General features: G+C 44.1%; 1 protein-coding gene across 1 annotated transcript; it reads right to left on the bottom strand.

Annotated features, from left to right (window-relative positions):
- Positions 1-15,443: 15,443 nt before the first annotated feature.
- On the bottom strand, positions 15,444-55,725 carry btbd3b (BTB (POZ) domain containing 3b). Its single transcript, XM_038990275.1, has 6 exons — positions 55,379-55,725; positions 47,889-47,979; positions 21,950-22,068; positions 17,396-17,597; positions 16,552-16,746; positions 15,444-16,079 (listed from the first exon to the last, which is right to left on the bottom strand). The coding sequence occupies exons 1-6, from the start codon at positions 55,723-55,725 to the stop codon at positions 15,444-15,446; spliced, it is 1,590 nt and encodes a 529-aa protein (XP_038846203.1).
- Between the last annotated feature and the right edge of the window lie 16,364 nt (positions 55,726-72,089).

The following is a 72,089-nucleotide window of genomic DNA, read 5'->3' on the forward strand; positions in this document are numbered from 1 at the left end:
AGTAAGGTGAATCTATACCAATTAGTGGACAGTAACCAGTCCCAGAAAGGTGACTCTATACCAGTTAGTGGACGGTAACCAGTCCCAGTAAAGGTGACTCTATACCAGTTAGTGGACAGTAACCAGTCCCAGTAAGGTGAATCTATACCAGTTAGTGGACAGTAACCAGTCCCAGTTTGGTGACTCTTTACCAGTTAGTGGACAGTAACCAGTCCCAGTAAGGTGAATCTATACCAGTTAGTGGACAGTAACCAGTCCCAGAAAGGTGAATCTTTACCAGTTAGTGGACAGTAACCAGTCCCAGTAAGGTGAATCTATACCAGTTAGTGGACAGTTACCTGTCCCAGGAAGGTGAATCTGTGGTGGTTTTTGGACAGTAACCAGTCCCAGTAAGGTGAATCTATACCAGTTAGTGGACAGTAACCAGTCCCAGTAAGGTGAATCTATACCAGTTAGTGGACAGTAACCAGTCCCAGTAAGGTGAATCTATATCAGTTAGTGGCCAGTAACCAGTCCCAGTAAGGTGAATCTATACCAGTTAGTGGACAGCTACCTGTCCCAGGAAGGTGAATCTGTGGTGGTTTTTGGACAGTAACCTGTCCCAGAAAGGTGAATCTATACCAGTTAGTGGACAGTAACCCGTCCCAGAAAGGTGAATCTATACCAGTTAGTGGACAGTAACCAGTCCCAGGAAGGTGAATCTATACCAGTTAGTGGACAGTAACCAGTCCCAGTAAGGTGAATCTATACCAGTTAGTAGCCAGTAACCAGTCCCAGAATGGTGAATCTACACCAGTTAGTGGCCAGTAACTAGTCCCAGAAAGGTGAATCTATACCAGTTAGTGGACAGTAACCAGTCCCAGGAAGGTGAATCTATACCAGTTAGTGGACAGTAACCAGTCCCAGAAAGGTGACTCTATACCAGTTAGTGGACAGTAACCAGTCCCAGTAAGGTGAATCTGTACCAGTTAGTGGGCAGTAACCAGTCCCAGTAAGGTGAATCTATACCAGTTAGTGGACAGTAACCTGTCCCAGAAAGGTGAATCTATACCAGTTCGTGGACAGTAACCAGTCCCAGTAAGGTGAATCTATACCAGTTAGTGGCCAGTAACCCGTCCCAGAAAGGTGAATCTATACCAGTTAGTGGACAGTAACCAGTCCCAGGAAGGTGAATCTATACCAGTTAGTGGCCAGTAACCAGTCCCAGTAAGGTGAATCTATACCAGTTAGTGGACAGTAACCAGTCCCAGAAAGGTGAATCTATACCAGTTAGTGGACAGTAACCAGTCCCAGGAAGGTGAATCTATACCAGTTAGTGGACAGTAACCAGTCCCAGTAAGGTGAATCTATACCAGTTAGTGGCCAGTAACCAGTCCCAGTAAGGTGAATCTATACCAGTTAGTGGACAGCTACCTGTCCCAGGAAGGTGAATCTGTGCCAGTTAGTGGACAGTAACCAGTCCCAGTAAGGTGAAGCTATACCAGTTAGTGGCCAGTAACCCGTCCCAGAAAGGTGAATCTATACCAGTTAGTGGCCAGTAACCCGTCCCAGAAAGGTGAATCTATACCAGTTAGTGGACAGTAACCAGTCCCAGGAAGGTGAATCTATACCAGTTAGTGGACAGTAACCAGTCCCAGTAAGGTGAATCTATACCAGATAATAGCCAGTAACCAGTCCCAGAAAGGTGAATCTACACCAGTTAGTGGCCAGTAACTAGTCCCAGAAAGGTGAATCTATACCAGTTAGTGGACAGTAACCAGTCCCAGGAAGGTGAATCTATACCAGTTAGTGGACAGTAACCAGTCCCAGAAAGGTGACTCTATACCAGTTAGTGGACAGTAACCAGTCCCAGTAAGGTGAATCTGTACCAGTTAGTGGACAGTAACCAGTCCCAGTAAGGTGAATCTATACCAGTTAGTGGACAGTAACGAGTCCCAGAAAGGTGAATGTATACCAGTTAGTGGACAGTAACCCGTCCCATTAAGGTGAATCTATACCAGTTAGTGGACAGTAACCAGTCCCAGTAAGGTGAATCTATATCAGTTAGTGGCCAGTAACCAGTCCCAGTAAGGTGAATCTATACCAGTAAGTGGACAGCTACCTGTCCCAGGAAGGTGAATCTGTGGTGGTTTTTGGACAGTAACCTGTCCCAGAAAGGTGAATCTATACTAGTTCGTGGACAGTAACCAGTCCCACAAAGGTGAATCTATAGCAGTTAGTGGGCAGTAACCAGTCCCAGAAAGGTGAATCTAAACCAGTTAGTGGACAGTAACCAGTCCCAGTAAGTGAATCTGTACCAGTTAGTGGCCAGTAACCATTCCCAGTAAGGTGAATCTATACCAGTTAGTGGACAGTAACCCGTCCTAGTAAGGTGAATCTATACCAGTTAGTGGACAGTAACCAGTCCCAGTAAGGTGAATCTATATCAGTTAGTGGACAGTAACCAGTCCCAGTAAGGTGAATCTATACCAGTTAGTGGACAGTAACCAGTCCCAGTAAGGTGAATCTATACCAGTTAGTGGACAGTAACCAGTCCCAGAAAGGTGAATCTATACCAGTTAGTGGACAGTAACCAGTCCCAGTAAGGTGAATCTATACCAGTTAGTGGCCAGTAACCAGTCCCAGTAAGGTGAATCTATACCAGTTAGTGGACAGTAACCAGTCCCAGTAAGGTGAATCTATACCAGTTAGTGGACAGTAACCAGTCCCAGTTTGGTGACTCTTTACCAGTTAGTGGACAGTAACCAGTCCCAGTAAGGTGAATCTGTAGTGGTTAGCGGACAGTAACCAGTCCCAGTAAGGTGACTCTATACCAGTTAGTGGACAGTAACCAGTCCCAGTAAGGTGAATCTATACCAGTTAGTGGCCAGTAACCAGTCCCAGTAAGGTGAATCTATACCAGTTAGTGGACAGTAACCAGTCCCAGTAAGGTGAATCTATACCAGTTAGTGGACAGTAACAAGTCCCAGAAAGGTGACTCTATACCAGTTAGTGGACAGTAACCAGTCCCAGTAAAGGTGACTCTATACCAGTTAGTGGACAGTAACCAGTCCCAGTAAGGTGAATCTATACCAGTTAGTGGACAGTAACCAGTCCCAGTTTGGTGACTCTTTACCAGTTAGTGGACAGTAACCAGTCCCAGTAAGGTGAATCTGTAGTGGTTAGCGGACAGTAACCAGTCCCAGTAAGGTGACTCTATACCAGTTAGTGGACAGTAACCAGTACCAGAAAGGTGAATCTTTACCAGTTAGTGGACAGTAACCAGTCCCAGTAAGGTGAATCTATACCAGTTAGTGGACAGTTACCTGTCCCAGGAAGGTGAATCTGTGGTGGTTTTTGGACAGTAACCAGTCCCAGTAAGGTGAATCTATACCAGTTAGTGGCCAGTAACCCGTCCCAGAAAGGTGAATCTATACCAGTTAGTGGACAGTAACCAGTCCCAGTAAGGTGAATCTATATCAGTTAGTGGCCAGTAACCAGTCCCAGTAAGGTGAATCTATACCAGTTAGTGGACAGCTACCTGTCCCAGGAAGGTGAATCTGTGGTGGTTTTTGGACAGTAACCTGTCCCAGAAAGGTGAATCTATACCAGTTAGTGGACAGTAACCCGTCCCAGAAAGGTGAATCTATACCAGTTAGTGGACAGTAACCAGTCCCAGGAAGGTGAATCTATACCAGTTAGTGGACAGTAACCAGTCCCAGAAAGGTGACTCTATACCAGTTAGTGGACAGTAACCAGTCCCAGTAAGGTGAATCTGTACCAGTTAGTGGGCAGTAACCAGTCCCAGTAAGGTGAATCTATACCAGTTAGTGGACAGTAACCAGTCCCAGAAAGGTGAATCTATACCAGTTAGTGGACAGTAACCAGTCCCAGGAAGGTGAATCTATACCAGTTAGTGGACAGTAACCATCCCAGTAAGGTGAATCTATACCAGTTAGTGAACAGTAACCAGTCCCAGAAAGGTGAATCTATACCAGTTAGTGGACAGTAACCAGTCCCAGGAAGGTGAATCTATACCAGTTAGTGGACAGTAACCAGTCCCAGTAAGGTGAATCTATACAGTTAGTGGCCAGTAACCAGTCCCAGTAAGGTGAATCTATACCAGTTTAGTGGACCAGCTACCTGTCCCAGAAGGTGAATCTGTGCCAGTTAGTGACAGTAAGCCAGTCCCAGTAAGGTGAAGCTATACTCAGTTAGTGGCCAGTAACCCGTCCCAGAAAGGTGAATCTATACCAGTTAGTGGCCAGTAACCCTCCCAGAAAGGTGAATCCTATACCAGTTAGTGGACAGTAACCAGTCCCAGGAAGGTGAATCTATACCAGTTAGTGGACAGTAACCAGTCCCAGTAAGGTGAATCTATACCAGATAATAGCCAGTAACCAGTCCCAGAAAGGTGAATCTATACCAGTTAGTGGACAGTAACCTAGTCCCAGAAAGGTGACTCATACGCATGTTATTGGAGACCAGAATGAAAAGCCAGTCCCAGAAATGGTGACATCTAATAACCATTTAGTGGACCTGTAGTGGCCGTCCCAGAAAGGGGTGAAGTCTATAACAAAGTTAGTGGACATTACCGTCCCAGGAAGTTGAATCTATCCAAGTTAGTGGACCAGAATAACCAGTCCTAGGAAGGTGAATCTATACCAGTTAGTGGACAGTTACCAGTCCCAGTAACGTGAAATCTATACCAATATAGGGACAGTTACCTGTCCAGGAAGGTGAATCTGTGTGGTTTTTTGTGGGTACCGTAGACCAGTCCCATAATGTAAAGTGAATGCTATCAAGTTGATGTAACATTAACAGTCCGAGTAAGGTGAATTTATAGGTTAGTGGACAGTAACCAGTCCCAGAAGGTGAATCTATACCAGTTAGTGGCCAGTACCAGTCCCAGAAAGGTGAATCTATACCAGTTAGTGACAGTACCCAGGTCCAGAAAGTGTTAATCTAAACCAGTAGTGGGACAGTAACCCGTCCAAAAGGTGAATCTATACCAGTTAGTGGACAGTAACCATCCCGTGAAGGTGAATCTATACCAGTTAGACAGTAAACCAGTCCCAGAAGGTGAATCTATACCAGTTAGTGGACAGTAACCAGTCCCAGAAGGTGAATCTATACCAGTTAGTGGACTATAAAAACCAGTCCCAGTAAGGTGAATCTATAACCAGTTCAGTTTGGACAGTAACCAGTCCCAGATAAGGTGAAATCTATACCAGTTAGTGACAGTAACCAGTTCCCGAAAGGTGAATCTATCCAGTTATGGTAAGTAACCAGTCCCAGAAAGGTGAATCTATACCAGTTAGTGGACAGTAACCAGTCCCAGAAAGGTGAATCTATACCAGTTAGTGGACAGTAACCATCCCAGTAAGGTGAATCTATACCAGTAATTGAACAGTAACCAGTCCCAGAAAGGTGAATCTATACCAGTTAGTGGACAGTAACCAGTCCCAGTAGAAGTGAATCTATACCAGTTAGTGGACTAGCCAGTCCAAAAGGTGAATCTATACCAGTTAGTGGACAGTAACCAGTCCAGAAGGTGAATCTATACCAGTTAGTGACAGTAACCGTCCAGAAAGGTGAATCTATACACGTTAGTGGCAGTAACCAGTCCCCGAGAAGGTGATCTATACCAGTTATTGGACAGTAACCGTCCCAGAAAGGTGAATCTATAACGTTATTGGACAGTAACCAGTCCCAGAAGGTGAATCTATACCAGTTATGGACAGTAACCATCGCCAGAAGGTGATCATCCAGTTAGTGGACAGTAACCTTCCCGAAAGGTGAATCTATACAGTTAGTGGGCAGTAAACCGTCCCAGAAGGTGAATCTATACCAGTTAGTGGAACAGTAACCAGTCCCAAGGTGATCTATACCAGTTAGTGACAGTAACCGTCCCAGAAGGTGAATCTATGTGGTGGACAGTAAACCAGTCCAAGTAAGTGATCTATCAAGTTATGGACGTAACCAGTCCCAGAGGTGAATATCATACAGTTTAGTGGACAGTAACCAGTCCCGAAAGGTGAATCTATACCATTGTAAGTGGACAGAGGAGTAACCGTCCCAGAAAGGTGAATCTATACAGTTAGTGACATAACCAGTCCGAAGGTAATCTATACAGTTAGTGGACAGTAACCAGTCCCAGTAAGGTGAATCTATACCAGTTAGTGGACAGTAACCACTCCCAGTAAGGTGAATCTATACCAGTTTGTGGACAGTAACCAGTCCCAGAAAGGTGAATCTATACCAGTTAGTGGACAGTAACCAGTCCCAGAAAGGTGAATCTATACCAGTTAGTGGACAGTAACAGTCCAGTAGGTGAATCTATACCAGTTAGTGGACAGTAACTAGGATAACATCGATAAGGTGAATCTATACCATTTAGTGACAGCAAACCGGGTCCCCAGAAAGGTAATCTATACCAGTTAGTGGACAGTAACCTCCCAGAAAGGTGAATCTATACCAGTTAGTGGACAGTACCAGTCCCAGAAGGTGATCTATACCAGTTAGTGGACAGTAACCAGTCCCAGAAGGTGAATCTATACCATGTTGAACATTAACCAGTCCCAGAAAGGTGAATCTATACCAGTTAGTGGACAGTAACCTCCCAGAAGGTGAAATCTATACCAGTTTAGTGGCAGTAACCGTCCCAGAAAGGTGAATCTATAACAGTTAGTGGACAGTAACCAGTCCCAGAAAGGTGAATCTATACCAGTAGTGGACAGTAACCAGTCCCAAAGGTGAATCTTTACCAGTTAGTGGACAGTAACCGTCCCAGTAAGTGAAAAGTCTCTACCCAGTTAGTACAGTAACCATTCCAGTGAAGTGAATCTAAACCAGTTAGTGGACAGAACCATGCCAGTGAAGGTGAATCTGTAGTGGTTTTGAATACAGATAAACCTCAACAGTCCAGAAAGTGAAGGTAAATTACATGATACACAGTTAGTGACAGTAAACCGATTCCACGAAAGGTGAATCTATACCAGTTAGTGAGCAGTAACCAGTCAGTACGACATTAAATACTATACCAGTTAGTGGACAGTAACCAGTCCCAGTAAAGTAATCTATACCAGTTAGTGGCAAGTAACCGTCCAGAAGGTGAATCTATGTTGTTAGGACAGTAACCTCCACAGAAAGGTGAATCTATACCAGTTAGTGGACAGTAACCAGTCCAGTAGGTGAATCTAGTGTAGTGGACAGTAACCAGTCCCAGTAATTGAATCTATACCAGTTAGTGGACAGTAACCTCCCAGAAGGTGAATCTTTTTATGGACAGTAACCAGTCCCAGAAGGTGAATCTATACCAGTTAGTGGACAGTAAACCCATCCTAGTAAGGAGAATCTATACAAGTTAGTGGACAGTAACCTGTCCCAGTAAGGTGAATATATACCAGTTAGTGGACAGTAACCAGTCCCAGGTAGGTGAATCTGTAGTGGTTAGTGGACAGTTACCAGTCCCAGTAAGGTGAATATATACCAGTTAGTGGACAGTAACCAGTCCCAGAAAGGTGACTCTATACCAGTTAGTGGACAGTAACCAGTCCCAGAAAGGTGAATCTATACCAGTTAGTGGACAGTAACCAGTCCCAGTAAGGTGAATCTATACCAGTTAGTGGACAGTAACCAGTCCCAGTAAGGTGAATCTATACCAGTTAGTGGACAGTAACCAGTCCCAGTAAGGTGAATCTATACCAGTTAGTGACAGTAACCATCCCAGTAAGGAAATCTATACCAGTTGTGGACAGTAACCAGTCCCAGAAGTGAATCTATACCAGTTAGTGGACAGTAACCAGTCCCAGGAAGTGAATCTATACCAGTTAGTGGACAGATAACCAGTCCCAGTAAGTGAATCTATACATTTAGTGGACAGTAACCATCCAGTAAGGTGATCTATACAGTTAGTGACAGTAACCAGTCCCAGAAGGTGAATCTATACCAGTTAGTGGCAGTAACCAGTCCCAGTAAGGTAATCTATACCAGTTAGTGGACAGTAACCAGTCCAGATAAGTGAATCTAAAACCAGTAGTGGACATAACCAGTCCAGCAGTAAGGTGAATCTATACCATGTTAGTGAGACAGTAACCATCCCAAATAGGTGAATCTATATCAGTTTAGTGGACAGTAACCATCCCAGTAAGGTGAATCTATACAATTTGTTGACAGTAGACCAGTCCGCAAGAAGGTGAATCTTACCAGTTAGTGGACAGTAACCAGTCCCAGAAGGTGAATCTATACCAGTTAGTGGACATAACCATTCCAGTAGGTGAATCTATACCAGTTAGTGGACAGTACCCACCCCAGTAGGTGAATCTATACCTGTTAATGAACAGTAACCATTGCCAGAAAAGTGAAGTCTATACAAAGTTAGTGGACATTAACCAGTCCCAGAAAGGTGAATCTATACCAGTTTAGGGACAGTAACCAGTCCCAGAAAGGTTGACTCTATACCAGTTAGTGGAAGATAACCAGTCCCAGTAATGTGAATCTATACCAGTATTGACAGTAACCAGTCCCAGAAAGGTGAATCTATCCAGTTAGTACAGTAACCAGTCCAAAAGTGAATCTATAACCAGTTAGTGGACAGTACCGATCCCGAGAAGGTGAATCTATACCAGTTAGGGACAGTAACCAGTCCCAGAGTAATTATACATTAGACATAAACCGTCCCGAAGGTAATCTATACAGTTAGTGGACAGTAACCAGTCCCAGAAGGTGAATCTATACCAGTTAGTGAGCAGTAACCGTCCAGAAAGGTGAATCTATAACAGATTAGTGGACAGTAACCAGTCCGAAGGTGAATCTATACCAGTTAGTGGCAGTAACCAGTCCAGACGGTGAATCTTAACCAGTTTAGTGGACAGTAACCAGTCCCAGAAGGTGAATCTATACCAGTTGTGACAGTACCAAGTCCGCAGAATTGTAATCTAACCAGTTAGTGGCCAGTAACCTGTCCCAGAAGGTGAATCATACCAGTTAGTGGACAGAACCAGTCCCAGAAAGGATGAAAACAGTGTGGACAGAACCCGTCCCGAGTAGATGGGTAACCGAGAATCTATACCAGTTAGTGGACAGTACCAGTCCCAGTAAGGTGAATCTTATACAGTTAGTGGACAGTAACCAGTCCCAGTAAATTGAATCTATACCAGTTAGTGGCAGTAACCAGTCCCAGAAATGAATCTATACCAGTTAGTGGACGATACCGTCCCAGAAGGTGAATCTAGTGGTGGTTGGACAGTACCAGGGCCCAGAAAGTAAAGTGTATATCTCAGTTAGTGGACGTAACCAGTCCAGAATGAGGGTGATCTTAGGTTAGTGGACAGTACCAGTCCCAGTAATGTCTATACCAGTTAGTGGGGGACACCAGTCACTGGATCTATACATGTGCCCGCGCAAGGTGAATCTGTGGTGGTTTGTTGGACAGTAACCTGTCCAGAAAGTGAAGTAATCTTACCAGTGTTAAAAAGTGGACAGTAAGTGGACCCAGAAGTAACCAGTAAGAAAAATAGTGAAGGGAATCTATCCAGTTGTGGACAGTTACCTGTCCCAGTAAGGTGAAAATCTGTGGTTAGTTTTTGGACAGTAACCAGTCCCAGTAAGGTGGAATCTATACCAGTTATTGGACAGTAACCAGTCCCAGTAAGGTGATATAATACCAGTTAGTGGACAGTAACCAGTCCCAGTAAGAGGAATATATACGGGAAAGAGAGAAGGCTAGTTAGTGGACAGTAACCAGTCCCAGTAAGTTAAGGCTCAATACCTGTTAGTGGACAGTACCAGTCCCAGAAAGGTGAATCTATACCAGTTAGTGGACAGTAACAGTCCCGAAAGGTGAATCTATCACAGAGTTATTGGACAGTAACCAGTCCCAGGAAGGTGAATCTATACCAGTTAGTGACAGTAACCAGTCCCAGTAAGTGAAATCTATACCAGTTAGGGTGGACAGTAACCTAACGCCAGTAAGGTGAATCTATACCGAGTTGTGACAGTAAACCAGTCCCAGGAGATTGAATCTATAACCAGTTAGTGACAGTAACCAGTCCCCGGAAGGTTGAATCTATACAGTTAGTGGACAATAACCAGTCCCAAGAAGGTGAATCTATACCAGTTAGTGGACAGTAACCAGTCCCAAGTAAGTGAACTCAATACCAGTTAGTGGACAGTAACCAGTCCCAGTAGGTGAAATCTATAACCAGTAGTGGATCAGTACTGCCCAGTATGAATCTATACAGTTTAGTGGACAGTAACCCGATGTCCGCAGTAGGTGAATCTATACAGTTAGTGGCACAGTAAACAGTCCCGTAAAGGTGCATCTATACCAGTTAGTTGGACAGTAAACCTCCCACGAGGTGAATCTATGCAAGTTAGGGGACAGTAACCAGTCCCAGAAAGGTGAATCTATACCAGTTAGTGGACAGTAACCATCAGAAGTATGTAATCTATAACCAGTTAATTGGAAAACATTAACCAGTCCCAGTAAGGTGAATCTATACCAGTTAGGACACGTAACCCAGTCCAGTAAGGTGAATCTATACCAGTTAGTGGACAGTAACCAGTCCAGAAGGTGAATCTATACAGTTAGTGACGTAACCAGTCCCAGTAAGGTGAATCTATCCAGTTAGTGGACAGTAACCAGTCCCAGTAAGGTGAATCTACCAGTTAGTGGACAGTAACCTTCCCAGAAAGATGAATCTAATACCATTAGTTGGACGTAACCAAAGAAAATTAACCAGCGTATAACAGGTGTGAATCTATATCCAGTTTAGTGGCAGTAGACCAGTCCCCGTAAGGTGACATCTGTCATGTTTAAATTGTACCGTAACCCGTACCCATTTAGGTAAGGAATCTAGTCCCCCGGGTTAAGTAGGGGGACATTACAACCAGTCGGCAACGGGCCCGGTGACCTCTCTCCATAATAAAGTAGTGCCCCAATCCCCCTTCCCCCGACATGGTAGACTCTGTCGATTATTGTAAGTTGTTGGACGAGTCCCCCGATCCTCACTCCACATGTTGAACCATGGGGCTACCTCGGAACTAGTTCGGTGGACCGTCGCCCTAGTGCCGCCGTCATAGTTCCGTGCTCTACAAAACACAGTTACGGGTCACGCTTCCCCCTTCCCCGGCCTTTCTCTCTACCCCCTTTCCGTGGAACCGGGATCCCACATTCCCCCGTCAGGAATATCCTCTACTCCCCGTTACAGTTTCCCGAAGAGGTACACCATTCGCCGCGTACCCGTGTTCAGGGCTCGGAATCGATCCCGGCAGTGATCTTTTCCGGCTGTAACCCATTCCGCCGGTCCGTGTGCCTCTCTACCCTTTAAAATTTGTTGTCCCGTTCTAACAAAAAACCCCCATCCTCCGCCCGGTTCCTCTCTACAGCAAGTGTTCTTGGCCGGGAAAGTCCCCCCCGTCCCAGTCCCTTTTAATTGCCTCTCTCCCCAAACGTGTCAACTATAGTGGCCACTTCCCGGTCCGATCCTGGTGGACCTCTCTACCGCGTTCGTGTGGCCACATTCCCCCTTCGCCCTTCCGTTGACCCTCATCCCCGTTGCTTGTCCGACCCGTCCCAAACCTTAAAACCACCTTGTAAGGGATGCCACTCTCCCGGCTTTACCTAGTCACCTTCCCCCGTCCGAGGCCGTTGGTCCCCTCTCCCACGTTCTTTTCTTACGGGCTCGCCACACGAAGTCCAGAAGCGTTGAACGGTGCCATCTCCCGCAAGATTGTTTTTCCTCCCCCGTCCGAACACTTCCATAGAGTGCCTCTCTCCCATAGGTTCTTGTCCCATCCCCCTTCCCGAGGCTTCCGGTCCCTCTAATGACTAAGCCCTTGTTCAGTGGGTGTGTTGTGGGACGACATTCCACGCAGTCTCCAAAGAAGGGAAAGGTGCCTATAGATAGGGACCGAAAGTTAGTAGGGAAGAAAACGAAGGTAACCATTCCATGAAGGGGTGAATCTATAACCGTATATAGTGGACATGTACCCCATCCCAAGAAGGTGAATCTATACCAGGTTATATTGGCGCACGGAGTGGTAAGGACAGCAGTCCAGGAAGGTGAAAGTCTATAAAGCGGCAGTTGTTGGCCCAGTAACCGAGTATCCCAGTAAGGTGACATTCTACTACCAGGGTTCGTGGACAGTAGACATTGTCCCAGAAAGTAAGTCGATGGAAGTCTCTCGCAGTTAGGGGGACAGTATAACCGTTCCCAGTACGTGAATCTAAGGCCCGGTAGGGGACAGTAAATCCCAAGGAAGTTGAAAGTCTAAACCAGGTTAGTGTGGGAAACAGTAAACAGTCAACCGGAGGTCTACCGAGTAGGTGGAACAGTAACCGGCCAGGAAGGTGTCTACCGTTAGGTGGACGAGTAACCAGGTACCCAGGGAGAGGGTGGAATGCTTGTACCAGTTATTGGCTAATAACCAATCACAGTTAGGTGAATCTATACCAGTTGTTGACAGTAACCAGTCCCAGAAAGGTGAATCTATACCAGTTAGTGGCCAGTAACCAGTCCCAGTAAGGTGAATCTATACCAGTTAGTGGACAGTAACCAGTCCCAGAAAGGTGAATATATACCAGTTAGTGGACAGTAACCAGTCCCAGTAAGGTGAATCTATACCAGTTAGTGGACAGTAACCCATCCCAGAAAGGTGAATCTATACCAGTTATTGGCCAGTAACCAGTCCCAGGAAGGTGAATCTATACCAGTTATTGGCCAGTAACCAGTCCCAGTAAGGTGAATCTGTACCAGTTAGTGGACAGTAACCAGTCCCAGTAAGGTGAATTTATACAGTTAGTGGACAGTAACCAGTCCCAGTAAGGTGACTCTATACCAGTTAATGGACAGTAACCAGTCCCAGTAAGGTGAATCTGTACCAGTTAGTGGCCAGTAACCAGTCCCAGAACGGTGACTCTATACCAGTTAGTGGACAGTAACCAGTCCCAGTAAGGTGAATCTATACCAGTTAGTGGACAGTAACCAGTCCCAGTAAGGTGAATATATACCAGTTAGTGGACAGTAACCAGTCCCAGAACGTTGACTCTATACCAGTTAATGGACAGTAACCCGTCACAGTCGCAAAAAATATTGGCTGCATCATATGAAAGTAAATAAAATAACATAGTCATGAAAAAACAACTGTTCTTACAGTAGCAACTCTTTTGCTGTTTTTACTGATATTTTTAATAAAGCACATTGAGAATATGTCAAAATAGTGATGTTGAACCATTGTCCTTATGCTGTATGTCTCGTTTTGCGACATCTTTTTTTTTTTTTTTACAAATACAGTGTTTTCCACATACCTGTAACCGCGGGGCTACACTAGTAAGTGTTTGGTGTTAAATATCAACATTGTCTCTTAATTGTCACCTGTTCTAAAATATAAATATTGATGGTGTGTGGGTGGGGGGGGGGGGGGGGGGGTAGGTGCTTTGTGATGTGCAAGCCATTTTCTAAAACAGAGAGTGATGAATCAATCAATCAATTCGTAGAATATATTAGGCAGTGAAGTATTGCTGTTCTGTATATATTATGTGCATCCTGTGCAAGCGTCAAAATAAGAAACATATAGCATATTAGTCATAAGATACCCTCTGAGTTATATATTACACTATATACAGTGCATACACACATTAGGGCTGGGAGTTGATTAAAAAAATGATCGATTCCCGATTCCTAACAGTGGTGAGAAATTGGAGAAAAAAAACTCCTTCGCACGGAATCAATTCCTTTTTTAATCGGAATTCATGTTATATAATCCAATGATGATCCGTTCTCAGTGAGATGTCTGTTGTTGAGTTATTTGAGGTTAAGGAGTCTGTTTGAGGTGAAGAACTCACGGCACAAAGTGCTGACCGTCCACAGTACCAAATGTAAATCCCGGAAAACAAAATTAAGTTCTTAGGACGTCCTCAGGACGTCTTGAAATGGTCCTCAGGACGTCTTGAAATGGTCCCCAGAAAGTGGTCAGGACTTTGCGTCATGGTCCCCTGAAGGTTTTGTCTAGTTCCCGGCTTGTTCATGATGGTCAGAAAGACACAGTCCCCCCATTACACGTCAACCCTTGTTACTTTCGCCTATTCCTGATTGGTGATCAACTGATCCCTTTACAACGAATACTTTTTTTGGGCAACGTTTAGGGACACAAAAAGGTATTTTTAACGTACATTTGTTTCAACTTCCATATGTGACACACTTTGACGTAGATTTATTACGTTGTGTACGTTTATTCATACAGAAATTATTATTCAGCACGTCCTCACCTGGGCTTTGAACACACAACCTCTGGGTTCACCACATTGCAATCGTCCTGCTACCCCACCATGTCTGTGTCAATGACTGATATTACCTGTATTCCTACACTTTGCTCTTCAAAGTACATTTCAGAAAAAAGTATTACATTTATCATCGTGATTAAGGAGTGTCAGAATAATACGGCATGCCTCACCAACATTAGACAACTATATTGAAAACCCTCAAATTTCTGCAATAAGTAAATGAAATCAAGGATAAGAGAATATTCGGATTAACTGATAGCTAAAATAGCAGTGCAGTTGGCACTCTTTTTTCTAAGCGCAGAGAAGATATATTATAGGTAACGAATGTGTAAGGGACTTGACAATCTACAGACTTTTTGGCACAGCATACTGTAAATCCAGCGGTTGAGAGTTCAACTTCTAGGTGGGGTTATGTTGAAAAGTCAGTACGATCATGTCAATCCATCGCGTGACAAAAACCCTCCAACGTCCCAGGAATGTCCTTAAAATATCCTCGGGGACGTCCCCGTGAAGTAGACAAAACCTCCAGAGGACCATGACACAACGTCCTAAAAACATTCCCGGGACAAACTGGCAACTAGAAAAAAGGTCCCCCAGTGAACGTTCCATTGGGACCATCATGCAATGTTCTTAGAATGTTCCCAGAGCGTCTGTGAGATAACGTTGTGCCTAAACCCTTAAGGGACCTAATGGAAATGTCCTCAGGATGTCCCCTGTTTGCTGGGAATTCTCAATCATGAATTGTCAAATTCCAAAATTCCACATATAAAGAAAGAGAGAAAACAAATAATATTTATATAACGTACAGGGAAATTATCTGTCAAAGTCAGCATTGGGATAATATCACATCACTATGATGACAGCCATCACTTGCAAAGTAAGTGCCATCTAGATCAATCCATTCTCAATCAGTCCTCGCAATGGATATGTTTCACCCATCAAACCAAAGTCAGTAATAAGTGCTGTAAAAACAAACACATCTCCATGGGCATCAAAGTCACTCCGGGATGACGTTTCCTCTAGGTACAAATCTTGGATCAGTTTCCCCTACCCTAATCTTAACCTTAACTACTAGTGGGGCAAATGTAAAACTGATCCAACATCAGCGACTTGGGGCAACTTTTTACTCTACTTCACTAAAGTCAGTAATGGTAAAAATCCATTTCATTGTGTTCCTTTAGGCGTAGAAAATGAGTTCAGGTATCTGACCCCCCTGTACTCCTGTCCCATTGGTGCTGTCTGACGAACACTGGAATTGGAACGTCACCTTCCCACACTGCACCTCTGTCATTCCTTCCTGACCAAAGTAACTCAACTCGTTCCCATCCAAAACTATAGAAGCTGTGTAGAACGTATCGGGTTCTATCTGCACGGGGTACTCAAACCACACAGGGAACGTGTTACTAGAACCGTCAGAGAAGTATTTACTCAGGTTATGTCCAAGGAGAATGCCTTGGCGTTTGAGCTCGATCTTAGCTGAGTACTCTGCAGAGCCGCAGCTGGATCCGTAGAGTCCGAACCCGGCGATGAAGACGCGTTTGTCAACGGCAAACTGGATGCTGTCGCATCGGCCTCGGTATCGCCATTGGTTGCTGCGGTAGGCGCAGGATTGGAACCGGTGGCAGCGTTGCGGAGATAACCCCTTCCGTGGCTGGCTGGCGAACTGGAGGTCCGGTTTCTTGGCAGCGGTGTACCACAGGAAGATGTCGTTGGTCTCATTCAGAGTCAGGACGCCCGACTGGGCGGCACCATTGGCGAAGTCGTCCAATGCCATGGTGGGGATGCGGATCAGGAAAACGGCCTTGCCCAGAACCTTGAATAGGAAACAGTATACAAAGGAACCATATAAATGTTGCTCTGCTACAAGAGTATTTACAAAGTAACAAGTATGTTTGTGTGTCAGGGGAAATGCAAGGGAATATTAGACTTGTTGTTTTCTTTTTTGTTCTACTGTATTATTGACTGTATGTTTTGTTTATTCCATGTGTAACTCTGTCTTGTTCTATGTGTCGAATTGCTATGCTTTATCTTGGCCAGGTCGCAGTTGCAAATGAGAACTTGTTCACAACTAGCCTACCTGGTTAAATAAAGGTGAAATTTAAGTAAATAAATAAAAAAAATAAAGTATGTCTTCAAGGAATGTAGCGAACTATAGGTAAACATTTACAGAAAAATGTAAATACTTGAGTAAAGTACAGATACACTCAAAAGTACTTAAGGACAGTACAAGAATTTGTACTTTACTCAACAGATACATTTTGATCAAAAGCTACCATCGGAAATACCTTTCTCTTGTTGTCGATGGAGGTGGTGAGGTCCTGTCTCTGACACTCTGCCTCGGCCCAGCTCAGAGCTGCCTCAAACACCACCTCCTCCTTGGCGTTGAGGGTCTCTCTCTGGAGAATACTCTCTAGTGTCTGGGAGTCGATGTCAGTGAAACCCTCCGACCGCAGGGCCAGCTCTGCCTGGGCGTCAATCACCTGGTGGGATGGAGGAGGACAGCAGAATGTAGCGAGTCTGGAATGATTCATTGAATGTTCTACACAGAGATCGTTTTGGCCATAACTAAAGGGCCAAGTTTAATATTTTTTTACCAACTGACTCGTCACTGGACTTGGACTCAAGTATAAAGGACTTAGACTTGGGCTTGGAATCGAATGCTATGGAGTTAACCCTAACCCTTATTCTAATCCTAAACGTAACCCTTATTCTAATCCTAAACATAACCCTTATTCTAATCCTAAACGTAACCCTTATTCTAATCCTAAACGTAACCCTTATTCTAATCCTAAACGTAACCCTTATTCTAATCCTAAACTTAACACTAACACTTATTCTAAACCTAACCCTAACCCTTATTCTAACCCTAACCCTTAACCCTTATCCTAACCCTAAACATAACCCTTATCCTAACACTAACCTAAAGCCTTATCCTAAACCTAAACATAACTTTTTCTAACCCTAACCCTTATTCTAATCCTAAACTTAACAATTATTCTAAACCTAACCCTAACCCTTATTCTAATCCTAAACTTAACCATTAACCCTTATCCAAACCCTAAACATAACCCTTTTTCTAACCCTAACCTAACAGATCCGGAGTAACCAAATAAAATAAACATCCCTCACCTCCCAGCAGCGTTGTGTGAGTTCGGGCTCTTCGAACAGACAGCTCTGTGACAGCAAGACGCAGGCATTCTTAGCTGACAGGCTAGTCTCTAGGAAGTTAACACAGGCTCTGGCCAGGTGAGGCACGATGTACTTCTTAGCAGCGTAGAGCGTGGCCAGCACTGTGTCAGCACTCAGGTCTATCTCATCACAGTAGATGTACCTGGGGACAGGTAGAGGAGTTGGTTTAGTCGACAGGTATGTGGTTATCAACAAAACATATTACCAATAAGGACAGTGTATACATATAAAGTGCATTCAGACCCCTTGACTTTTTCCCCATTTTGTTAACTTACAACCTTGTTCTAATACCCCGTAATGACAAATTGAAAGCAGGTTTTAAGAGATTTTGATTAAAAACTAAAACAGAAATACCGTATTTACATATTTACGTATTTACATACCGTAATTGCTGGACTATTTAGCGCACCTGAATATAAGCCGTACCCACTGAATTTTTTACAAATATGTATTTTGTACATAAATAAACCGCACATGTCTATAAGCCGCAAGTGCCTACCGGTACATTGAAACAAATGAACTTTACACAGCCTTTAAACGAAACACGGCTTGTAACAAAAATAAATAGGCTTTTAAACGAAACACGGCTTGTAACAAAAATAAATAGGCTTTAACGAAACACGGCTTGTAACAAAAATAAAAAATAAATAGCAGTAAACAGTAGCCTACCAAGAAAGTCAAACTTCATTGCGGTGGCGATCTGCACAGTTCCAACGTCTTATCATCGACTCATTAAGGCCAAGCTCCCGTGCAGCAGCTCTATTTCCTTTTCGAACAGCCAGATCGATCGCCTTCAAATTGAAAGCTGCATCATATGCATTTCTCCGTGTCTTTGCCATGATGAGGGTGACAAAATGACTACCGTAATCAGAATGATGGCAAGTTTGAGCGCGCTCGATTTACGTCACATTATGTAACGGTGCTCAGTTTTTTGGCGGCATGAATCTTGTGGAAAAAAAAAAAAACATAAATTAGCCGCGTCATTGTATAAACCGCGAGGTTCATAGCGTGGGAAAAAAGTAGCGGCTTATAGTCCGGAAATTACGGTACATATTCAGACCCTTTGCTATGAGACTCAAAATTGAGCTCAGGTGCGTCCTGTTTCCATTGATCATCCTTGAGATGTTTCTACAACTTGATAGGTGTTCACGTGTGGTAAATTCAATTGATTGGACAGGAATTGGAATGGCACACACCTGCCTATATAATGTGCCACAGTTGAGAGTGCATGTCAGAGCAAAACCAAGCCATGAGGTCGAAGGAATTGTCCGTAGATCTCCGAGACAGGATTGTGTCGAGGCAGAGATCTGGGGAAGGGGACCAAAAAATATATGCTGCATTGAAGGTCCCCGAGAATACAGTGGCCTCAATCATTCGTAAATGGATGGAGTTTGGAACCACCAAGACTCTTCCTAGAGCTGGCCGCCCGGCCAAACTGAGCAATCGGGGGAGAAGGGCCTTGGTCAGGGAGGTGACCAAGAACCCAATGGTCACTCTGACAGAACTCCAGAGTTCATCAGCGGAGATGGGAGAACCTTCCAGAAGGACAACCATCTGTGCAGCACTCCACCAATCAAGCCTTTATAGTAGAGTGGCCAGACGGAAGCCACTCCTCAGTAAAAGGCACATGACAGCCCGCTTGGAGTTTGCCAAAAGGCACCTAAAGACTCTCAGACTATGAGAAACAAGATTCTTTGGTCTGATGAAACCAAGATTGAAATCTTTGGCCTGAATGCCAAGCATCAAGTCTGGAGGAAACCTGGCACCATCTCTACGGTGAAGCATGGTGTTGGCAGCATCATACTGTGGGGATGTTTTTCAGCGGCAGAGACTGGGAGAATAATCAGGATCAAGGGAAAGATCAACTGATTAAAGGATAGAGAGATCCTTGACGAAAAACAGCTCCAGAGTGCTCAAGACTTCAGACTGGGGTGAAGGTTCACCTTCAAACAGGACAACGACTCTAAGCACTCAGCCAAGACAAGGTAGGAGTGGCTTTGGGACAAGCCTCTGAACGCCCGGACTTCTACCCGATCGAACATCTCTTTTTCTGAAAATAGCTGTGCAGCAACACTCCCCTTCTAACCTGACAGAGCTTGAGAGGATCTGCAGAGAGGAATTGGAGAAACTCCCCAAATACAGGTGTACCAAGCTTGTAGCGTCATACCCAAGAAGACTCGATACTGTAATCGCTGCCAAAGGTGCTTCAACAAAGTACTGACTAAAGGGTCTGAATACTTATATAAATGTCATATTTTATTATTATTAACAGAATATTTTCTGTTTTAACAATTAATAAACTGTTTTTGCTTTGTTATTGTGTGTAGATTGATGAGAATATATATTTTTTAATCCATTTTAGAATAAGTTTATAACGTAGCAACATTTTGAATAAGTAAAAGGCTTTGAATAATTTCCAGATGTATAAAGATACGTGAGCAACTGTTGACAGTATGTATTAGGTAGAGGTTGCTACAGTACAGATTAATTTACCTTCACCACATTTATATTCATGAGAGGACAACACAGGCTGCGCTGAGGGTCAAACACATGACAACGTCCGCAAACACAAATGGCACCCTATTCGCCGCATAGGACCCTGGTCAAAAGTAGTGCACTACACAGGGAATAGGGTGCCATTTGTGTTGTGGACGTTATTATTCAGTAGAGGACACCATTTGTTTTCATATTTCAGATGTATCTTGTAAGCACAACAATAATGTATTTTCTGACACTGGTGTGAGGACTGGGAATATGTGAAAGGTAAAAATAGATATTAACTACAGTGAAGAGATATAGTGCTGGAGGCAGGAACACAGAGTTTAATCCATTTTGCAGTAACGCAGCAGCTGGTATACTCCTACACACTTATGCCTCCCAAATGGCCCCCACTGTCTCCTACATGGTGAAATACCCTACATAGTGCACTACTTTCGACCGGTGCCCCTATGGAGCCCTATTGGACCCTGGTCTAAAGCAGTGCACTACAACGGGAATAGGGAACCATTTGGGAGTTAGACACTGAGCTTATATACCACTCCGTACCCACACAGGGGCAGGAACAACACGACTCACACAGGAGACAGAGAGACAGCAGAGAGGGTGAGAGAGAGAGAAACAGCAGAGAGGGTGAGAGAGAGAGAAACAGCAGAGAGGGTGAGAGAGAGAGAGAGACAGCAGAGAGGGTGATAGAGAGAGAAACAGCAGAGAGGGTGAGAGAGAGAGAAACAGCAGAGAGGGTGAGAGAGAGAGAGAGAGAGAGAGAGACAGCAGAGAGGGTGAGAGAGAGAGAGAAACAGCAGAGAGGGTGAGAGAGAGAGAGAAACAGCAGAGAGGGTGAGAGAGAGAGAAACAGCAGAGAGGGTGAGAGAGAGAGAAACAGCAGAGAGGGTGAGAGAGAGAGAAACAGCAGAGGGTGAGAGAGAGAGAGAGACAGCAGAGAGGGTGAGAGAGAGAGAAACAGCAGAGAGGGTGAGAGAGAGAGAGAGACAGCAGAGAGGGTGAGAGAGAGAGAGAAACAGCAGAGAGGGTGAGAGAGAGAGAAACAGCAGAGAGGGTGAGAGAGAGAGAGAAACAGCAGAGAGGGTGAGAGAGAGAGAAACAGCAGAGAGGGTGAGAGAGAGAGAGAGACAGCAGAGAGGGTGAGAGAGAGAGAAACAGCAGAGAGGGTGAGACAGAGAAACAGCAGAGAGGGTGAGAGAGAGAGAAACAGCAGAGAGGGTGAGAGAGAGACAGCAGAGAGGGTGAGACAGAGAAAGAAACAGCAGAGAGGGTGAGAGAGAGAGAAACAGCAGAGAGGGTGAGAGAGAGAGAGAAACAGCAGAGAGGGTGAGAGAGAGAGAGAAACAGCAGAGAGGGTGAGAGAGAGAGAGAAACAGCAGAGAGGGTGAGAGAGAGAGAAACAGCAGAGAGGGTGAGAGAGAGAGAGAAACAGCAGAGAGGGTGAGAGAGAGAGAAACAGCAGAGAGGGTGAGAGAGAGAGAAACAGCAGAGAGGGTGAGAGAGAGAGAGAGACAGCAGAGAGGGTGAGAGAGAGAGAGAAACAGCAGAGAGGGTGAGAGAGAGAGACAGCAGAGAGGGTGAGAGAGAGACAGCAGAGAGGGTGAGAGAGAGAAACAGCAGAGAGGGTGAGAGAGAGACAGCAGAGAGGGTGAGAGAGAGAAACAGCAGAGAGGGTGAGAGAGAGACAGCAGAGAGGGTGAGAGAGAGAAACAGCAGAGAGGGTGAGAGAGAGACAGCAGAGAGGGTGACAGAGAAAGAAACAGCAGAGAGGGTGAGAGAGAGAGAAACAGCAGAGAGGGTGAGAGAGAGAGAGAAACAGCAGAGAGGGTGAGAGAGAGAGAGAAACAGCAGAGAGGGTGAGAGAGAGACAGCAGAGAGGGTGAGAGAGAGAGAGAAACAGCAGAGAGGGTGAGAGAGAGAGACAGCAGAGAGGGTGAGAGAGAGAGAAACAGCAGAGAGGGTGAGAGAAAGCGGAGTAGAATCCTTCCTTACTTCAACATGGCCAGGAATGCTGCAGGCTCCACGTCCGGAATTCGGATTTCATCCTTGTTTTCCGCCAGCTCTCCATAAAACATGGCATGGAACACAGAACTGCCAACAGCCAGAACATACTGTTGGACAGAGAGAAAATAAATTAAGGAGAGAGAGAGAGAGAGAGAGATTTGGAAAACACTAAACAAACAACAACATGAAGAACAGAACTGAGATGTAAAAATAAACCACTTCTCCAATCTTTCAAAACAAAGAACAAATAGTAAAAACATGATCAAATACAAATCTTGGAATCAACTATTACAGTCTACCAGAACCCACTGGATTTTCCAATTACATTGAATGAACTACAGGACAAAATACAAAACACCTAAATTAAATGAAAAATATACAGATCACGAAATCTAATTGGCTATACTAAAACTCTTTAACATCGTCCTCAGCTCTGGCGTCATCCCCAATATTTGGAACCAAGGACTGATAACCCCAATCCGCAAAAGGTGGAGACAAATTTGACCCCAATAACTACGGTGGGACATAGTCGTCAACAGCAACCTTGGGAAAATCCTCTGCATTATCATTAAAAGCAGACTCGTACGTTTCTTCAGCGAAAACAATGTAAACAATGAAAAAAAATGTCAAGTTGACTTTTTTTAACCAAATTACCATACCCATACCAAATCACCCTGCGCACCCTAATCACCATACGACAGACCACGTATTCACCCTGCACACCCTAATCACCATACGACAGACCACGTATTCACCCTGCACACCCTAATCACCATACGACAGACCACGTATTCACCCTGCACACCCTAATCACCATACGACAGACCACGTATTCACCCTGCACACCCTAATCACCATACGACAGACCACGTATTCACCCTGCACACCCTAATCACCATACGACAGACCACGTATTCACCCTGCACACCCTAATCACCATACGACAGACCACGTATTCACCCTGCACACCCTAATCACCATACGACAGACCACGTATTCACCCTGCACACCCTAATCACCATACGACAGACCACGTATTCACCCTGCACACCCTAATCACCATACGACAGACCACGTATTCACCCTGCACACCCTAATCACCATACGACAGACCACGTATTCACCCTGCACACCCTAATCACCATACGACAGACCACGTATTCACCCTGCACACCCTAATCACCATACGACAGACCACGTATTCACCCTGCACACCCTAATCACCATACGACAGACCACGTATTCACCCTGCACACCCTAATCACCATACGACAGACCACGTATTCACCCTGCACACCCTAATCACCATACGACAGACCACGTATTCACCCTGCACACCCTAATCACCATACGACAGACCACGTATTCACCCTGCACACCCTAATCACCATACGACAGACCACGTATTCACCCTGCACACCCTAATCACCATACGACAGACCACGTATTCACCCTGCACACCCTAATCACCATACGACAGACCACGTATTCACCCTGCACACCCTAATCACCATACGACAGACCACGTATTCACCCTGCACACCCTAATCACCATACGACAGACCACGTATTCACCCTGCACACCCTAATCACCATACGACAGACCACGTATTCACCCTGCACACCCTAATCACCATACAACACACCATGTTTTCACCTTGCACACACTAATTGAAAAAAACAAACAAACCAAAACAAAGGCAAAGTCTTCTCATGCTTTGTTTACTTCAAAAAAGCTTTCGACTCAGTTTGACTCAGTTTGGCACGAGGGTCTGTTATACAAATGGATTGAAAGTGGTGTTGGGGGAAAAACATTCAACATTATTAAATCTATGTACACAAACAACAAGTGTGCGGTTAAATTTTTATTTTTTTAATGACACCTTCATATTATGGTATTCCAGTAAAAGAAGAACTTACATATTTAGGCATAAGCATTACAAAGGATCAGAAGTCTAGAGGCTTACTAAATTTTAACCCTCTTATTAAAAAACGCCAGAAGAAGCTACATCAATGGCTACAGCGGGACTTATCTTTTAAAGGTAGAGTCCTAATAACCAAGGCTGAAGGTATCTCTAGACTAACATACGGTGCATACTATCTTTATATCTTGACGGTAAAATAAGCAAGGGGATAGACCAGATGCTTTTCAACTTTCTTTGGAGAAACCGTACCCATTACATTAGGAAGACTGTTGTAATGAACACCTATGAGAATGGTGGACTGAATTTTTTTGGACTTTACTACTTCAAATAATACTTTTAAGATCAATTTTAATATATAAAACAATTCCTAAGAAGAATTCTAAGGAATCTCTACTTTTGGTGGCCTTAACTTCATGTTGTTGTGCAATTATAATATTGACAAAATTCCAGTGAAACTTTCTGCTTTTCATCGGCAGGTTTTCTTGTCATGGTCCATAAACACAATTTTTCTCCACACAGATATTATATAAGGAATAATCGGGATATATTGTATAAAAATCCTTCGTTGTTTTTAGAAAATTGGTTCCGAAATAATATCCTATTGGTGAGCCAACTGGTAAATACAGAGGGCCTTTTACTCAGTTATAAGGAATTCTTATCTCTTTACAAGGTCCCTGTAAAGCCTAAAGATTTTGCAATTGTTTTAGACGCCATTCCCTCAGGTGTTGCTCTGTTATTCAGGAACGTGTCAAGACCTGACCCTACCTTCTATTGACCCTGTTGACTCATCAGTAGGAAAGATTTGTTTCTCTTTTGGTCCATTCAACAACAGAGCGATACGAACCTTGTTTCAGCAGGATGTTGTATCTATACCTTATGTCATGCCTTATTGGAATGGATTTATTGATAATATCTGTTGGAAAAAAGTTTGGATGTTGCCACACACATACTGGTTAACAAAATTAAGGAAGTTTCCTTTAATATGGCTGCAAGCCCGAGGTCGGTACACCTATGACAACATCCAGCTCAAAGTGCAGGGCGCGAAATTCCAAAAAATATTTTTTTTAAATATTTAACTTTCACACATTAACAAGTCCAATACAGCATATGAAAGGTACACATCTTGTGAATCAAGCCAACATGTCCGATTTTTAAAATGTTTTACAGGGAAGACAAAATATGTAAATCTATTAGCTAACCACGTTAGCAAAAGACACCACTTTTCTAACTCCATCAGTTTCTTACTCCATCAGGTGCTATCACAAATTCGACCAAATAAAGATATAAATAGCCACTAACCAAGAAAAAACTTCATCAGATGCCAGTCTGATAACATATTTATTGTATAGCATAGGTTTTGTTAGAAAAATGTGCATATTTCAGGTATAAATCATAGTTTGCCATTGCAGCCACCATCACAAATCTCACCAAAGCGACTAGAATTACTACAGAGAGCAACGTGTATTACCAATTTACTCATCATAAAACATTTCTTAAAAATACACAGCGCATAGCAATGGAAAGACACAGATCTTGTGAATTCAGACAACATTTCAGATTTTCTAAGTGTTTTACAGCGAAAACACAATACATCGTTATATTAGCATACCACATGTGCAAACGTTACCCGAGCATTGATTCAAGCCAAAGAGAGCGATAACGTTATCATCGCCAAAATATATTAATTTTTTCACTAACCTTCTCAGAATTCTTCCGATGACACTCCTGTAACATCATATTACAACATACATATAGAGTTTGTTCAAAAATGTGCATATTTAGCCACAAAAAAACGTGGTTATACAATGAGAATAGTAGCAAAACTGGCCTGAAAATGTCGGGCGCCATCTTTGACAGTGATCTTGTCTAATGAATAACTATTCATAAACTTGACTAAAAAAATATAAGTTGGACAGCTATCGAAAGTCAAATTAGTTCTTAATGCAATCGCTGAATTACATTTCTAAAATTATCCTTACTGTGCAATACAGGGTTCGCCAAGCGAAGCTATACCAAAAAAAATGGCGGAATATGCGTTTAACATTTTTCTACAGAACAACGATTTATCATCTTAAATATTTCTTACTATGAGCTGATCTTCCATCAGAATCTTGGGCAATGTATCCTTTCTCCGGTCTAATCGTCTTTTGGTCGAAAGATGTCCTCTTGCCCTGTCGAAATGGCCACTAACGTTCGGCATGTACTGGAAACGTGCCCAGCCGTTCAAAGTGCATCACAAAGAAATGCCTCAAAATCGCACTAAACGGATATAAATTGCTATAAAACGGTTTAAATTAACTACCTTATGATGTTTTTAACACCTATAACGAGTAAAAACATGACCGGCGATTTAGAAGTGGCTAAACCAAAGCTTGGAAAGAGAGCCAGTCCGACGTCCATCGTGCGTCAGGCGCAGGAAGAAAAGAAAGCTACTTCCGCCTTGTGCTCTTTTATACAGGCCCTGATTGCGCAATCGACTCCATTCAAATTGTCACCTCTTACTGACATCTAGAGGAAGGCGTAGGCAGTGTTTGTATCCTCATAGCATTTACAGGGACCTTAAAACTGACCTGGGACCAGGGGCCAAGATTTCTGAAATCTCACTCCCTGTCAGGAAAAGTGCTGTAGAATGAGTTCTGTTCCACTCAGAGACATAATTCCAACGGTTTTAGAAACTAGAGAGTGTTTTCTATCCAATAGTAATAATAATATGCATATTGTACGAGCAAGAATTGAGTACGAGGCCGTTTGAAATGGGCACCTTTAACCAGAGCTACTCAATACTGCCCCTGCAGCCATAAAAAGTTAAAATTATTCATAAATATTATCCTGCCAACCACTATATGAAGAAGTTTAAGGAAAACATCAAGTCAAATTGCTCCTTTTGTAATGACCACCCAGAAACAGTGTTGCATCTTTTTTGGCATTGTATTCATGTAATAAAACTGTGGCAAGACATCAGTAGATTTATAATTGAACACATTTATGAAGATTTTACACTATTGTGGAGAGATGTACTGCTTGGATTCTTTACATACGATAAAAATAAGCCCCAACATCTTCTACATAAATATCAGCAAATTGGCGAGGGCACTAGAACATTCTGCAGCACCCAGCCTCACCCTACTAGAATCTGAAGTCAAATGTCTACTGTTTGCTGATGATCTGGTGCTTCTGTCAGCCAACCAAGGAGGGCCTACAGCAGCACCTAGATCTTCTGCACAGATTCTGTCAGACCTGGGCCCTGACAGTAAATCTCAGTAAGACCAAAATAATGGTGTTCCAAAAAAAGGTTGAGTTTCCAGGACCACAAATACAAATTCTATCTAGACACCGTTGTCCTAGAGCACACAACAAAAAACTATAAATACCTCAGCCTAAACATCAGTGCCACATGTATCTTCCACAAAGCTCTGAACGATCTGAGAGACAAGGAGGGCATTCTATGTGTCACACCCTGGCCTTAGTTATCTTTGTTTTCATTATTATTTTAGTTAGGTCAGGGTGTGACATGGTGAAGTATGTGTTTTTGTATTGTCTAGGGTGTTGTATGGTTTAGGGGGTTAAGTAGAGTAGATGGTTTAGTGTTCAGTGTAGGTGTCTAGGAAAGTCTATGGTTGCCTGAATTGGTTCTCAATTAGAGACAGCTGGTTATTGTTGTCTCTGATTGGGAGCCATATTTAAGGCAGCCATAGGCTTTAGCTGGTTGTGGGTAATTGTCTATGTCATTGTGTAGTGGTCAGTGTCAGCACCATTTTGTTTATATAGCTTCACGGTCGTCAGTTTGTTATTTTGTTAGTTTGTGTATAGTTGTTAGTTTCTTGTTGTTTCTCTCTTCTGAAATAAAAGAAGATGTATTTTGCACACGCTGCGCCTTGGTCCAATCTCTCACAGGAAGACGATCGTGACAGAATTACCCACCAATCTAGGACCAAGCGGCGTGTCAAGCGGCAACAGGACCCACCTACACAGGATTCATGGACATGGGAGGAGATACTGGATGGTAAGGGACCTTGGGCACAACCGGGAGAATATCGCCTCCCTCGTGAAGAGCTGGAGGCAGCTAAAGCCGAGAGGAGGCGATATGAGGAGGCAGCACGGAATCAAGGCTGGAAGCCCGTGAGTACAACCCAAAAATTTATTGGGGAGGGCCTTAAAGGGAGTGTGGCGAAGTCAGGTAGGAGACCTGCGCCTACTCCCTGTACTTACCGTGGAGAGCGAGAGTACGGGCAGACACCGTGTTACGCAGTAGAGCGCATGGTGTCTCCTGTACGCGTGCATAGCCCGGTTCGGTACATTCCAGCTCCACGTATCGGCCGGGCTAGATTGAGCGTTGAGCCGGATGTCATGAAGCCGGCCCAACGCATCTGGTCACCAGTGCGTCTCCTCGGGCCGGCTTACATGGCACCAGCCTTACGCATGGTGTCCCCGGTTCGCCTACATAGCCCGGTGCGGGTTATTCCACCTCCCCGCACTGGTCGGGCGACGGGGAGCATACAACCAGGTAAGGTTGGGCAGGCTCAGTGCTCAAGGGAGCCAGTACGCCTGCACGGTCCGGTATTTCCGGCGCCACCTCCCCGCCCCAACCCAGTACCACCAATGCCTCCTCCACGCACTAGCCCTATGGTGCGTGTCTCCAGCCCTTTACCACCGGTGCCTACACCACGCACCAAGCCTCCTGTGTGTCCCCAGAGTCCTGTGCGTCCTGTTGTTGCTCCCCGCACTAGCCCTGAGATGCGTGTCCTCAGCCCGGTACCACCAGTTCCGGCACCACGCACTAGGCCTAATGTGCGTCCCCAGGGTCCAGCATGCCCTGTTCCTTCTCCCCGCACTAGCCCTGAGATGTGTGTCCTCAGCCTGGTACCTCCAGTTCCGGCACCACGCACCAGGCCTACAGTGCGTCTCAGCCGGCCAGAGTCTGCCGTCTGCCCAACGGCGCCTGAACTGCCCGTCTGCCCAACGGCGCCTGAACTGCCCGTCTGCCCAACGGCGCCTGAACTGCCCGTCTGCCCAACGGCGCCTGAACTGCCCGTCTGCCCGCTAGAGCCTTCCGCCAGACAGGAGCCGCTAGAGCCTTCCGCCAGACAGGAGCAGCCAAAGCCTTCCTCCAGACAGGAGCAGCCAGAGCCTTCCGCCAGACAGGAGCAGCCAGAGCCTTCCGCCAGACAGGATCAGCCAGAGCCTTCCGCCAGACCGGATCAGCCAGAGCCTTCCGCCAGACCGGATCAGCCAGAGCCTTCCGCCAGCCATGAGCAGCCAGAGCCTTCCGCCAGCCATGAGCAGCCAGAGCCTTCCGCCAGCCATGAGCAGCCAGAGCCTTCCGCCAGCCAAGAGCAGCCAGAGCCTTCCGCCAGCCATGACCAGCCAGATCCGTCAGCCAGCCATGAGCAGCCAGATCCGTCAGCCAGCCATGAGCAGCCAGATCCGTCAGCCAGCCATGAGCAGCCAGATCCGTCAGCCAGCCATGAGCAGCCAGATCCGTCAGCCAGCCATAAGCCATCCAGCCAGGATCCGTCCCTCAGTCCGGAGCTGCCGTCCCTCAGTCCGGAGCTGCCCCTTATCCTGGTGCTGCCCCTTATCCTGGTGCTGCCCCTTAGTCCGGTGCTGCCCCTTAGTCCGGTGCTGCCCCTTAGTCCGGTGCTGCCCCTTAGTCCGGTGCTGCCCCTTAGTCCGGTGCTGCCCCTTTATCCAGTGGGGTTAAGTTGGAGGGTGGTCATTTGGAGGAGGCTACGAAAGCGGGTAGTGACTATGGTGGGGTGGGGACCACGACCAGTGCCAGAGCCGCCACCGTGGACAGACGCCCACCCAGACCCTCCCCTAGACTTTATGCTGGTGCGCCCGGAGTTCGCACCTTAAGGGGGGGGGTTGTTTTTGTTTCGTTCGTTGCTCTTCTCAAGTAAAAGGAGAATGTATTTCTCACATGCTGCGTTTTGGTCCTCTCTTCAAAGTCAAGACGATCGTGACACTATGCCATCAAAAGGAACATCAAATTTGACATACCAATTAGGATCTGGCTAAAAATACTAGAATAAGTTATATAACCCATTTCCCTTTATGGTTGTAAGTTCCAAGAATTCACTAAATGGGTCAAACACCAAAGTGAAACTCTGCGTGCAGAATTCTGCTAAAATATCCTTTATGTACACTGTAAAACACCAATTCTGCAGAGCAGAATTAGGCCGATACCCACTAATGATCAAAATATGAAAAAAGAAGCCGTTAAATTCTACAACCTCCTAAAAGGAAGTGATTCCCAAACCTTCCATAACAAAGCCATCCCCTACAGAGAGATGAACCTGGAGAAGAGTCCCCTAAGCAAGCTAGTCCTGGGGCTCTGTTCACAAACACAAACAGACTCCACAGAGCCCCAGAACAATAGCACAGTTAGACCCAACCAAATCATGAGAAAACAAAAAGATAATTACTTTACACATTGGAAAGAATTAACAAAAAAACAGAGCAAACTAGAATGTTATTTGTCCCTAAACAGAAAGTACACTGTGACTGACCAAAACTTAAGAGGTTTTTAAGGAAAGCTTTGAGTATGTACATACTCAATGAGCATAGCCTTGCTATTGAGAAATGACACCATAGGTTCCTGGCTCTCAAGAGAAGACAGGCTATGTGCACACTGCCCACAAAATGAGGTGGAAACTGAGCTGCACTTCCTCCTGCCAAATGTATGACCATATTAGAGACACATATTTCCCTCAGATTACACAGACCCACAAAGAATTTGAAAACAAATCCAATTTTTATAAACTCTCATATCTACTGGGTGAAATACCACAGTGTACCATCACAGCAGCAAGATGTGTGACCTGTTGCCACAAGAAAAGGGCAACCAGTGAATAACAAAACACCATTATAAATACAACCAATATTTATGTTTATTTATTTTCCCTTTTGTACTTTAACTATTTGCACATATTGACATTTGAAATGTCTAGTAATGTTTAATGTATATTTTTTTATTGTTTATTTCACTGTTTATCCATTTCACTTGCTTTGGCAACATCAACATATGTTTCCCATTGAATTGTAGAGAGAGACAGAGAGAGAGAGAGAGAGAGACAGAGAGAGAGAGAGAGAGACAGAGAGAGAGAGAGAGAGAGACAGAGAGAGAGAGAGACAGAGAGAGACAGAGAGAGAGAGAGACAGAGAGAGAGAGATGTACTGTACTAACATACATAGACCTTGATGAGAAGGTAGTGTGTCAACTAGGGAAATGAGAACAAAATCATACATAGCAAGACGGAGGTTAGATAGAGAAAGAGATAGAGGCAGAATGTATGGTGATTCATGCAAACGTATTTCCAATCACTCTTGTTGTTTTTGTGTATACTGTAATGTCTATACAGTATATCCATGTGAATCATTGTCTTGTACAGCCTCTCTCTCTCTCTCGCTCTCTCGCTCTCTCTCTCTCTCTCTTTCTCTTTCTCTTTCTCTTTCTCTTTCTCTTTCTCTCTTCTCTCCTCTCCACTAGAGTTTATTTGACCGTGCAATATGCTGGAGCACACACAAATATTCCCCACAATCAGCAGCAATTCTTAACTACAGTTGTAAGAATCATAATTGCCCCCCGGGGGCCAGAAAGATACCCAGGCTGAGTCCCAAATGGCAAAGTAGTGCACTATATAGGGAATAGGGCTCTGGTCAACAGTATTGCACTATACAGAGAATAGGGCTCTGGTCAACAGTAGTGCACTATACAGAGAATAGGGCTCTGGTCAACAGTAGTGCACTATAAAGGGAATGGTGTGTCATTTGGGACGTACCCCCAGTTCTATTAATAATGTACCTGCCTCTTCTCTCACTCCGGAGAAGAACAAGTGTATCCCAAATGACACTCTATTCCATTGTGCATTAGAGCCCTACTGGTCACAAAGAAGTGTACTATATAGAGAATAGGGTGCCGTTTGACACATCCAGTGTTTTTATAATGAGAAGAGGAGAGTGTGAAGAGGGGTGCTGAAGACTCTTTTCTATGTTGCTAATGAACTATCTCTGGTAATGATGACATCACCGTACCGCAGAAGACACACAGAACGAGAGGAAAGACGGAGGATCAGAGAAGACAGAGAGGGAATTACCTAGTCAGTTGTACAAATGAAATGTGTCTTTCGCATTTAACCCGACCCCTCTGAATCAGAGAGGTGCGGGGGGCGGGGGGTGGCGGGGGCTGCCTTAATCGACATCCACGGCGCCCGGGGAACAGTAGGTTAACTGCCTTGCTCAGGGGCAGAAGGACAGATTTTAAATGGTCAGCTTGGAGATTTGATCCAGCTGCCTTTTGGTTACTGGCCAAACGCTCTAACTACTAGGCTACCTCTGCCGCCCCGAGAGGAGAGACATTAGGGAGAAGAGAGGGAGAAGAGAGGAAGAGGAGAGAGCGAGAGACGTTAGGGAGAAGAGAGGAAGAGGGAGAGAAACTCTAGGGAGAAGAGAGAGAGAGAGGAGAGGAAGAGGAGAGAGACAGACGTGAGGGAGAAGAGAGGGAGAGGAGAGGAAGAGGAGAGGGAGATGTTAGGGAGAAGAGAGGAAGAGGAGAGGAGAATAAAAATGTATGACCCAAGTGGAATCAATTTAATTTAAGGGGACTGTTGCTGGGTTAAAAAAAACATCTCAATATGACTAATAGATCAGCAAATATCAGAAATGTGACGTCTAACTGATGAGACCATGTTAAATATGGCCCAGTGTCTATGGTAATATGACCCAATGTCTACAGTAATATGGCCCAGTGTCTATGGTATTATGACCCAGTGTCTACAGTAATATGGCACAGTGTCTATGGTAATATGACCCAGTGTCTACAGTAATATGACCCAGTGTCTACAGTAATATGGCCCAGTGTCTACAGTAATATGACCCAGTGTCTATGGTAATATGACCCAATGTCTACAGTAATATGGCCCAGTGTCTACAGTAATATGACCCAGTGTCTATGGTAATATGACCCAATGTCTACAGTAATATGGCCCAGTGTCTATGGTAATATGACCCAGTGTCTACAGTAATATGACCCAGCGTCTACAGTAATATGGCCCAGTGTCTACGGTAATATGACCCAGTGTCTACAGTAATATGACCCAGTGTCTACAGTAATATGGCCCAGTGTCTACAGTAATATGACCCAGTGTCTATGGTAATATGACCCAGTGTCTACAGTAATATGACCCAGTGTCTACAGTAATACGGCCCAGTGCCAGTAATTTGACCCAGTGTCTACAGTAATATGACCCAGTGTCTACGGTAATATGACCCAGTGTCTACGGTAATATGACCCAGTGTCTACAGTAATATGACCCAGTGTCTATGGTAATATGACCCAGTGTCTACAGTAATACGGCCCAGTGCCAGTAATTTGACCCAGTGTCTACAGTAATATGGCCCAGTGTCCACAGTAATGTGACCATGTGTCTACAGTAGTATGGCCCAGTGTCTACAGTAATATGGCCCAGTGTCTACAGTAATATGGCCCAGTGTCTACAGTAATGTGACCATGTGTCTACAGTAGTATGGCCCAGTGTCTACAGTAATATGACCCAGTGTCTATGGTAATATGACCCAGTGTCTACAGTAATATGGCCCAGTGTCTATGGTAATATGACCCAGTGTCTACAGTAATATGGCCCAGTGTCTATGGTAATATGACCCAGTGTCTACAGTAATACGGCCCAGTGCCAGTAATTTGACCCAGTGCCTACAGTAATATGGCCCAGTGTCTACAGTAATATGACCCAGTGTCTACAGTAATATGGCCCAGTGTCTACAGTAATATGACCCCATGTCTACAGTAATATGGCACAGTGTCTACAGTAATATGACCCAGCGTCTACAGTAATATGACCCAGTGTGTACAGTAATATGACCCAGCGTCTACAGTAATATGACCCAGTGTCTACAGTAATATGGCCCAGTGTCTACAGTAATATGACCCAGTGTCTACAGTAATATGGCCCAGTGTCTACAGTAATATGGCCCAGTGTCTACAGTAATATGGCCCAGTGTCTACAGTAATATGGCCCAGTGTCTACAGTAAAAAAATATCCAATATCCAAGTATTTAATACTTTAAAGTATTTTTAAAGTATTTAGTAAAATACACTAAAGTATTTAGTAAAATCTTATTTTGAAAATAGTGGACATCTATCAGGGTTGGTCAAGCTGGGACAGGTAGAGATGGATATTATTGTTGTATTCTTTAGGGAGAGGCCAATTGAAATTCAGCGGGACACAGATGTGATTTCAGAGTAAAGTATAGTATAGTGTAAATCATTAACCAGGCCCGTACAGTTACTATAGTACATCATTAACCAGTACAGTTACTGCTGCTCTCCACTATACTATAGTACATCATTAACCAGTACAGTTACTGCTGCTCTCCACTATACTATAGTACATCATTAACCAGTACAGTTACTGCTGCTCTCCACTATACTATAGTACATCATTAACCAGTACAGTTACTGCTGCTCTCCACTATACTATAGTACATCATTAACCAGTACAGTTACTGCTGCTCTCCACTATACTATAGTACATCATTAACCAGTACAGTTACTGCTGCTCTCCACTATACTATAGTACATCATTAACCAGTACAGTTACTGCTGCTCTCCACTATACTATAGTACATCATTAACCAGGCCAGTACAGTTACTGCTGCTCTCCACTATACTATAGTACATCATTAACCAGTACAGTTACTACTGCTCTCCACTATACTATAGTACATCATTAACCAGTACAGTTACTGCTGCTCTCCACTATACTATAGTACATCATTAACCAGTACAGTTACTGCTGCTCTCCAATATACTATAGTACATCATTAACCAGGCCAGTACAGTTACTGCTGCTCTCCACTATACTATAGTACATCATTAACCAGGCCAGTACAGTTACTGCTGCTCTCCACTATACTATAGTACATCATTAACCAGTACAGTTACTGCTGCTCTCCACTATACTATAGTACATCATTAACCAGTACAGTTACAGCTGCTCTCCACTATACTATAGTACATCATTAACCAGTACAGTTACTGCTGCTCTCCACTATACTATAGTACATCATTAACCAGTACAGTTACTGCTGCTCTCCACTATACTATAGTACATCATTAACCAGTACAGTTACTGCTGCTCTCCACTATACTATAGTACATCATTAACCAGTACAGTTACTGCTGCTCTCCACTATACTATAGTACATCATTAACCAGTACAGTTACTGCTGCTCTCCACTATACTATAGTACATCATTAACCAGTACAGTTACTGCTGCTCTCCACTATACTATAGTACATCATTAACCAGTACAGTTACTGCTGCTCTCCACTATACTATAGTACATCATTAACCAGGCCAGTACAGTTACTGCTGCTCTCCACTATACTATAGTACATCATTAACCAGGCCAGTACAGTTACTGCTGCTCTCCACTATACTATAGTACATCATTAACCAGGCCAGTACAGTTACTATAGTACATCATTAACCAGTACAGTTACTGCTGCTCTCCACTATACTATAGTACATCATTAACCAGGCCAGTACAGTTACTGCTGCTCTCCACTATACTATAGTACATCATTAACCAGTACAGTTACAGCTGCTCTCCACTATACTATAGTACATCATTAACCAGTACAGTTACTGCTGCTCTCCACTATACTATAGTACATCATTAACCAGTACAGTTACTGCTGCTCTCCACTATACTATAGTACATCATTAACCAGTACAGTTACTGCTGCTCTCCACTATACTATAGTACATCATTAACCAGTACAGTTACTGCTGCTCTCCACTATACTATAGTACATCATTAACCAGGCCAGTACAGTTACTGCTGCTCTCCACTATACTATAGTACATCATTAACCAGGCCAGTACAGTTATTGCTGCTCTCCACTATACTATAGTACATCATTAACCAGTACAGTTACTACTGCTCTCCACTATACTATAGTACATCATTAACCAGTACAGTTACTGCTGCTCTCCACTATACTATAGTACACCATTAACCAGGCCAGTACAGTTACTGCTGCTCTCCACTATACTATAGTACATCATTAACCAGTACAGTTACTACTGCTCTCCACTATACTATAGTACATCATTAACCAGTACAGTTACTGCTGCTCTCCACTATACTATAGTACATCATTAACCAGTACAGTTACTGCTGCTCTCCACTATACTATAGTACATCATTAACCAGTACAGTTACTGCTGCTCTCCACTATACTATAGTACATCATTAACCAGTACAGTTACTGCTGCTCTCAACTATACTATAGTACATCATTAACCAGGCCAGTACAGTTACTGCTGCTCTCCACTATACTATAGTACATCATTAACCAGTACAGTTACTGCTGCTCTCCACTATACTATAGTACATCATTAACCAGGCCAGTACAGTTACTGCTGCTCTCCACTATACTATAGTACATCATTAACCAGTACAGTTACTGCTGCTCTCCACTATACTATAGTACATCATTAACCAGTACAGTTACTGCTGCTCTCCACTATACTATAGTACATCATTAACCAGGCCAGTACAGTTACTGCTGCTCTCCACTATACTATAGTACATCATTAACCAGTACAGTTACTGCTGCTCTCCACTATACTATAGTACATCATTAACCAGTACATTTACTGCTGCTCTCCACTATACTATAGTACATCATTAACCAGTACAGTTACTGCTGCTCTCCACTATACTATAGTACATCATTAACCAGTACAGTTACTGCTGCTCTCCACTATACTATAGTACATCATTAACCAGTACAGTTACTGCTGCTCTCCACTATACTATAGTACATCATTAACCAGTACAGTTACTGCTGCTCTCCACTATACTATAGTACATCATTAACCAGTACAGTTACTGCTGCTCTCCACTATACTATAGTACATCATTAACCAGTACAGTTACTGCTGCTCTCCACTATACTATAGTACATCATTAACCAGGCCAGTACAGTTACTGCTGCTCTCCACTATACTATAGTACATCATTAACCAGTACAGTTACTGCTGCTCTCCACTATACTATAGTACATCATTAACCAGTACATTTACTGCTGCTCTCCACTATACTATAGTACATCATTAACCAGTACAGTTACTGCTGCTCTCCACTATACTATAGTACATCATTAACCAGTACAGTTACTGCTGCTCTCCACTATACTATAGTACATCATTAACCAGTACAGTTACTGCTGCTCTCCACTATACTATAGTACATCATTAACCAGTACAGTTACTGCTGCTCTCCACTATACTATAGTACATCATTAACCAGTACAGTTACTGCTGCTCTCCACTATACTATAGTACATCATTAACCAGTACAGTTACTGCTGCTCTCCACTATACTATAGTACATCATTAACCAGGCCAGTACAGTTACTGCTGCTCTCCACTATACTATAGTACATCATTAACCAGTACAGTTACTGCTGCTCTCCACTATACTATAGTACATCATTAACCAGTACAGTTACTGCTGCTCTCCACTATACTATAGTACATCATTAACCAGTACAGTTACTACTGCTCTCCACTATACTATATTACATCATTAACCAGTACAGTTACTACTGCTCTCCACTATACTATAGTACATCATTAACCAGTACAGTTACTGCTGCTCTCCACTATACTATAGTACATCATTAACCAGTACAGTTACTGCTGCTCTCCACTATACTATAGTACATCATTAACCAGGCCAGTACAGTTACTGCTGCTCTCCACTATACTATAGTACATCATTAACCAGTACAGTTACTGCTGCTCTCCACTATACTATAGTACATCATTAACCAGGCCAGTACAGTTACTGCTGCTCTCCACTATACTATAGTACATCATTAACCAGGCCAGTACAGTTACTGCTGCTCTCCACTATACTATAGTACATCATTAACCAGGCCAGTACAGTTACTATAGTACATCATTAACCAGTACAGTTACTGCTGCTCTCCACTATACTATAGTACATCATTAACCAGGCCAGTACAGTTACTGCTGCTCTCCACTATACTATAGTACATCATTAACCAGTACAGTTACAGCTGCTCTCCACTATACTATAGTACATCATTAACCAGTACAGTTACTGCTGCTCTCCACTATACTATAGTACATCATTAACCAGTACAGTTACTGCTGCTCTCCACTATACTATAGTACATCATTAACCAGTACAGTTACTGCTGCTCTCCACTATACTATAGTACATCATTAACCAGTACAGTTACTGCTGCTCTCCACTATACTATAGTACATCATTAACCAGGCCAGTACAGTTACTGCTGCTCTCCACTATACTATAGTACATCATTAACCAGGCCAGTACAGTTATTGCTGCTCTCCACTATACTATAGTACATCATTAACCAGTACAGTTACTACTGCTCTCCACTATACTATAGTACATCATTAACCAGTACAGTTACTGCTGCTCTCCACTATACTATAGTACACCATTAACCAGGCCAGTACAGTTACTGCTGCTCTCCACTATACTATAGTACATCATTAACCAGTACAGTTACTACTGCTCTCCACTATACTATAGTACATCATTAACCAGTACAGTTACTGCTGCTCTCCACTATACTATAGTACATCATTAACCAGTACAGTTACTGCTGCTCTCCACTATACTATAGTACATCATTAACCAGTACAGTTACTGCTGCTCTCCACTATACTATAGTACATCATTAACCAGTACAGTTACTGCTGCTCTCAACTATACTATAGTACATCATTAACCAGGCCAGTACAGTTACTGCTGCTCTCCACTATACTATAGTACATCATTAACCAGTACAGTTACTGCTGCTCTCCACTATACTATAGTACATCATTAACCAGTACAGTTACTGCTGCTCTCCACTATACTATAGTACATCATTAACCAGTACAGTTACTGCTGCTCTCCACTATACTATAGTACATCATTAACCAGTACAGTTACTGCTGCTCTCCACTATACTATAGTACATCATTAACCAGGCCAGTACAGTTACTGCTGCTCTCCACTATACTATAGTACATCATTAACCAGTACAGTTACTGCTGCTCTCCACTATACTATAGTACATCATTAACCAGTACATTTACTGCTGCTCTCCACTATACTATAGTACATCATTAACCAGTACAGTTACTGCTGCTCTCCACTATACTATAGTACATCATTAACCAGTACAGTTACTGCTGCTCTCCACTATACTATAGTACATCATTAACCAGTACAGTTACTGCTGCTCTCCACTATACTATAGTACATCATTAACCAGTACAGTTACTGCTGCTCTCCACTATACTATAGTACATCATTAACCAGTACAGTTACTGCTGCTCTCCACTATACTATAGTACATCATTAACCAGTACAGTTACTGCTGCTCTCCACTATACTATAGTACATCATTAACCAGGCCAGTACAGTTACTGCTGCTCTCCACTATACTATAGTACATCATTAACCAGTACAGTTACTGCTGCTCTCCACTATACTATAGTACATCATTAACCAGTACAGTTACTGCTGCTCTCCACTATACTATAGTACATCATTAACCAGTACAGTTACTACTGCTCTCCACTATACTATATTACATCATTAACCAGTACAGTTACTACTGCTCTCCACTATACTATAGTACATCATTAACCAGTACAGTTACTGCTGCTCTCCACTATACTATAGTACATCATTAACCAGTACAGTTACTGCTGCTCTCCACTATACTATAGTACATCATTAACCAGGCCAGTACAGTTACTGCTGCTCTCCACTATACTATAGTACATCATTAACCAGGCCAGTACAGTTACTGCTGCTCTCCACTATACTATAGTACATCATTAACCAGTACAGTTACAGCTGCTCTCCACTATACTATAGTACATCATTAACCAGTACAGTTACTGCTGCTCTCCACTATACTATAGTACATCATTAACCAGTACAGTTACTGCTGCTCTCCACTATACTATAGTACATCATTAACCAGTACAGTTACTGCTGCTCTCCACTATACTATAGTACATCATTAACCAGTACAGTTACTGCTGCTCTCCACTATACTATAGTACATCATTAACCAGTACAGTTACTGCTGCTCTCCACTATACTATAGTACATCATTAACCAGTACAGTTACTGCTGCTCTCCACTATACTATAGTACATCATTAACCAGTACAGTTACTGCTGCTCTCCACTATACTATAGTACATCATTAACCAGTACAGTTACTATAGTACATCATTAACCAGTACAGTTACTGCTGCTCTCCACTATACTATAGTACATCATTAACCAGTACAGTTACTGCTGCTCTCCACTATACTATAGTACATCATTAACCAGTACAGTTACTGCTGCTCTCCACTATACTATAGTACATCATTAACCAGTACAGTTACTGCTGCTCTCCACTATACTATAGTACATCATTAACCAGTACAGTTACTGCTGCTCTCCACTATACTATAGTACATCATTAACCAGTACAGTTACTACTGCTCTCCACTATACTATAGTACATCATTAACCAGTACAGTTACTGCTGCTCTCCACATCATAACTTGGTCAATGCAATGATAATGCATACCTGCAAAATGGATATCAGACACACACACACACACACACACACGTCGTAAAGTCCTGCTCGTCAGATCGTCATAATTGCATGCCCCATTGGCAGACTGTACTGGCTCTGAATGGGTCTGTAATGTTATCCTATTCTCTATGTAGTGCACTACTTTTAACCAGGGTCTTATGGACTCCGATCAAAAGTAGTACACTACTTTTAACCAGGGCCTTATGGGTTTCACTCAAAAGTAGTGCACTACATTTAACCAGGGCCTTATGGGCTCCAATCAAAAGTAGTGCACTACTTTTAACCAGGGCCTTATGGGCTTCACTCAAAAGTAGTGCACTACATTTAACCAGGGCCTTATGGGCTCCAATCAAAAGTAGTGCACTACTTTTAACCAGGGCCTTATGGGCTTCACTCAAAGGTAGTGCACTACTTTTAACCAGGGCCTGATGTGCTTCACTCAAAAGTAGTGCACTACTTTTAACCAGGGTCTTATGGGCTTCACTCAAAAGTAGTGCACTACTTTTAACCAGGGCCTTATGGGCTTCACTCAAAAGTAGTGCACTACTTTTAACCAGGGCCTTATGGGTTTCACTCAAAAGTAGTGCACTACATTTAACCAGGGCCTTATGGGCCTCACTCAAAGGTAGTGCACTACTTTTAACCAGGGCCTTATGGGCTTCACTTAAACGTAGTGCACTACTTTTAACCAGGGCCTTATGGGTTTCACTCAAAAGTAGTGCACTATATTTAACCAGGGCCTTATGGGCTCCAATCAAAAGTAGTGCACTACATTTAACCAGGGCCTTATGGGCTTCACTCAAAGGTAGTGCACTACTTTTAACCAGGGCCTTATGGGCTTCACTCAAAAGTAGTAGTAGTGCACTACTTTTAACCAGGGCCTTATGGGCTCCAATCAAAAGTAGTGCACTACATTTAACCAGGGCCTTATGGGCTCCAATCAAAAGTAGTGCACTACATTTAACCAGGGCCTTATGGGCCTCACTCAAAAGTAGTGCACTACTTTTAACCAGGGCCTTATGGGCTTCACTCAAAAGTAGTGCACTACTTTTAACCAGGGCCTTATGGGCTCCAATCAAAAGTAGTGCACTACATTTAACCAGGGCCTTATGGGCTCCAATCAAAAGTAATGCACTACTTTTAACCAGGGCCTTATGGGCTTCACTCAAAAGTAGTGCACTACTTTTAACCAGGGCCTTATGGGCTTCACTCAAAAGTAGTGCACTACTTTTAACCAGGGCCTTATGTGCTCCAATCAAAAGTAGTGCACTACTTTTAACCAGGGCCTTACGGGCTCCACTCAAAAGTAGTGCACTATATTTAACCAGGGCCTTATGGGCTTCACTCAAAAGTAGTGCACTAATTTTAACCAGGGCCTTATGGGCTTCACTCAAATGTAGTGCACTACTTTTAACCAGGGCCTTTTGGGCTTCACTCAAAAGTAGTGCACTACTTTTAACCAGGGCCTTATGGGCTTCACTCAAAAGTAGTGCACTACTTTTAACCAGGGCTTTATGGGCTCCAATCAAAAGTAGTGCACTATGTAGGGTTATAGGATGCTATTTGAGATGCAGTTCTCAACCAATCATCCACAATGTCTTTCTATAACTGCATTCCATAAAATGAGCATCCCTGCCAACCAATCATAGGCCAGTATATTTCACCCTTAAATGAACAGAACGATGACTCATGCTTGGCTCAGCTCTTGGATGTATTCTGGGAATGAATATGGGCAGAAGGCTGCAGTCAGAGTCAATTTTAAAGGCACAACCCTTAATTCAGGAGTCAATTGGTATACCGTATATCCTTCAAACTCAACTCTGGACCTCGAAGCCAGTTCCAATGGATTTCTTTAAATATATATATTCGCGTCTAATCAAGATCTTATGCCTGGGACACCAGGTGTGTGCAATTCATTATCAGGTAAAACAGAAAAAACCTGCAGGCTCCGGACCTCGTAGGGTAATAGTTGAATATATATATAGTATATTTGTTTAACCTTTATTTAACTAGGCAAGTCAGTTAAGAACAAATTCTTATTTACAATGACGGCCAAACCCGGACGATGCTTTCGCAATTGTGCGCTGCCCTGTGGACTCCCAATCACGGCCCGGTTGTGCTACAGTCTGGAATACCCCCTGCCCTATATCATAAGTCATATGAACATTGAACAGCTAGTAAATACCTTAGCCCATTGCAACCCACATCTCCTCTATGGGTCGTTTTCCCTGACCCCCATGAAGCCTAGTTTCTGGACTAACAAACCACCCAGCTGGCACATTTGGTTCCTTGGAAGTTGTGGGAACGTACGTTTCCCATTTCCCATTGGATTCTGGGAACGAAGCCATACGTTTCCTGACTGGTAAAAATGAACGTTTTTTTTTTTAAACATGCTGAGAACGGAACTAGTAATGTTGCATGTTCTGGGAACGTACATTTTTGGTTGCGGAGATGTTCTAAGATTATTTTAGTAACGTTTTCGAGAACGTAAATTATAGGGTTATTTGAAGGTTGTATTAACGTTCTGATAACATGTTTCAGTAAGACTGTTAGTAACAGTGCAACCTAGGGTTAACTGTTTTGTACTTCGAGTACAATTAAGACACATGGGAATTACATTTGGTTAGGCATTACTCATGCAAACACATGCATTTGTTATTGTGGCATGGCATCAGTGAGATCCCAACATATGATCTTCTGTCCTCTATCCGTGGGTTTAGTCCACTGCATCACCAGGATGGAGATAGCATGCCATGTTTTTTCCTCATACAAAGCTGTTCATTTATTGTCTATTTAAACAGACCTCATTTCAAAGGAAACAAGCACTGATTAAGATCAGCTGTGGACAATTAGTGGGTACGGCCAACACACCTGAACACACTTAACAAGATAGAGATTAGAGGGAGTTTTGTTGACGCTGAGAACGGGAATGTTTATAATTAACATTCTTAGAACGTTCTTTGAACGTTTACTAAAAGTTGTCCTGTGGTTTTTATGGAACGTTTTTTTAATGTTCTGAGAACATTGATGATAACGTTCTTGAATAGAACCATGAGGAAATATGCATAAAAAAAAACGTCATGCTGAAATACTGACATTTCCATAGAAGAACGTTGATCTTAACGTTCTCTGAACATTCTGAGAACATGACTTTAAATAGAACCACGAGGAAACCTGCAGAAAACGTTATGCTTGCATTTCCACCTAAGAAACACATGGTTCTCAGAACGTTTTGTGCTAGCTGGGTATACACAATTGATCAATCTCCATTGATAATGCGTTTTTAATTCCAGCGCTTCAGGCGTAATGTGTGTATGGAGATTCTCCATTGAGCTTCATTTAAATCCAGCACCAGGCATAATCTGGGTCAGGGAAAACTGGCCTTACGTGTTTTAGCAGAGTATGTTGTAGCTAGCGAGTCATATCCATGTAGTCGTGATAATGTTCTGTTCATGGTGAAGCAAGGGGTCCATGAAAATGTTATGAACGAGGAGTCATAATTCATGCAAACATCTGGTAAATACAACAATGTCAGGCAGAGAAGGTAGAGGTAAAACAGACCATAGAAATATAATTACTGGAAAGGAAATAGCCCTTCAATATAGATATGACCTTTCTAGTTCATCTATTTCTATGATCAGCAGAAATAAGACAGTGTAAGAAAATCACAGAGATCCTTTTATGTGTAATTCTATGCTCACAGGGCCGGACTACCGCATTTGGGTCTCTGGGGGAGACGGCAATATATGTCACAATGTCCTTAAAGAATAGAGCCTAGTGTGGTCCCAGATCTGTCTGAACAGCTACTCACTAATGTGCATAAATGGAAGGTAATTCCCCTTTTTATGCACTTTTCTCTCTATGCGTATTCTGACGTTGAACTTAAGCATGATATCAGCATGTTATTCATCCGCTATTTGTTTTGGGGTAGAGATCAGAGAGAAGAAGGTGTGGTGGAGGTGTGTCTACAGACATGTCGTATTCCAGTCTCTCCATCCTCCTCCTCCACCTCCTCCTCCACTCCACTCCTCCTCCACTACACTCCCTCCCTTCATCTCTCCATCCTCCTCCTCCACCTCCTCCTCCACTCCTCCTCCACTACACTCCCTCCCTTCATCTCTCCATCCTCCTCCTCCACCTCCTCCTCCACTCCTCCTCCACTACACTCCCTCCCTTCATCTCTCCATCCTCCTCCTCCACCTCCTCCTCCACTCTTCCTCCACTACACTCCCTCCCTTCATCTCTCCATCCTCCTCCTCCACCTCCTCCTCCACTCCACTCCTCCTCCACTACACTCCCTCCCTTCATCTCTCCATCCTCCTCCTCCACCTCCTCCTCCACTCCACTCATCCTCCACTACACTCCCTCCCTTCATCTCTCCATCCTCCTCCTCCACTCCACTCCTCCTCCACTACACTCCCTCCCTTCATCTCTCCATCCTCCTCCTCCACCTCCTCCTCCACTCCTCCTCCACTACACTCCCTCCCTTCATCTCTCCATCCTCCTCCTCCACCTCCTCCTCCACTCCACTCATCCTCCACTACACTCCCTCCCTTCATCTCTCCATCCTCCTCCTCCACTCCAGTCCTCCTCCACTCCACTCCTCCTCCACTACACTCCCTGCCTTCATCTCTCCATCCTCCTCCTCCACCTCCTCCTCCACTCCACTCCTCCTCCACTACACTCCCTCCCTTCATCTCTCCATCCTCCTCCTCCACTCCACTCCTCCTCCTCCATTCCACTCCTCCACCTCCTCCTCCACTCCACTCCTCCTCCACTACACTCCCTCCCTTCATCTCTCCATCCTCCTCCTCCACCTCCTCCTCCACTCCTCCTCCACTACACTCCCTCCCTTCATCTCTCCATCCTCCTCCTCCACCCCCTCCTCCACTCCTCCTCCACTACACTCCCTCCCTTCATCTCTCCATCCTCCTCCACCACCTCCTCCACTCCACTCCTCCTCCACTACACTCCCTCCCTTCATCTCTCCATCCTCCTCCTCCACCTCCTCCTCCACTCCTCCTCCACTACACTCCCTCCCTTCATCTCTCCATCCTCCTCCTCCACCTCCTCCTCCACTCCTCCTCCACTACACTCCCTCCCTTCATCTCTCCATCCTCCTCCTCCACCTCCTCCTCCACTCTTCCTCCACTACACTCCCTCCCTTCATCTCTCCATCCTCCTCCTCCACCTCCTCCTCCACTCCACTCCTCCTCCACTACACTCCCTCCCTTCATCTCTCCATCCTCCTCCTCCACCTCCTCCTCCACTCCACTCATCCTCCACTACACTCCCTCCCTTCATCTCTCCATCCTCCTCCTCCACTCCACTCCTCCTCCACTACACTCCCTCCCTTCATCTCTCCATCCTCCTCCTCCACCTCCTCCTCCACTCCTCCTCCACTACACTCCCTCCCTTCATCTCTCCATCCTCCTCCTCCACCTCCTCCTCCACTCCACTCATCCTCCACTACACTCCCTCCCTTCATCTCTCCATCCTCCTCCTCCACTCCAGTCCTCCTCCACTCCACTCCTCCTCCACTACACTCCCTGCCTTCATCTCTCCATCCTCCTCCTCCACCTCCTCCTCCACTCCACTCCTCCTCCACTACACTCCCTCCCTTCATCTCTCCATCCTCCTCCTCCACCCCACTCCTCCTCCTCCATTCCACTCCTCCACCTCCTCCTCCACTCCACTCCTCCTCCACTACACTCCCTCCCTTCATCTCTCCATCCTCCTCCTCCACCTCCTCCTCCACTCCTCCTCCACTACACTCCCTCCCTTCATCTCTCCATCCTCCTCCTCCACCCCCTCCTCCACTCCTCCTCCACTACACTCCCTCCCTTCATCTCTCCATCCTCCTCCTCCACCACCTCCTCCACTCCACTCCTCCTCCACTACACTCCCTCCCTTCATCTCTCCATCCTCCTCCTCCACCACCTCCTCCACTCCACTCCTCCTCCACTACACTCCCTCCCATCATCTCTCCATCCTCCTCCTCCACCTCCTCCTCCACTCCACTCCTCCTCCACTCCACTCCTCCTCCACTATACTCCCTCCCTTCATCTCTCCATCCTACTCCTCCAACTCCTCCTCCACTCCACTCTCTCCCTTCATCTCTCCATCCTTCCTCATTCTCCTACCCATTTTCCTCCTCCTCCTCTTCCTCATCCTCCTCCCCTCCTTCTTCACTTAAGCTGTGTGTCTCAGTCTCTCCATCCTTCCCCTCCTTCTCCTCCTCCTCCACTCCACTCCCTTTCTCCATCTTTCCTCCTCATCCTCCTCCTCCTTCACTGAACTGTCTGTCTCAGTCTCTCCATCCTTCCCCTTCCCCTTCCCCTCCTCCTCCTCCTCCTTGACTCCTGTCTCCCTCCCTTCATCCTTTAAGCCTCATGTAGTTAAATAATTGAGTGGCGTCTGAAAGACACATGGTGAAGGAAGTGAGAGAGGAACACAAAGGATTCCTTCTTCTAAACCTACAGTGTTGTCTGCTACGAAGCGACGAAGCAGAGTCTATGTGATGATAGTAACGGTACCAATACTGACAGATGATGATGTAACGATACTAACAGTAATGATGCTAACAGCAATGATACTAACAGTAATGATGCTAACAGTAATGGTACTAACAGTAATGATGCTAACAGTAATGATGCTAACAGTAATGATGCTAACAGTAATGGTACTAACAGCAATGATGCTAACAGTAATGATGTAACAATACTAACAGTAATGGTACTAACAGTAATGATGCTAACAGCAATGATACTAACAGTAATGCTATTAATGGTAATGTGACTAATAGTAATGGTACTAACAGTAATGATACTAACAGTAATGATGCTAACGTTAATGATGCTAACGGTAATGATACTAACGGTAATGATACTAACAGTAATGATGCTAACGGTAATAATGCTAACAACAATGATGCTAACAACAATGATGCTAACGGTAATGATACTAACAGTAATGATGCTAATGGTAATGATGCTAACGGTAATGATGCTAACGGTAATGATGCTAACAGTAATGCTGCTAACGGTAATGATGCTAACAGTAATGCTGCTAATGGTAATGATACTAACAGTAATGATGCTAACAGTAATGATGCTAACAGTAATGATGCTAACAGTAATGCTACTAACAGTAATGATACTAACAGTAATGCTACTAACAGTAATGCTGCTAACGGTAATGATACTAACAGTAATGATACTAACAGTAATGGTATTTATGATACTAACAGTAATGATGCTAACAGTAATGATACTAACAGTAATGATACTAACAGTAATGATTTTAAGGATACTGGCCCTTACCCTGTGTCCTGGTAGTCTCTGCGTCCCTCCTGTTTGTCCAACCACAAAGTGAATGTCGGCCATCAACTCATTGTTGAACATCACAGAGTTCCTGAAAAACAGATCAGAGAATGATTGAAGGACTGTTTTGGTATTTTATGTCAACCCCTAATATATTACTGGTCGACAGAGAGAAAGGCTGTGTCGGGAGAGAGAGGGAGAGGGAGACAGAGAGACAGGCAGAGAGAGAGAGAGAGAGAGAGAGAGAGAGAGAGAGAGAGAGAGAGAGAGAGAGAGAGAGAGAGCGATTGACAAGGACAATTAAAAATAGAATTAAATAAATCAAGGAGAATCAATATGAAAAAGGAAACTCCTACTACTACACGGATGTATAGCCACAGGCAATCACATTCAATCTCACACAATTTCATTTCAGAAATTGAATTGACTACACGGCCTCTACTTTGTCCTGTTGCTCAGGAGAAAACAGAAGTCCTCTGGATGCAGCAGTTAAATGGTCTACTAGCTTTTGGCAAGAATTCAATACTCGGTTAATTACAACTCTTTAGCTTACAAAGATGGGAATCATTCCACGCATTAACACCCCTTAATACAGAATTCAGCACACAGAAGGAATTTAACAAATGTTGTTACCCAATTGTTAACTTGAGTGTATAAGAGAATGATCGCTGATCTAAGATCAGTTTTGCCTTTTAAATCATAATGAATAACAGAGCAGATCTGATCCTAGATCACCAACTCTGAGACTCTTTATGACCTGATCCTAGATCACCACCACTGAGACTCTTTATGACCTGATCCTAGATCACCTACTCTGAGACTCTTTATGACCTGATCCTAGATCACCACCACTGATACTCTTTATGACCTGATCCTAGATCACCTACTCTGAGACTCTTTATGACCTGATCCTAGATCACCTACTCTGAGATTCTTTATGACCTGATCCTAGATCACCACCACTGAGACTCTTTATGACCTGATCCTAGATCATCTACTCTGAGACTCTTTATGACCTGATCCTAGATCACCACCACTGAGACTCTTTATGACCTGATCCTAGATTACCTACTCTGAGATTCTTTATGACATGATCCTAGATCACCTACTCTGAGATTCTTTATGACCTGATCCTAGATCACCACCACTGAGACTCTTTATAACCTGATCCTAGATCACCTACTCTGAGACTCTTTATGACCTGATCCTAGATCACCACCACTGAGACTCTTTATGACCTGATCCTAGATCACCTACTCTCAGATTCTTTATGACCTGATCCTAGATCACCTACTCTGAGACTCTTTATGACCTGATCCTAGATCACCACCACTGAGACTCTTTATGACCTGATCCTAGATCACCTACTCTGAGATTCTTTATGACCTGATCCTAGATCACCACCACTGAGACTCTTTATGACCTGATCCTAGATCACCTACTCTGAGACTCTTTATGACCTGATCCTAGATCACCTACTCTGAGACTCTTTATGACCTGATCCTAGACCAACACTCCTACTGAGACTCTTTATGATCTGATCCTAGATAACCTACCCTGAGACTCTTTATGACCAGGATCACCACTGAGATTCTTTATGACCTGATCCTAGATCACCACCACTGAGACTCTATATGACCTGATCCTAGATCACATACTCTCAGATTCTTTATGACCTGATCCTAGATCACCTACTCTGAGACTCTTTATGACCTGATCCTAGATCACCTACTCTGAGATTCTTTATGACCTGATCCTAGATCAACACCACTGAGATTCTTTATGACCTGATCCTAGATCACCTACTCTGAGACTCTTTGTGACCTGATCCTAGATCACCACTCCTACTCTGAGACTCTTTATGAATACAGGCCCTGGTCCTCAATGTCCATATACAATAGTTGTATTCGTTATGATCTATAGGTTAAACTGATCCTTTATCAGCACTCCTACTCCTAGGGTTTCAGGAAAATCAGGGAACTTTTGGAACGTTTTCGTAATGTTTTAACCCTACTCAATACCCTGATAACCTGCTCATTGTCCTGGCTCGGGAGGAGAGTAACCAGGTTGGTCCTGGCTCTAGAGGAGAGTAACCAGGCTGGTCCTGGCTCTAGAGGAGAGTACCCAGGCTGGTCCTGGCTCGGGAGGAGAGTAACCAGGCTGGTCCTGGCTCTAGAGGAGAGTAACCAGGCTGGTCCTGGTTCTAGAGGAGAGTTCTCAGGCTGGTCCTGGCTCTAGAGGAGAGTAACCAGGCTAGTCCTGGTTCTAGAGGAGAGTACCCAGGCTGGTCCTGGCTCGGGAGGAGAGTACTCAGGCTGGTCCTGGCTCTAGAGGAGAGTAACCAGGCTGGTCCTGGCTCGGGAGGAGAGTAACCAGGCTGGTCCTGGCTCTAGAGGAGAGTAAACAGGCTGGTCCTGGCTCTAGGGGAGAGTACCCCGGCTGGTCCTGGCTCGGGAGGAGAGTCCCCAGGCTGGTCCTGGCTCTAGAGGAGAGTAACCAGGATGGTCCTGGCTCCAGAGGAGAATCCCCAGGCTGGTCCTGGCTCTGGAGGAGAGTAACCAGGCTGGTCCTGGCTCGGGAGGAGAGTCCCCAGGCTGGTCCTGGCTCTAGAGGAGGGTAACCAGGCTGGTCCTGGCTCTAGAGGAGAGTAACCAGGCTGATCCTGGCTCTGGAGGAGAGTAACCAGGGTGGTCCTGGCTCTAGAGGAGAGTACCAAAGCTCGTCCTGGCTCTAGAGGAGAGTCCCCAGGCTGGTCCTGGCTCAAGAGGAGAGTAACCAGGCTGGTCCTGGTTCTAGAGGAGAGTAACCAGGCTGGTCCTGGCTCTAGAGGAGAGTCCCCAGGCTGGTCCTGGCTCTAGAGGAGAGTCCACAGGCTGGTCCTGGCTCTAGAGGAGAGTACCCAGGCTGGTCCTGGCTCTAGAGGAGAGTAACCAGGCTGGTCCTGGCTCTAGAGGAGAGATCTCAGGCTGGTCCTGGCTCTAGAGGAGAGTAACCAGGCTGGTCCTGGTTCTAGAGGAGAGTACCCAGGCTGGTCCTGGCTCGGGAGGAGAGTAACCAGGCTGGTCCTGGCTCTAGGGGAGAGTACCCCGGCTGGTCCTGGCTCGGGAGGAGAGTAACCAGGCTGGTCCTGGCTCTAGAGGAGAGTAACCAGGCTGGTCCTGGCTCTAGAGGAGAGTAACCAGGCTGGTCCTGGCTCTAGAGGAGAGTAACCAGGCTGGTCCTGGCTCTAGAGGAGAGTCCCCAGGCTGGTCCTGGCTCTAGAGGAGAGTAACCAGGCTGGTCCAGGCTCTAGAGGAGAGTAACCAGGCTGGTCCTGGCTCTGGAGGAGAGTAACCAGGCTGGTCCTGGCTCTAGAGGAGAATAACCAGGCTGGTCCTGGCTCTAGAGGAGATGCTTTCTCAGTGCTCATGCCGAGTTGCATTATGATTCCCTGTGCGTGGGCCTAGAAGAGGATGATTCCTGTTCAGCCTGTGCTACACAGTTACTGTACCTATCTCGATAGTATAGTAGTGTACAGCCCTGTTCTGGATTGAGAGCCCTCGAACCAGCTTGGACCTTGAAGTCAGATCCATTATGTTTTTCCTTCTTCCTCTCATATCAGGGACTGATTAAGACGAGCACTACTACAGACTTCGTGGGGTAAGATATGAATACACCTGCTTTACAAAGTCCTGAGGTTAGATTACAGTATGATTCCCTGGTCTCTTTTCTAGAACATGTTGAGGTTACATTACAGTATGATTCCCTGGTCTGTGTTCTAGAACATGTTGAGGTTACATTACAGTATGATTCCCTGGTCTATGTTCTAGAACATGTTGAGGTTACATTGCAGTATGATTCCATGGTCTCTGTTTTAGAACATGTTGAGGTTACATTACAGTATGATTCCCTGGTCTGTGTTCTAGAAGATGTTGAGGTTACATTACAGTATGATTATCTGGTCTCTGTTCTATAAGATGTTGAGGTTCTGTTACAGTATGATTCCCTGGTCTGTGTTCTAGAACATGTTGAGGTTACATTACAGTATGATTCCCTGGTCTGTGTTCTAGAACATGTTGAGATTCTGTTACAGTATGATTCCCATGTCTGTGTTCTAGAACATGTTGAGATTATGTTACAGTATGATTCCCTGATCTCTGTTCTAGAACATGTTGAGATTCTGTTACAGTATGATTCCCTGGTCTCTGTTCTAGAACATGTTGAGGTTACATTACAGTATGATTCCCTGGTCTGTGTTCTAGAACATGTTGAGGTTACATTACAGTATGATTCCCTGTACTGTGTTCTCGAACATGTTGAGGTTATCTACAGTATGATTCCCTGGTCTCTGTGCTAGAACATGTTGAGATTCTGTTACAGTATGATTCCCTGGTCTGTGTTCTACAACATGTTGAGGTTACATTACAGTATGATTCCCTGGTCTGTGTTCTAGAAGATGTTGAGGTTACATTACAGTATGATTCCCTGGTCTGTGTTCTAGAACGTGTTGAGGTTAGATTACAGTATGATTCCCTGGTCTCTGTTCTCGAACATGTTGAGGTTACATTACAGTATGATTCCTTGGTCTGTGTTCTAGAACATGTTGAGATTCTGTTACAGTATGATTCCCATGTCTGTGTTCTAGAACATGTTGAGGTTACATTACAGTATGATTCCCTGGTCTCTGTTCTAGAAGATGTTGAGATTCTGTTACAGTATGATTCCCTGGTCTCTGTTCTAGAACATGTTGAGATTATGTTACAGTATGATTCCCTGGTCTGTGTTCTAGAACATGTTGAGGTTACAACACAGTATGATTCCCTGCTCTGTGTTCTAGAAGATGTTGAGGTTACATTACAGTATGATTCCCTGGTCTGTGTGCTAGAACATGTTGAGGTTACATTACAGTATGATTCCCTGGTCTCTGTTCTAGAAGATTTTGAGGTTACATTACAGTATGATTCCCTGGTCTCTGTTCTAGAAGATGTTGAGGTTACATTACAGTATGATTCCCTGGTCTGTGTTCTAGAACATGTTGAGGTTACATTACAGTATGATTCCCTGGTCTCTGTTCTAGAACATGTTGAGATTTTGTTACAGTTTGATTCCCTGGTCACTGCTAACTTCCCAGCCTGGGACCTGACCCAGAACAGCAAAGTGTAAATATTCAAATATCCAAAAGGAGCTAGTGAATATGAGTTAGTTAGTGTCACCTTCTTCTGTAGTATATGAGTTACTTAGTTAGTTAGTGGCACCTACCTGTCTAGTATATGAGTTAGTTAGTTAGTGTCACCCACCTCTCTAGTATATTAGTTAGTTAGTTAGTGTCACCTACCTCTTTAGTATATGAGTTAGTTAGTTAGTTAGTTAGTTAGTTAGTGTCACCTACCTCTTTAGTATATGAGTTAGTTAGTTAGTGGCAGCTACCTCTTTAGTATATGAGTTAGTTAGTTAGTGTCACCTACCTCTTTAGTATATGTGTTAGTTAGTTAGTGTCACCTACCTCTCTAGTATATGAGTTAGTTAGTTAGTTAGCGTCACCGTCACCTACCTCTCTAGTATATTGGTTAGTTAGTTAGTGTCACCTACCTCTTTAGTATATTACTTAGTTAGTTAGTGCCACCTACATCTCTAGTGTAATGGTTAGTTAGTTAGTTAGTTAGCGCCACCTACCTCTCTAGTATATGAGTTAATTAGTTAGTCACCTACCTCTCTAGTATATGAGTTAGTTAGTTAGTGTCACCTACCTCTTTAGTATATTACTTAGTTAGTTAGTGCCACCTACATCTCTAGTGTAATGGTTAGTTAGTTAGTTAGTTAGCGCCACCTACCTCTCTAGTATATGAGTTAATTAGTTAGTCACCTACCTCTAGGGTATGTGAGTTAGTTAGTTAGTCACCAAGTTCTGTAGTATACGAGTTAGTTAGTTTCAACTACCTCTCTCGTTTATGAGAAAGTTAGTTAGTTAGTTAGTGTCACCTACCTCTCTAGTTTATGAGTTAGTTAGTTAGTGTCACCTAGCTCTCTAGTATATGCGTTAGATAGTTAATGTCATCTAACTCTCTAGCATATGAGTTAGTTGGTTAGTTAGTTAGTTAGTTAGTTAGTTAGCATCACCTACCTCTCTAGTATATGAGTTAGTTAGTTAGTGTCACCTACCTCTAGTATATGAGTTAATTAGTTAGTCACCTACCTCTAGAGTATATGAGTTAGTTAGTTAGTCACCAAGTTCTCTAGTATACAAGTTAGTTAGTTTCAACTACCTCTCTCGTTTATGAGGTAGTTAGTTAGTTAGTTAGTGTCACCTACCTCTCTAGTTTATGAGTTAGTTCGTTAGTGTCACCTAGCTCTCTAGTATATGCGTTAGATAGTTAATGTCACCTAACTCTCTAGCATATGAGTTAGTTGGTTAGTTAGTTAGTTAGCGTCACCTACCTCTCTAGTATATGAGTTAGTTAGTTAGTGTCACCTACCTCTAGTATATGAGTTAATTAGTTAGTCACCTACCTCTAGAGTATATGAGTTAGTTAGTTAGAGTCACCAATATCTCTAGTATACGAGTTAGTTAGTGTCACCTAGCTCTCTAGTTTATGAGTTAGTTAGTTAGTTTAATCTACCTATCTAGTGTATGAGTTAGTTAGCGTCACCTACCTCTCTAGTTTATGAGTTAGTTAGTTAGTTAGTGTCACCTACCTCTCTAGTTTATGAGTTAGTTAGTTAGTTAGTTAGTTAGTCTCACCTCCCTCTCTAGTATATTAGTTAGTTAGTTAGTGTCACCTAGCTCTCTAGTATATGCGTTAGATAGTTAATGTCACCTAACTCTCTAGCATATGAATTAGTTGGTTAGTTAGTTACTTAGTTAGTTACTTAGTTAGTTACTTAGTTAGTTAGTTAGTTAGTTAGTTAGTTAGTTAGTTAGTTAGTTAGTTAGTTAGCGTCACCTACCTCTCTAGTATATGAGTTAGTTAGTTAGTGTCACCTACCTCTAGTATATGAGTTAATTAGTTAGTCACCTACCTCTAGAGTATATGAGTTAGTTAGAGTCACCAATATCTCTAGTATACGAGTTAGTTAGTCTCACCTCTCTCTCTAGTATATTAGTTAGTTAGTTAGTTTCACCTACCTCTCTAGTATATGAGTTAGATAGTGTAACCTAACTCGCTAGCATATGGGTTAGTTAGTTAGTCTCACCTACCTCTCTAGTATATGAGTTAGTTAGTTAGTGTCACCTAGCTCTCTAGTATATTAATTAGTTAGTTAGTTTCACCAACCTCTCTAGTATATGAGTGAGTTAGTTAATAATGTCACCAACCTCTCTTGTACATGAGTTAGTTAGTGTCACCTTCCTCTCTCATATATTAGGGTAGTTAGTTTGTTAGTTAGTTCGTTAGTTAGTGTCACCTATCTATCTAGTATATGGGTTAGTTAGTTAGTTAGTTAGTTAGTTAGTTAGTTAGTTAGTTAGTTAGTTAGTTAGTTAGTTAGATAGCTAGCTAGTTAGTGCCACCTACCTCTCTCGTATAGTGGAGTACAGCCCCTGCCAGTTACAGTTCTGAATTGTATTGTTATTATTCAGGTTCTGTTGTTGGTACTCCTGCACTGTGGCGGACGACCCTCCACCCTGCTTCTTAGTACTGGGGAAAATATCTGCTGCCATCTTCTTCTTCTTCTTGTTCTTCAGGGTAATGATCTCGTAGCACACCGGCGGCAGCTTGGACCCGGTACTGCCCCCGGAAGCGCCACCGACGTTAACTGTCTTTTTGGAGCTCTTAGAACTCGCCGACTTGCTCTTGACTGACTCTGGGAGCATCAAGAGGAAGGTCAGACATTTCATTTTCCGGCCCTTGGCATCGACCATGAGTGTGTTGTTCTGCAGAGCAGTGGGAGAGTATGCAGAGAAAAGACATCAACTGGCAGAGTAGAAGTGGAAGAGGAGGACAGCGGGCTGAGGAGGGGGGAGAAGGAGGATGCTCAGACAGGACAGTGGTATCAGAGAGTTGTGCAGTAGCAGAAAAACAGCGGCAACAACGAGCAACGAGCTCAGGTCATCAGTCAGTCAAAAAATACCGAGTAGGAAATCAGTCAGAAAGACAGCGAGAAATCCTCTCCTACTCCAAATTTGTCTTCAGAAGCAGTGAGAGAGTAGTGCAGAGAAACCAGCTCCGAACCCTCCTATACTTCTACTGTATGATTGACTCAGCTTTTAGGGAGCAAACAGCCACAGTACAGATTATCCCCCAGTACGGTTTATCCTCCAGTACGGGTTATCCTCCAGTACGGTTTATCCTCCAGTAAGGGTTATCCCCCTCTTTCCTTCACTTTTTCTGAATATAGACAGAATCCAATGTTTTTTTCTGAAGAGAAACAGGAACAATCTGACAATCCAATGGATGATCCTAAGGGACGTTTCCTTTCACCTAGTTTTCCTTTTAAGTTTGATTTTGTGACAGACGATGTTTGTCCCAGATACCGTACCAATGATGTCCTTATTGAAAATCACTCTTCACTTCTCTCTCCTTCTCTCCTCTGCTGTGCCCTGGTGTGACAGCCTAGAGATTTAGTGGAGATGCAGAGGTCCTGAGGCAGGCAGCCTGTTTTCTCTCTCTCTCTCTCTCTCTCCTCTCTCTCTCTCTCTCTCTCTCTCTCTCTCTCTCTCTCTCTCTCTCTCTCTCTCTCTCTCTCTCTCTCTCTCTCTCTCTGTCGCTCAGCTCCTGTCTCTCTCTCTCTCTCTCTGTCTCTCTCTCTCTCTCTCTCTCTCTCTCTCTCTCTCTCTCTCTCTCTCTCTCTCTCTCCGTCTCTCTCTCTCTCTCTCTCTCTCTCTCTCTCTCTCTCTCTCCGTCTCTCTCTCTCTCTCTCTCTTTCTCTCTCTCTCTCTCTCTCTCTCTCTCTCTCTCTCTCTCTCTGTCGCTCAGCTCCTGTCTCTCCGGTCTCTGGCTCCTCTCCCCACCGCCTGTATTCTGCTGACTACAGCGGATGAATGGATGAGCACAGAAAAGAGGAGAGAAGAGAGAACTAGAGAAACCCCCCATCAAACGGCACAAGGCATCCTCCGCAAGCCTCGGCCAATAGGCATGCTCAGGCCTCCTGATTGGCTGCAGCTGAGTGCGGTACCTACTAGGATATGCTAAGTGAACTCCTTCTATTTAAAGTGACAGCTATGGCCCCTAATAATGATACAGCATATGGCTGCGCCCTATTCCCTATTTAAAGCTCTGATCATATCTAATGTAGTATGTAGGGAATAGGGTGACATTTTGGACAAGAAGACATACAGCATATTCATATACTCCTTTATTTAGATACTCTGTTTTAGCTCCAGTCTAAACTTCAAGCATTCTGTCTCTCCCACATATGTATTTGATATTGTAAATATTGTAAATACAAAAACGGGCAATGCTAATTTCTAAGGGTCTTTGTAAGGGGTGGAATTTGCTTAAAAAATGTATATCTATGGAAGTTTTTTTTTTTACATTCTATATTCATACAGTTTAATTCCATGCAGGATTCAGTCACACAAACGTTAATACAGTATATTTACATAGTTAGGGACATTTGAAGAAAGAACATTTTAATTGTAGGATTGTTCGTTTTGTAGGATATAATAATCAGTTATTTGATACTATAATGTTATATCTGTATTTATAAGGGACCCGATGTTACTGCAGGTGATACTTCTTACTCCCTTCATATCCCGACCAGAACACGCTGCTGTGTTTGACCTGCCTTGACCTCTACATCAGAGAACACTGGGCTACAAATCCAAGCCACTCTACGTGTAACGCATTGAAGCAGCTATTTGTAAGTAAGACTGTTCTCGTTCAGCAATACCATTCAAAGGGCGGTTTGTAATTGCATCGATTTTCTAATGTGAAGTTTAGCACAATTTTACACATGATGACAAAATAGTTATTCTCAGTAGATGAATCGTAGCACCTTTAACACCAGCTACTAAAGGACAACGTGTACTTAATTTTGTCCGACACTGTAATATTTTAGTATCATTTTATATCTTACTGTAGTCCACTGTAAATGATCTACAGTCATGTGCTTCCTTATCACTTTGAAGAGGTATTTGGTTAACTAAAAAGTAACTGAAAAATAAAATAAAAGCCAGAACCTTTGCTGTTTAGTTTTCGTCAGAGCTTTATGGTTCTGAGGAAAATAATAACCAACCCTGTGCTACATTTCCCCTCTATAAGATATCAGGCTGACTAGTGCCAATATATCACTCCTCTATAAGATACCAGGCTGACTAGTGCCAATATATCACTCCTCTAAAAGATACCAGGCTGACTAGTGCCAATATATCACTCCTCTAGAAGATACCAGGTTGACTAGTGCCAATATATCACTCCTCTAGAAGATACCAGGTTGACTAGTGCCAATATATCACTCCTCTAGAAGATACCAGGTTGACTAGTGCCAATATATCACTCCTCTAAAAGATACCAGGTTGACTAGTGCCAATATATAACTCCTCTATATGATACCAGGTTGACTAGTGCCAATATATCACTCTTCTATATTCCAGGTTGACTAGTTCCAATATATCACTCATCTATATACCAGGTTGACTAGTTCCAATATGTCACTCATCTATATACCAGGTTGACTAGTTCCAATATATCACTCCTCTAGAAGATACCAGGTTGACTAGGGCCAATATATAACTCCTCTATAAGATACCAGGTTGACTAGGGCCAATATATCACTCCTCTAGAAGATACCAGGTTGACTAGTGCCAATATATCACTCATCTAGAAGATACCAGGTTGACTAGTGCCAATATATAACTCCTCTAGAAGATACCAGGTTGACTAGTTCCAATATATAACTCCTCTAGAAGATACCAGGTTGACTAGTGCCAATATATAACTCCTCTATAAGATACCAGGTTGACTAGGGCCAATATATCACTCTTCTATATTCCAGGTTGACTAGGGCCAATATGTACCTCCTCTATAAGATACCAGGCTGACTAGTTCCAATATATCTGTAACGACTCTCGTCGTTGGTTGAAGGAGAGGAGGACCAAATCGCAGCGTGGTATGTATCCATATTTATTTGAATACTTCTTTTACACGAACAAAAACAATAAACAAAACGAAACCAACAGTCCTGAACATGTGAACCTATAAAACAAAGAACGCAACGAACAGGAACAATCACCCACAAACAAACAGTGAACACAGCCTACCTAAATATGGTTCCCAATCAGAGACAACGTAAAACACCTGCCTCTGATTGAGAACCATATCAGGCTAATCAGACACACCTCCCAATGAAACACACAACATAGAATATACCCACCCAGCTCACGTCCTGACCAACTAAACACAGACTAAACAAAGGAAATAAGGTCAGGAACGTGACAGTACCCCCCCCCCACCTATAGGGGAGTGTCTGGGTGGGCATCTGTCCACGGTGGCGGCTCTGGCGCTGGACGTGGCCCCCACCCCACCATAGTTAATCCCCGCTTCCGTGGCCTCCTCCTATTAACGACCCACCAAAATAACCCCACTGTACTGATGGGCGCCTCTGGACAGAGGGGCAGCTCCGGACTGAGGGGCAGCTCCGGACTGAGGGGCAGCTCCAGGCTGAGGAGCAGCTCCGGACTGAGGAGAAATTCCGGCATCGCCGGCGTGACAGGCAGCTCTGGCAGCTCCTGGCTGACTGACGGCTCTGGCAGGTCCTGCCTGGCTGGCGGCTCTGGTAGGTCCTGGCTGGCTGGCGGCTCTGGCAGGTCCTGGCTGGCTGGCGGCTCTGGCAGGTCCTGGCTGGCTGGCGGCTCTGGCAGGTCCTGGCTGGCTGGCGGCTCTGGCAGGTCCTGGCTGGCTGGCGGCTCTGGCAGGTCCTGGCTGGCTGGCGGCTCTGGCAGGTCCTGGCTGGCTGGCGGCTCTGGTTGGTCCTGGCTGACTGACGGCTCTGGCAGCACCTGGCTGACTGACGGCTCTGGCAGCTCCTGGGTGACTGACGGCTCTGGCAGCTCCTGGGTGACTGACGGCTCTGGCAGCTCCTGGCTGGCTGACGGCTCTGGCAGCTCCTGGCTGGCTGACGGCTCTGGCCGCTCCTGGCTGGCTGACGGCTCTGGCAGCTCCTGGCTGGCTGACGGCTCTGACCGCTCCTGGCTGACTGACGGCTCTGGCAGCTCCTGTCTGGCGGGCGGCTCTGGCAGCTCCTGTCTGGCGGGCGGCTCTGGCAGCTCCTGTCTGGCGGGCGGCTCTGGCAGCTCCTGTCTGGCGGGCGGCTCTGGCATCCCCTGTCTCGCGGGCGGCTCTGGCAGCTCCTGTCTGGCGGGCGGCTCTGGCGGCTCCTGACTGACGGGCGGCTCTGGCGGCTCCTGACTGACGGACGGCTCTGGCGGATCCTGACTGACGGACGGCTCTGAAGGCTCAGGACAGACGGGCGGCTTTGAAGGCTCAGGACAGACGGGCGGCTTTGAAGGCTCAGGACAGACGGGCAGCTCAGACGGCGCTGGGCAGACGGGCAGTGCAGGCGGCGCTGGGCAGACAGGCAGCTCAGACGGCGCTGGGCAGACAGGCAGCTCAGACGGCGCTGGGCAGACGGGCAGCGCTGGGCAGACGGGCAGCGCAGGCGGCGCTGGGCAGACGGGCAGCGCAGGCGGCGCTGGGCAGACGGGCACACCTGTAGGGAGGAGACGGAGAGACAGCCTGGTGCGTGGGGCTGCCACAGGACCCACCAGGCTGGGGAGACCTACAGGAGGCTTGGTGTTAGGAGGAGGCACCTGAAGGACCGGGCTGTGGGGGAGCACTGGAGCTCTGGTGCGCAGCCTTGGCACCATTCCCCCAGGCTGGACTACTACTCTAGCCCGGACCCTCCAGAGTGCAGGCACAGGTTGAACCGGGCTGTAGGTGAGCACTGGAGATCTAGTGCCTACTACGCGCAACTCTCCCTTAGGCTCCACTCCCACATTTTCCCGGCACGAGCGGAGCGCAGGCATAGGACGCACTGCCCCTCCCAGCGCCCCGGAGACACAGCACGCAGAGCCGGCGCAGGATACCCTGGACCGAAACGGCGTACCGGAGACCAGACACACTGAGCAGGCACAATACGCCCTGGCTGGATGCCCACACTCGCATGACACTTTCGGGGGGCTGCCCTATAGCGTACCGGGCTATGGGCACGTACTGGCGACACCGTGCGCTTAACCGCATAACACGGTGCCTGACCAGTAACGCGCTGCTTATAATAAGCACGAGGAGTGAGCTCAGGTCTGCTACCTGTCTTAGCCACACTCCCCTTTAGTCCCCCCTCCAAACATTTTCTGGGGCTGCCTCTCGTACCTGTCGCGCTGCCGTGCTGCCTCCTCACATCGCTGGCTCCTCTCTCCGGCTGCCTCTGCTTTCCTAGCTGCCTCCACCTGTTCCCATGGGAGGCGATCCTTTCCAGCCAGGATCTCCTCCCATGTGTAGCAACCCTTGCCGTCCAAAACGTCTTCCCATGTCCATTCCTCCTTCTTGCGCTGCTCCTGCTGCCGCTGCCTGTTACCACGCTGCTTGGTCCTTGGTTGGTGGGTGATTCTGTAACGACTCTCGTCGTTGGTTGAAGGAGAGGAGGACCAAATCGCAGCGTGGTATGTATCCATATTTATTTGAATACTTCTTTTACACGAACAAAAACAATAAACAAAACGAAACCAACGACGCTACAGTACTGAACATGTGAACCTATAAAACAAAGAACGCAACGAACAGGAACAATCACCCACAAACAAACAGTGAACACGGCCTACCTAAATATGGTTCCCAAACAGAGATAACGTAAAACACCTGCCTCTGATTGAGAACCATATCAGCCTAATCAGAGACACCTCCCAATGAAACACACAACATAGAATATACCCACCCAGCTCACGTCCTGACCAACTAAACACAGACTAAACAAAGTAAATAAGGTCAGGAACGTGACAATATCACTCCTCTAGAAGATACCAGGTTGACTAGTGCCAATATATAACTAATCTATATAGCAGGTTGACTAGTGCCAATATATCACTCCTCTAGAAGATACCAGGTTGACTAGTGCCAATATAAAACTCCTCTATATGATACCAGGTTGACTAGGGCCAATATATAATACCTCTAGAAGATACCAGGTTGACTAGGGCCAATATATAACTAATCTATATAGCAGGTTGACTAGTGCCAATATATCACTCCTCTAGAAGATACCAGGTTGACTAGTGCCAATATAAAACTCCTCTTTATGATACCAGGTTGACAAGGGCCAATATATAACTCCTCTAGAAGATACCAGGTTGACAAGGGCCAATATATCACTCTTCTATATACCAGGTTGACTAGTGCCAATATGTACCTCCTCTATAAGATACCAGGCTGACTAGTTCCAATATATCACTCCTCTAGAAGATACCAGGTTGACTAGTGCCAATATATAACTCCTCTAGAAGATACCAGGTTGACAAGGGCCAATATATAACTCCTCTAGAAGATACCAGGTTGACTAGTTCCAATATATCACTCCTCTCTAAGATACCAGGTTGACTAGTTCCAATATATCACTCCTCTAGAAGATACCAAGTTGACTAGGGCCAACATATCACTCCTCTAGAAGATACCAGGTTGACTAGTTCCAATATATCACTCCTCTAGAAGATACTAGGTTGACTAGTGCCAATATATCACTCCTCTATAAGATACCAGGTTGACAAGGGCCAATATATCACCCCTCTATATACCAGGCTGCCTAGTGCCAATATATCACTCATCTAGAAGATACCAGGTTGACTAGGGCAAATATATAACTAATCTATATACCAGGTTGACTAGTGCCAATATATAACTTCTCTATATGCTACCAGGTTGACTAGGGCCAATATATAACTCCTCTAGAAGATACCAGGTTGACTAGGGCCAGTATATAACTCCTCTAGAAGATACCAGGTTGACTAGAGCCAATATATCACTCCTCTAGAAGATACCAGGTTGACTAGGGCCAATATATAACTACTCTAAAAGATACCAGGTTGACTAGTTCCAATATATCACTCCTCTAGAAGATACCAGGTTGACTAGTTCCAATATATCACTCCTAAAGAAGATACCAGGTTGACTAGGGCCAATATATAACTCCTCTAGAAGATACCAGGTTGACTAGTGCCAATATATCACTCCTCTATATACCAGGCTGCCTAGTGCCAATATATCACACCTCTAGAAGATACCAGGTTGACTAGTGCCAATATATCACTCCTCTATAAGATACCAGGCTGCCTAGTGCCAATATATCACTCCTCTATAAGATACCAGGCTGCCTAGTGCCAATATATCACTCATCTAGAAGATACCAGGTTGACTAGGGCCAATATTTAACTAATCTATATACCAATTTGACTAGTGCCAATATATAACTCCTCTATATGCTACCAGGTTGACTAGGGCCAATATATAACTCCTCTAGAAGATACCAGGTTGACTAGGGCCAATATATCACTCCTCTAGAAGATACCAGGTTGACTAGGGCCAATATATAACTCCTCTAAAAGATACCAGGTTGACTAGTTCCAATATATCACTCCTCTAGAAGATACCAGGTTGACAAGGGCCAATATATAACTCCTCTAGAAGATACCAGGTTGACTAGTTCCAATATATCAGTTCTCTAGAAGATACCAGGTTGACAAGGGCCAATATATAACTCCTCTAGAAGATACCAGGTTGACTAGTTCCAATATATCACTCCTCTAGAAGATACCAGGTTGACTAGTTCCAATATATCACTCCTCTAGAAGATACCAGGTTGACTAGGGCCAATATATAACTCCTTTATAAGATACCAGGCTGACTAGTACCAATATATCACTCCTCTAGAAGATACCAGGCTGACTAGTGCCAATATATCACTCCTCTAGAAGATACCAGGTTGACTAGTTCCAATATATCACTCCTCTATATACCAGGCTTTCTAGTGCCTCCATGCAGCAATGCTGTATAATACTGTACCTTTGGTGTGTGTGTTCTCCCATCATGCAACAGCATTATAAACTACTGTATCCTGAAAGCCACCGGAGACGTTACCTTGGTAACCATATCCACAGCAACATCAGGACCGGCAGAAAAAGGCGGCGGTAGACATGGAGGGATGTGGACTTAATGATAAGGGGGAGGAATGGGACTTAATGGTATAGGAACTTAATGGTAAGGGAGAGGAATGCGACTTAATGGTATAGGAACTTAATGGTAAGGGGGAGGAATGGGACTTAATGGTAAGGGACTTAATGGTAAGGGGGAGGAATGGGACTTAATGGTAAGGAACTTAATGGTAAGGGGGAGGAATGGGACTTAATGGTATAGGAACTTAATGGTAAGGGGGAGGAATGGGACTTAATGGTAAGGAACTTAATGGTAAGGGGTGACTTAATGGTATAGGAACTTAATGGTAAGGGGGAGGAATGGGACTTAATGGTAAGGGACTTAATGGTAAGGGGGAGGAATGGGACTTAATGGTAAGGGACTTAATGGTAAGGGGGAGGAATGGGACTTAATGGTATAGGAACTTAATGATAAGGGGGAGGAATGGGACTTAATGGTAAGGGACTTAATGGTAAGGGGGAGGAATGGGACTTAATGGTATAGGAACTTAATGATAAGGGGGAGGAATGCGACTTAATGGTATAGGAACTTAATGATAAGGGAGAGGAATGCGACTTAATGGTAAGGGACTTAATGATAAGGGGGAGGAATGGGACTTAATGGTATAGGAACTTAATAATAAGGGGGAGGAATGGGACTTAATGGTATAGGGACTTAATGGTAAGGGGGAGGAATGGGACTTAATGGTATAGGAACTTAATGGTAAGGGGGAGGAATGGGACTTAATGGTATAGGAACTTAATAATAAGGGGGAGGAATGGGACTTAATGGTATAGGGACTTAATAATAAGGGGGAGGAATGGGACTTAATGGTATAGGAACTTAATAATAAGGGGGAGGAATGGGACTTAATGGTATAGGAACTTAATAATAAGGGGGAGGAATGGGACTTAATGGTATAGGGACTTAATAATAAGGGGGAGGAATGGGACTTAATGGTATAGGAACTTAATAATAAGGGGGAGGAATGGGACTTAATGGTATAGGAACTTAATAATAAGGGGGAGGAATGGGACTTAATGGTATAGGAACTTAATGGTAAGGGGGAGGAATGGGACTTAATGGTATAGGAACTTAATGATAAGGGAGAGGAATGCGACTTAATGGTATAGGAACTTAATAATAAGGGGGAGGAATGGGACTTAATGGTATAGGAACTTAATGGTAAGGGGGTGGAATGCGACTTAATGGTATAGGAACTTAATGGTAAGGGGGAGGAATGGGACTTAATGGTATAGGAACTTAATGATAAGGGGTGACTTAATGGTATAGGAACCTAATGATAAGGGGGAGGAATGGGACTTAATGGTATAGGAACTTAATGATAAGGGGGAGGAATGGGACTTAATGGTATAGGAACTTAATGGTAAGGGACTTAATTGTAACATTTACACCAAAAATAACAATAACTGTAGTTAATGTCAAACCCTGATGAAGACAGCTTGTCTGTCGAAACGTTGGTTACTGGGGTAATACATTATTGCATCTGAGCCCCTAGAGTGCGCGGCTGTCCTTTTCTCTTCCAGGTGTTCTACTCTGCTAGCCAGAAACTCTCCTAAACAGGTGTTCTACACCGCTAGCCAGCACCTCTCCTAAACAGGTGTTCTACTCTGCTAGCCAGCACCTCTCCTAAACAGGTGTTCTACTCTACTAGCCAGCACCTCTCCTAAACAGGTGTTCTACTCTGCTAGCCAGCACCTCTCCTAACCAGGTGTTCTACTCTGCTAGCCAGCACCTCTCCTAACCAGGTGTTCTACTCCGCTAGCCAGCACCTCTCCTAAACAGGTGTTCTACTCTGCTAGCCAGCACCTCTCCTAACCAGGTGTTCTACTCTGCTAGCCAGCACCTCTCCTAAACAGGTGTTCTACTCTACTAGCCAGCACCTCTCCTAAACAGGTGTTCTACTCTGCTAGCCAGCATCTCTCCTAACCAGGTGTTCTACTCTGCTAGCCAGCACCTCTCCTAACCAGGTGTTCTACTCCGCTAGCCAGCATCTCTCCTAAACAGGTGTTCTACTCTGCTAGCCAGCACCTCTCCTAAACAGGTGTTCTACTCTGCTAGCCAGCTCCTCTCCTAAACAGGTGTTCTACTCCGCTAGCCAGCACCTCACCTAAACAGGTGTTCCACTCCGCTAGCCAGCACCTCTCCTAAACAGGTGTTCCACTCCGCTAGCCAGCACCTCTCCTAAACAGGTGTTCCACTCCGCTAGCCAGCACCTCACCTAAACAGGTGTTCTACTCTGCTAGCCAGCACCTCTCCTAAACAGGTGTTCTACTCCGCTAGCCAGCACCTCTCCTAAACAGGTGTTCTACTCTGCTAGCCAGCACCTCTCCTAAACAGGTGTTCTACTCCGCTAGCCAGCACCTCTCCTAAACAGGTGTTCTACTCCGCTAGCCAGCATCTCTCCTAAACAGGTGTTCTAGTCTGCTAGCCAGCATCTCTCCTAAACAGGTGTTCCACTCTGCTAGCCAGCACCTCTCCTAAACAGGTGTGCGTTTCTTTCGCCTCCAGACCATCTGATACATACCTCTTAGGTCGCAGGATGAGGCTTGGGGGGGGGTGCATTAGTGGGGGTTGGGCCAGTTGCGCTGCTCACGACCTGGGCATACATGGGGCTGTCATGTTGTGGTCCTTGCTGAATGAGGGGGGGGGGGGGGGGGGGGCAGAAGGGGCATAGGCCTGATTGGGGGGGTCTATAAAGGGTGTGGCCAGGATTTGTTTTGGGGGGGGTCTCGGCTGGTCGGGGTGGGGCTGGGGCTGTGACTGGTGATGCTGTGGTCTGTGTGTAGGTCCTCTTGGTGTGGGTTCTTGGGTGTGAGTCTCTCTCTATCTCTTCTCCCACTTCCTTTCTTTCTTTCTGTCTCTCTCTCTCTCTCTCTCTCTCTCTCTCTCTCTCTCTCCCTCTCTCTCTCTCTCTCCCTCTCTCTCTCTCTCTCTCTCTCTCTCTCTCTCTCTCTCTCTCTCTCTCTCTCTCTCTCCCTCTCTCTCTCTCTCCCTCTCTCTCTCTCTCTCTCTCTCTCTCTCTCTCTCTCTCTCTCTCTCTCCCTCTCTCTTTCTCTCTCTCTCCCACTCTCTCCCACTCTCTCTCCCTCCACAGATTGATTGTTGATAGAGTATTTGTGCTGATCACTCTCAATACAGGATACAGGATGCTACCCTATCAGTCAGGGTGATGGATAGCGAGGTCAGTTCTCTGACAGTGTGTTATCTATAATCCACTGTAGCATGCATTATACTGACTAGGTCTTAGCTGGACAGGCCTGAACTGAGGTTGGCTGGGGTGGTTTCAGTAGATGGTTCCTGGGTTGATTTTACATAACATTTTGACCTTGCTTTACAAAACAGTACAACTGGGTCCTGTTTATCTTAACCTTGCTACAATAATAAATCCTCCCTTTATAAAAATACAGTTATTATTATTTATTATTCAAAACGGCATATTAAAGCTTTTTTGATCTCTGGAAGCCAAACCGAAACCTACTTGAAGGTAACAGAGCTCACCGTTGCCCCTAATGGCCAGTTTCCACGTCATCCCGACGTCCTCAGATATGGATGGTCGTTGAATACTGACTTGTACCACCCGCTTGCTCACACCCCCGTCCCTAATGCCTGCATTATTATTTGCCGCTTGGCCTAAAAAATATGTACCAATTAGATTTTCCTCGGTTGCCCATGCTATTTCAATATTTAAATAAGAAATCATTAGATTTTTTCCATTGTCCTAGTGATGGGTGGATTGATTGATTTCAACGTTTTCAGTATAGGTTTTATCAAGATGAGTGATGAGAAGAGAATCGTCCAACTCATTGGGTGTCTCACTACACCCCCATATGCCGTGTCTTTAAATATACAGACAGATGGATTAAAAGTAAGTTTACATTGTAATACTTCTGACAGCCAACTTTCTACCTCCGCCCACAACTTCCGGACTTTATATCATTCCCAGAAAGCATGGATTATTTAATACATATTAGTTTTACACTGAAGACATGACTCTGCTGTTGTGCTGCAGAATTTGTGAATTTTGTCTCTTGTATAATAAATGATATACATTAGTAAATACTGGATTAATCATACATTTTTATTAAGTATAATTTTGTTATTTATGTTGCAACATTCCCTCCATCTTGTGTCAATATCAGTTAGCTATGTTCCAACATTCCCTCCATCTTGTGTCAATATCAGTTAGCTATGTTCCAACATTCCCTCCATCTTGTGCCAATATCAGTTATTTATGTTCCAACATTCCCTCCATCTTGTGCCAATATCAGTTATTTATGTTCCAACATTCCCTCCATCTTGTGCCAATATCAGTTATTTATGTTCCAACATTCCCTCCATCTTGTGCCAATATCAGTTATTTATGTTCCAACATTCCCTCCATCTTGTGCCAATATCAGTTATTTATGTTCCAACATTCCCTCCATCTTGTGCCAATATCAGTTATTTATGTTCCAACATTCCCTCCATCTTGTGCCAATATCAGTTATTTATGTTCCAACATTCCCTCCATCTTGTGCCAATATCAGTTATTTATGTTCCAACATTCCCCTCCATCTTGTGTCAATATCAGTTAGCTATGTTCCAACATGCCCTCCATCTTGTGCCAATATCAGTTAGTTTTAAGTCTCGGTTCCAATAGTTTTGGTTGGATAGGCTCTCTGCAAGGTTTTGTATATCTTACCTATCATATGAACATCCTATTCTGACTCAAATAAGATTCCCTCAAGGTTGCTCTCATGTGCAAAAGATTTCAAATCAAAATGTTGTGATATGTAAGTTGTATGTATTTCAACCTATTGGTCAGTCCAAAATTACTTTTGAACACAACTTTGGGATCTGTGTCCCGTCCATGGCACGGTTGAGCTAACGTAGGCTAATGCGATTAGCATGAGGTTGTAAGTAACAAGAAAATTGCCCAGGACATAGACATATCTGATATTGGCAGAAAGCTTAAATTATTGTTAATCAAACTGCACTGTCCAATTTACAGTAGCTATTACAGTGAAATAATACCATGCTATTGTTTGAGGAGAGTGCACAATTTTGAACATGAAAAGTTATTCATAAACAAATTATGCACATTTGGGCAGTCTTGATACTAAATTTTAAACAGAAATACAATGGTTCATTGGATCAGTCTAAAACTTTGCACATACCCTGCTGCCGTCTAGTGGCCAAAATCTAAATTGAATATGGGGTGGAATAATACATTATGGCCTTTCTCTTGCATTTCAAAGATGACGGTACAAAAAAAATACAAAAGAACGGTTGGTTTTTTCTTTGTATTATCTTTTACCAGATCTATTGTGTTACATTCTCATACATTCCTTTCACATTTCCACAAACCTCAAAGTGTTTCCTTTCAAATGGTACCAAGAATATGCATATCCTTGCTTCAGGGCCTGAACTACAGGCAGTTAGATTTGGGTATGTAATTTTAGGCAAAAATTGAAAAAAAGGGGCGGATCCTTAAGATAAACAAATCAAATGTATTTGTCTTGATGACAGCTTTGCACGCTCTTGGCCTTCTCTCAACCAGAATCATGAGGTAGTGATCTGGAATGCATATACAGTACCAAAAAGTATAGACACACCTTCTTATTCCAAGGGTTTTCTTTATTTTCAGTATTTTTTAAAATGTTGATGTTGACATGATCAGTCCAATCAAGGCTACTGTAGATATAACGTGATTTGACGTCCGTATATCTGTGTCCAATGACCTTGAGCCTTATTGGATGGGCACTTCTAATGTAACTCTACGGCAGCACCCAAGTCTTTAATTTTCAAGCTCTACCCCTAGATTTGGCAGTGAAGTAGTGTCCCCATGAGTGACAGGACACTGAGCCAATCACGGCGCAACTAGAGAACATTTTCCGACCCCTACGCTCCTTATTTTCCTCTGGCTGCCCCACCACCAGAAAGCACTGAGCTAGGCTGAAACACCTGCATTTTGTAGCTGCCTTATGTAACCGATGTGAAATGGCTAGCTAGTTAGCGGTGGTGCGCGCTAACAGCGTTTCAATCGGTGACGTCACACGCTTTCAGACCTTGAAGTAGTTGTTCCCCTTGCTCTGCAAGAGCCGCGGCTTTTGTGGAGCCATGGGTAACGATGCTTCGTGGGTGACTGTTGTTGATGTGTGCAGAGGGTCCCTGGTTCGCGCCCGGGTCGGGGCGAGGGGACGGACTAAAGTTAAACTGTTACACTTACTCAAGAAAGCAAAAAAGAGACCGTGTTTGTATTAACTCAATGATTTTGTATATATTTTCATAATCATTTCTTGTCACAAAATGTGGGGCTCAAAACAGGTTGGGCTCCTTTTCTGAACGGACGTATTTGTGTGTTTTTGGAGCTTTTGTCCACTGCCGTTGCAGAACGAGGAAGTCTATCGCTGGTGGAATTGCCCCAAAAAACGTGTCTGGACTCTTCTATAGCATGACATTAAAAAAATATACAGAATTGGTTGGAAAAAATCTGAACAGTAGTAGTATTTGTCAGGGACAGAGAGGGGATATGAGTAACATCACTTTGCTATATTGCTATATTGTAATTTCTTCGCCACCATGGCCTATTTATTGCCTTAACTCCCTTATCTTACCTCATTTGCACTCACTGTATATAAACTTTTATTTTTGTTCTATTGTATTATTGACTGTATGTTTTGTTTATTCCATGTGTAACTCTGTCTTGTTGTATGTGTCGAATTGCTTTGCTTTATCTTGGCCAAGTTGCAGTTGCAAATGAGAACTTGTTCTCAACTAGCTTACCTGGTTAAATAAAGGTGAAATAAAAATAAATACAATTTAAAAAACTTTAAGGAAAAGTCCAGTTGAACAGGTGAACACATTCTTTCCATTTCTTCAGAATCTCTACACAGTCTCCTGTTCCTTTGGGTCTCTTGTTCACCGGAAGAACTATCTGGAAGAACTATCAACAATAACACAGAGCACGGGTGACAAGTTGACAAATTCAAGTCACCATGAGTTGTGTCTGTGTTCTCGGTCTATAGTACATCATAGAAAATGTCCAGTGAGCTTAAAATATCAAAATTGGCTAGACTTCAAATTGGGAAATAGTTCAACTGAAATATAATGTTTTATATGTCTGAAATTTAATACATTAAACCAGATCAATTAACAAAAAGTATGTTTGTTTAACCACTAGTGAGATTGTTAAACCTGGTCCGTGGACCGATTTTATAGAACACACTGTCTGGTGTAGCCTGTAGAAATCCAGTCTGTTTATGCTAACAAACATGTCGTTTTTATTGTTTGGAAATAACACAGAGTACATGAGGTGGAATGTTAACACAAAACACGTTCTGGAGGATATTGTCTGGTACCATTAAGACTTGCTTTTTGTGGGTCTTAAAACTTCCCATTAGCACTGCATGAAAGTTAACTTTAATTTAAATCGACACACCTCCAATATTGCCAACCCTCTGACCTCAGAGTAACCAAGATGTTAGACAGGTTAATATGCCGAACCTGGCGTTAGGGCTGGAAAATGCCTGTGTGACAATTCCGGCATAATGAAATTGCAAACTAACTGATTGGTCAGTTTAAAGAAATTGGTCAGTTTAAACACATTGAAGACAGTCAAAGAACCAAGTAGAAACAGCCCAACGTTTATTTTGTCTTATCAGGCTTTTCAGAAAGAAGAAATACAAGAATATTTGATTTTAAAAAACTATAGTTTTAAGAACTTTTTGCAATTTTTTTGAGTGTCTGTGTCAGGGATCTGCTGCTCTTGCACTGAGAAAGAGAAGCTTGGGAAAACTGCTTTTTACTCAAACATAATTATAAAAGTGCAACCAGAACCTTGTCAAAACAAAATACATCAAACACACCTGTTTATTTTGGACCTGTACAAATATCTATACACATGAAAGCCTCCGGGTCAAAATGACCCACAACATCCTGTTTGTATACAAATCTACAAAGACATTCCACAACACATCAGTGTCCACATTTTGAAGTTAGGGTCATGAACCTAAATGAGGAAAAGTAATTTAATTTCATAGAGAAAAAGAGAGGTTAACTAGTATATTAGACAACTCAAAAGTGGAAATGGGTCGAACTAACTAAT

The sequence above is a fragment of the Salvelinus namaycush genome, chromosome 4, assembly GCF_016432855.1.
Source record: "Salvelinus namaycush isolate Seneca chromosome 4, SaNama_1.0, whole genome shotgun sequence".
Classification (NCBI taxonomy): domain Eukaryota; kingdom Metazoa; phylum Chordata; class Actinopteri; order Salmoniformes; family Salmonidae; genus Salvelinus; species Salvelinus namaycush.

What these genes read in the sequence shown, in the direction of transcription:
- btbd3b (XM_038990275.1), bottom strand. Translation starts at nt 55,725, where the DNA reads ATGGTCGATGCCAAGGGCCGGAAAATGAAATGTCTGACCTTCCTCTTG. An exon ending in TACTCCACTATACGAGAGAG is followed by an intron (nt 47,980 to 55,378) that starts GTAGGTGGCACT and finishes TCTGTTTTTCAG; the next exon opens with GAACTCTGTGATGTTCAACA. An exon ending in GCATTCCTGGCCATGTTGAA is followed by an intron (nt 17,598 to 21,949) that starts GTAAGGAAGGAT and finishes ACCTGTCCCCAG; the next exon opens with GTACATCTACTGTGATGAGA.